Consider the following 72,089-nt stretch of genomic DNA (forward strand, 5'->3'; position numbering starts at 1 on the left):
ATATTGCAACCTTGTTAAAAAAATATATAAAAGTTCTCATGTTCTACATGTGACCTAGTGGAAAACTAGGGTTTTTTCAATGTGACCTACCACATTTAAACTACCTCCCTAGAATTACTCATTGTTTTCAAATGTTCTAAGCTGGACTTTCTGCCATACTTCCACTTCACAAACACATTCTACTCTCTCTCTTCTTTATTCATTTCTTTTAACGCCTTTCCTACTTGGTTTTTGAAACACTTGAAAGTAGAGATATTCGTTTGGATTGGGTTGAAGGATTTTTTAGACCGATCAATTGTTCGAGTTGTAAATTTCTTCCACCCAAATAATCCGTGGATTGGTTTGGGTTAGTCAAATCATTATTTAAAATTTTGTTCTAGAAAGAAGCAAAACGTATATACGTAAAACTCTAATTTAATTATTTTCATATATTAAATTAATATTAACAACTCAATTTCAATTTATATAATGAAAATTTTCTTTCTAAAATGCAAATAAACTATTTTTAAAAGTTGTTAAAGAATAAAATATTCAAAAAATATTGAAATTAAATAAAATTAAAATCAATATATGTATAAATAATTGTGTTATAAGTAACAAAAAAAAATATATTTTAAAGTTCATAATAAGTTCGGGTTGGTTTGAGTTGGTTTGGGTTATATTAGGCGAACTCATGAACAACCAAACCTATAAAATTTTTATTTATTTAAACTCAACCCAACCCAACCTAAGTGAGTTGATAACTCAATCCAAACCGCATGGATTGGATTGGGTTTATTGATTTTTTGGAACATCAAGTTTTTTGAACACCCCTACTTGAAAGCAAAAGCTAGCTTATTTTGCTTAAGGAGTAGTTACTTTAAGAAGGTAACATCTTCAACATTCTACCTTCTTAAAAACTACAATATTTCCCTAAATGATTTGAAAAAATATATATTTTTATAAAAACTTTTAAAAATTATAATATTGAAAGAAAAGTCAAGAATAGGAAAATGTTTGGAGCTTTAATATTTGATAGAGAAAACCTGTTGAAGGTCTTCCTAATCAAATACAATTTATAATATCAATCTAAAAATTACCATTACTTAATAGTATTAGTAGCAAGATCTGATTAATCCGCAAGGAAGCATAAAATCAGTTTCACTAAGCTAATTTTTTAATTAAAGTGGTAAATGGGAGAGGGTTTTGGTGTAGATAGAGACAGTGCAATGCGAAAAAATAAAATGTAAGAGAGTAAAGGATAGAAGTGTAATCTAACTAAACATTTTGACTTAGAAGAATGAAATGACCCAATGGAAATTTGATCACGAGATTTCTATTTTAGACAATTGCAAACATGGTCTACTTAACGCAAAAATAATGAATTAAGCATCTTAACTCATTAATTAACATTTGCATCCTAATTAAACTAAGCATTAAACTAACAAGTAATGAAACATCCAAGCTAGCAAAAAAGTCACATTAAGAATTAGGGAGAAACTTGACATTTAATTAACTTGTAGCACCTAATTAACTAATCGATTTATTCTTTAGTCCTAAGCCGATCAACCCACCTATGTGCTCTCAATAACGTCGTGAAAGACATACATACATGAATTAATTTATTGTTACTTTGTTGCCAATACTAGGGGTATTCAAATGACTCTATAACCCGAATAATCAGGCTACCTAACTCAAACTATAAGGGTTGAGTTGGGTTAGTTTTAAATTTAGGTTGGATTGGCTTTGTATAGAAGACCGTGTAAGACTCTAGTATGTTGGAATGAAGTAGGAGAAAGGAAATTGATAGGCCTAAAACTTGTTCAACAGATGTCTGACAGTGTTAAGGTTATCAAGGAGAATCTTAAGATAGCCCGAGACAGATAAAAGAGTTATGCAAACAAGAGGAGAAGAGAATTAGAGTTTGAAGTTGGTGATCAGGTATTCCTTAATTTATCCCCATGGAAAGGAATACTTAGGTTTGGTAGGAAAGGGAAGTTGAGTCCAAGGTACATGTAGAATGAATCGGTCCAACAGCTTACATGTTAGATTTACCCTCAGAAATATCTCATATCCATGATGTTTTCCAGGTATCAATGTTGAGGAAATATGTACCAGATTATACCCATGTATTATCCAAACAGCCAATACAACTAAAGAAAATTTTGACTTACAAGGAAAAACCAGTAGAGATTCTTGATAAAAAAGAGCAAGTGCTGAGAAACAAGATGATACTTTTAGTAAAGGTATTATGGAGAAATCATGGCATTAAGAAAGCCACTTGGGAAGCTGAAGAGCAAATAAGAAATGGTTATTCAGCTGACAGAATTGAAGCAAATTTCGAGGACGAAATTTCTTAAGGGGGAGGTAAATTGTAAACCTCGAACCCTACTTATCCTACTTAAATATATTAATTAATATGTTGAGTAGGTTTAAATGTGATATATTGTAGGGAAAATTTGAAGGATAAAAAGGATGCTTTAAGAATAAAGGAAAAGTTGCAAGTATTGGAAATGAGGTCCCAGGTAGCTTTGTGTTTGACCTTAGCAAGTGGGAAATTTGACTAAGTATGGGAATAGGCGTGGGTTCCATGAGGCGTTGGTGTGAGGAACTTGAGAGGTGATGACCTTATCATTAGAAGTTAGGTGAGCATCTAGAAGAGTTAGCCTCGTTGGATAAGTATTGGTCGCATGAGGACACATTGCTTGGAGGCTTTGATGCGTTGAAGCTTGGGACATGGTATGCGGTAGCCAAGTCTTCTTGAGGTTATTTGGGCGTATGGTAGGCAGGAGGGAAGGTGCTGATAATAAGCTAAGTGTTAGCCGCAAGGAATGTAGGCTTGAGCACACATCATGGGCGAAGCTGCCTAGGCTTTGAGGCTGGGCATGTGCACTGGCCAGTGTGTGGGCTGTGAGGACTATGCGTTGGCCACGAGCCTATGAGAGGAAAAGTTGTGAGATGAGTCGAACATGCGTCGAGTGGTAGGTGGTGTGCGACAAAGAAAGAATTGGGTGATGGCATGGCTGGGCATTGGCATAAAGGTGCTATCTAGGTGATGGTGTGATGCTTGGTGATAGTGCTACAAGCTAGGAAAGTTAAGGCGACATCCTTGAGTAAGGTGTTGTGCCTAGGCGGCCTTGAGACATGCGGCCAAAGGGTTGTGTAATGGCAAGGCTGGTAAACTAGCGTTGATCAATGTTAATGTTAAGTAGCTATTGTGTTGAAGTATGGAAAAATAATCAGCTTAACCACCGTTTTAAGTGGCCAACTATTATGATCAGATAAATTAATCCCACTTAAGGGATGAGGTTGCAGCTTAATAGTTAAAGTAAAGCATACAAACTCGAGTATAAAAAGGAAGGGTGAATTTAGATGCACAGTTTGAGCAATCTACTCAGGCTATGAAGGTAACTTCAAAGCCATCTGAAAGCTTGGTGACTTTAGTTGATAAGATACGGTTGTTGGAAGGAAACTCTAAAGGAATTGAGCTGGAAACTGAAGAAATTACAAGAAGGTCGAGTTCTCGGGTGAATATGGGCCAATAATGAATATTTGGAGTTTCTAGCCAAACCACGAAGAATTATGAGCTCAAATTTTAAGGTAAATATGATAAGACAATTTTGAATAAGTTTGTAGAAGAAAAGTTTCTGAAGAAAGGTTTTGAAAATAAGTTATGTGAATTATAAATTGAATATCAAAATTTTGAACAAGCAGGCAGCTGCTTGAGATGAACCAGCAGGCAGTTCAATGTTGACATGCGTACAAGGGAAAAAGTGAGTTCTAGCATGCGTTGAGCAGAGATTTAGGTTATGTATGCGAGCGTGGAAGGCTTGGACGCATAAGGAAAGGGCTGCGCGATGAGTTGTGGCCGTTGGAGTGCCTAGCCATGCGATGAGTGCATGTATCATGGGCGATGGAGGTGTGTGATTGCTACATAGCCAAGGTTAAAGAAAATTTCCAAGTGTTCAACGTATAGTAAGGTAGCCGTTGAGAGGTAAGACCAATGTGTTAAGGAAAATGTGAAGCTTAATTATGCAAGTTAGTCTCAAAAGGGAGACCATTCCTAGTAGCTAAAGTATGTTATCATGTTCACAGGGTTGACACCAATAAGAGAAGCTTATCAACCTTAGGAGGATTGCTTAAAGCCATGAGTGACTATGATTGTTTTTTAAATGTTTAGGAATCCATGTTTTAGTGGAAGTTTATTCTCATGCTAGTTAATTTAAAATAAGTTTTCATGCAAACAAATTCTTCTAAGTTATGAATGCATGCTAGTTTATAAAGTTTATGAGCATGTTTCAATAATGTTTATAAGAATGCGTTGGAAAGTCATGTTTCACCAAAAGCTATGTTTTATGATTCCATGTATAGTAAGCTTGTATCATGAAAGTTATGTTAAACTTGATACTAAAGAACTTAGAGAAGATATCTGAGCAATAGTTGTGATACTCTCACCTTACAAAGATTACTTAAGAATAGGAAGTAGCTTAAAATGCAAGCTTATAGGGAGAAACTTTGCTAAACTATGCTTTAGAAGAGGATAATTAAGTATAGTAGTTAAATGGCTAAGTATTGATTGTGGAAATGGTGGCCAAGCATGGAAGTATCCTAGGCGTTGAAGGGCCAAGCTTTGAGTAAATACTAGGTAAGCTCGAGTATTTACCAAATGTCATCAAGGAAAGGCCATCATACATCGAGTAAAGGCCATCGTGCATCGAGTATGGGCATTGTGCATCGAGTATCTGCCAGGCACGAGCAAAGAAGCGCTCGATTGTGCACGAGCGTGGGCGCTGGGCGTTAGGTCATTGCGCAAGGGTGAACGCATGATTGCACGCGGAGCACAAGGATGAGCGCAAGGCTGGGTGCAAGATGATGAGCGCAAAGTGCTGAGAATGCGTTGTGTGTTGGAGCGTGCGACTGATAGGCATACGATGTGCACTGGGGCTATGCGATGCAAAAGCAAGGCGATGAGGCTAGGGCTGTGCAACAAAGCTAGGAATCGTGCAATGAGGCATGCAATGTGTGTTGACAAGATCGTGCGATTCTCATGTGATGCCAAGGCTTGTAGGACCATGCGTTGAAGGTACTATGCATCGGCCTATGAAGTATGCACCAATCATAAGGCTAAGTATGGGAAGAAGAATGCGGTCATTTGGACTATGCATTGGCCTTGAGAATTTAGTTGGACGCATATGACTAGGCAAGGCATAAGAGACATGTTGGACACATGGAGTTGCTGGCCAAGAGTGTGGTGGTTGAAACTAGTTATGCGTTGGAAGGCCCTAGTCATGCGGTAATGGTGTGCTCTACATTAATGTTGAAGTTTGATTATGCTCCAAGGTCATTCGAGGTTAGAAAGGACTTCACGAGCGCATGGGACAAAGTTGGTTAGGCATAGAGTTGGTGATGGGAGTGACATGCGATGAAGGAGATGCATTGGTCTTGATGGGCGCATGCGCCAAAGGTAAGCCATGCGAAAGGATATGTGGCCAAGTAAGGTTATGCGATGGTATTGAGGTTAGTATGGCACATGAGAGGTGATGCATTGGTCAAGCTATGCGTTCAAACAAACATGTGGCCACGAAGGAGTTTATGCGATGACAAGAAAACTTGGAGGACAAGGCTGAGTTACTAATTCATCCAAACATGTGGCCAACTAAGGGATGTCTTAGATTTCATGCAAGTTGAGGTGGCACATGAGAAGACATGCAAATTGAAGGAGTTTCATTGGTTAAAGGTGGTGAGGACATTTCACTATTAATATGGCAAGGGTTAGCGCTGGAAGCATAAGAAGAAGGCACTTAGACATGCAAACAAGCTAGAGGTGTCAAACTAGGAAGAAAGAGTGTTTGAGAGGAAGTTCGGAGGAAGCCTTGTGTTAATCAGAAAGGGCATGCGTTGATAGTGAAAACCCTTGCGTTGGTCAAAGATAGAAGGTGCAAGTGCTGTTCAGGCTTTACGGGTAGACTGCAACACCAAGTTCAAATGAGGATTTCTCCTAAACTACTTGTGAAAATCAAGTGATTCTTGAGCCAAAATCTCATAAATTGAATGTAGTTTCTGTATGAGGGATGCTATAAGGAAATTCTAAGTAAGAGCTGTCAAAATTGAAGGAAACCTAGAGGTGTTCACAGAATAAGGAACAGTCGAGCCAGGTGGAGAAATCTTGAGATTCAGAACTCTCGCGTTGAAATTTGAAGGCCAAATTTTAAGGTAAGTAAGCTAAGAAATTTCTAAACATATTTGTAGGAAAAAGTGTCCCGAAATAAGGTCTGAAATAAAGAGAAATCTGAGCTTCAAAATGAATCTGAAATAGGGTTCCAAACGGAAGCCAAGGGAAACCAGGGAACTTAGGAAGAGAGAAAGGTTCCAACAAATCACGATGAGTGATTCTCTTTTAAATTATTTTAGCATATTTTAAATTATTTATTAGTATTATGAACGAATGGTCAAAACCATGAAGATAACACGTGGCCAGGATGGTCAGGGGGTCAACGAGCCTAACTCTTGAGCTTGAGACAGAATCTCACGGTATGGTTAGGAGGCCATGAGGCCTATTCCCGAGCCTGTGGAAGGAACCTTGCATGGATGGTCAGAAGGTCAACAAGCCTAGCTTTTGAACTCATAAAAGGAAGATCTATGTGCAGATAGGGAAATAAGCAGTTATAATGAGTAATTGTTTTAACTTTCTACCATGTGTGTAGGTAGGGTTGAGAAAAAAATCATTTAAGGTGGAGGTTTGTGTAGTAACCTCATGTTGTGATTTACTTATATGTTTATAAGTTGAAAGAGACTTGTTAAGCTGTTACGACTCATTGGGATTAAAGGCTCACATTTTTCTTTAATGTAAAAAAGAGAGAATTTTATTTTTGAGGTCAACAGACCTAGCTCCTGAGCCCGAGACAGAATCTCACGAGATGGTTAAGGGGCCATAAAGCCTAGTTCCTGAGCCTGTGGAAGGAATCTTTCATGTGATGGTTAGAGGGTCAACGGGCCTAGCTTCTGAGTACATAAGAGGGAGATCTATGTGCACATAGGGAAATAAGCAGTTATAATGAGTAATCGTTTTAATTATCTACATTGTGTGTAGATAGGGTTGAGAACAGATTCATTCGAGGTGGAGGTTTGTGTAGTAACCTCGTGCTATGATTTGCTTATATGATTTTAAGTTGAAGAGACTTGTTAAGTTGTTACCACTCATTGGGCTTAAAGGCTCATGTTTTTCTTTAGTGTCTTCCTTGCAGGTAGCAGACGAGTCCAGGTTGCTAAAGAAGTCGAGGTCTGCTACAAGTTAGAATATTGCTAGATTAAGTTGTAATTGGGATGAGACTAATGTTGTAAAAAATTATTTAAAAAGTGTATAAACTAGTTTCCAAAATGAGTTACGCTTCCAGTTGTTTTCTTAAAATTCTGTTGTAAGTTTATTTGTTTAAACGAGCTAGTAGAGTTGGCCAATAGATGTCATGAAAGAATGGTATCTGTTGTCCTCACGCCTTCTTTTGGGTTAAAGAGGTAAACTCGGGAAGGGTTGTGACAAGTAGTACCTAAGGTATGATGGTACTTAGCTATTACTACATGCACGTAGGTAGATTTGACGTCAAGGGATTGAGAAAAAGGGTTCTCTCTTGAGTAAGGTTTGACATTGAGAGATTAAGCAAAAGGGTTCTGTTACAAAATCAGCAATTAAAGAATACAAAAAGGAGCGTAGAGATAGAGAAGATCGACATACAAATATACGTGGTTCACTAACAGTGTGTTAGCTACGTCCATGGGAAGAGGGAGAACAGTATTATTAGAGAGAATGTTTTCAGAAAATTACATCATAAAACGACGCCTTTAGGGTTAAAGAGATTATATAACGCACTACTCTAAACCTTTGGTTGTTCGAACTGCCAATAGACAGATTCAAGGCATTTCGACAGGTTCTCTCTTAACTCAGAATCAACTTAGCTATGTTTCAGATGTGATATGATTAAAGGTTTTATAAACATGTTTGCTTGAAAAGTTTTCAGTATTCAGTTTTCTAGCTTTCAGTTTTAAGCATGAGAACTATGTTTTTATTAAGTCATTCACTGGGCTAGTAGCTCACTCCGTTTTTTTTAAATGTTTTCTTTTTCCTAGGTAGTGGTCAACTCCCCAAAAGATAACTATGTTGCTGCTATCCATTCAAAGACTCCAACTTGGGAAAAGATTAGGCGTTTGTTTTGTAAATATTTGTACACGTTTTGTTCAAACAAGGACTAGTTTAGTAAGTTAGGCCAAAGGATATGTCATGTATATGAATAGTTGTTATGAAACCCTGTTGATGTAAGTCTGTTGAATGTTGGTTACATCAGTAAATGTATGTTTGTATAATTCAGGGTCTCTAAGACAGATTAAGCAGGTTAGTAGGTAGTAAATGCCAATAAGAAGATTGGTAACTATTGTCGTCACATTCCCTTTCAGGTTAAGAGGGTAATCTGGACGGGGGTGTGACATCTTCAAATCTTTTTCTGGTCTTCATTCTTATATGTAACTTATCTCACATGTATAGGGATGTCTCCAAAATGTCTTCCTTACTATTCTTTAGCAAGGAATTGGTTTGTGGGAACTTCCTTTTGAAATAGATAATGAATCAATTTTGTTATAAGAGTGTTTTTTTTTTTTTTTTTTTTTTTTTTTAAGAAAAACCATTTCTCTCTAAAAGCTTGAAAAAAAGATCTGAGAGGAGGAATAAGTTTTTCTCTTGAATAACTAAAATCACCTTAAAAAAAACTCTCCACCTTTTTTTTTAATGTGAAGCGGGATTGATTTTTTTCAAAGACAAAACCACCCACTTCATCCATTTATTAAATTAAACTAATTTAATTTAATTAACTTATTTACTAATTAAAATAATTAATAACTAACTTAAGTTAGTTAATTAATTCACAAAATTAAATATCTAACATTTAACTAAAAATTTGAATCTTATTCAAATATGTCTCTTTTATAACCTATAGTTTTTAATATGAATCTCGTTCATATTAACTTTTTGGTGTAACAAGGTGAGAGTAAAACATGTTAAAAATAAAAGAGTAGGGAATAGAATAACAACACAGTTACGTGGAAACCCTAGTATAGGGAGAAAAACCACGATAGACACTGATTTTTATTATTAATTTTGATACATAAAGTACAAAAGAATAGGCCAAATAAATAGACTAGTGGAAAGCCCTAGGGTACACACAATTACTAAAATACCCTTAGGGTTACAAGCTGTTTTTCGACACTCCCCCTCAAGTTGGGGTGTAAATATCAATAAGGCCCAACTTGCTGACACAGTAATCAAAGCTTTGTCTTAGTAACCTTTTGTGAGCACATCTGCAACTTGCTGATTTGAGGGAACATAAGGAATGCATATACTTCCGTTGTCAAGTCTTTCCTTGATGAAGTGCCGGTTGATCTCAACGTGGTTTGTTCTGTCATGCTCAACAAGATTATTTGCAATACTTATTGCTGCCTTATTGTCACAAAACAGTTTCATTGGGAGCTCATTATCTTGATGAAGATCTGACAACACTTTCATCAACTAGATTTCTTCACAAATCCCTAAACTCATGGCCCGATACTCAGCTTCTGCATTACTTCTGGCCACAACTTCTTGTTTCTTGCTTCTCCAGGTCACAAGATTACCTCAAACAAATGTGCAATACCCTGATGTTGATTTTCTATCAACAATAGACCCTGCCCAATTAGAATCAGTGTAGGCTTCAATGCAGTGTTTATCAGACTTCTTGAACATTAACCCCTTACCTGGTGTGCCTTTCAGATATCGTAAGATGCGTTCAACGGCTGTCATGTGTTCTTCACAAGGAGCCTGCATAAACTGACTGACGACACACACTTCATATGAAATATCAGGTCTCGTATGAGATAAGTATATCAATTTCCCAACTAACCACTGATACCTCTCTTTATTGACCGGAACACTGTTACTAGTATTGCTGAGCTTTGAATTATATTCAACTGGGGTGTCAGCATGTTTGCACCCAGTCATTCCTATTTCCATTAGAAGATCAATCGTGTATTTCCATTGGGACACTAAGATTCCGTCCCTAGACCGAGCTACTTCCATTCCAAGAAAGTATCTTAACTTCCCAAGGTCTTTAATTTCAAACTCTTTGGCCATCTTTGCTTTGAGTTTCACAATTTCATCATCATCATTACCGGAGAGCACAATATCGTCAACGTACACAATGAGAACTGCTACCTTCCCTGAAGTTGACTTCTTTGTAAAAAGTGTGTGATCTGAGTGCCCTTGGGTATACCCTTGTCCTTTGACAAAGGTGGCAAATCTGTTAAACCATGCTCTTAGAGACTGTTTCAACCCATATAGCGAATTTCTCAACCAACAGACTCGCTGTGTGAACTGATCTTCAAATCCGGAAGGAGGATTCATGTAGACTTCCTCCTCAAGTTCTCCATTGAGAAAGGCATTATTTACATCCAGTTGATGCAGAGGCCAATCTCTGTTAACTGCAACTGATAACAATACTCGGATAGTATTGAGTTTAACTACGGGAGATAATGTCTCGGAGTAATCTACCCCAAAGGTTTGAGTAAACCCTTTGGCAACTAACCTGGCCTTGTACCGATCAACAATCCCATCTGATTTGTACTTTATAGTGAAAACTCATTTGCACCCAACTGTCTTGTGCTCTTTAGGTAGGATCACCTGGTCCCACGTTCCATTTTTCTCTAGAGCACTCATCTTCTCCATAACAGTAGCCTTCCAAACTTCAATTCCCATTGCTTCCTGTATGTTACTCGGTATCACCCCTGTATCTAAACTAGTAGTAAAGGCCCTAAATTCAGATGATAGGTTACTGTATGTCATGTAACTATACATAGGGTACCTTGGACATGACCGAATACCTTTCCTCAGGGCTATTGAACAATTAAGAGAAGCATCATACTTCTTTAAACTATCAGAATTTCTACTGTGATCACTAGTCTCCTCTTCCTATTTCTCATCTTCAGAAATCATCACCTTTTCACCATTATCTCTAGTATCACTTACATTTTCTAGAACTGTGTCTGAATTGTCATTCACTGTCGTCTTCCCATCTACTATAGTGGTACTGCTCCTTTTTCCTCTCTGCACTTGTTAGTCTCAGTACAAGTATCAATCTCATTAATTTCTAGAATATACGTACCTGATGTCGGGTTTGACTCATGGACTAGAGCCGGAGATGCAACAAGTGACGCTGTTTCCTTCCTAAGATTCTTCCTATAGTATGTTATCCATGGGACTTGATTGGTAGGAAGGATAGGACCGACATGTTCGGGAATAGGAGATAACTTCAAGGGAATTATATATGTGGATCAGTTAGTCTTTTCACTAGAGGTCTCCCCCTAAAGATGGCTAATAGTGAAGAAGGGCTGATCTTCAAGGAAGGTGATATCTATGAAAATAAAATATTTTCGAGATGATGGGTGGTAATATTTATACCCACGCTGATGGAGTGGATACTCAACAAAGACGCATTTTTTAGCACGGGGGTAAATTTCATGCGGTTTAGACCATGGGAGTGAACAAAGGCAACACAGCCAAAAGCTCAAAGTGGTACATCAGAGACTAAACGGGTCGTAGGGTAGGACTCTTTCAAACAGTCTAATGGGTTTTGAAAATTGAGGACTCGGGAAGGCATTCGGTTGATTAAGTGAGCAGCAGTATGGATGACATCACCCTATAGGTAAGATGGGAGTGATGTGGATGCATTAAGGACCTGGTAACTTCCACCAAATGACGATTTTTCCTCTCGGCTATCCCATTCTTTTTTGGAGTGTAGGCACACGAACTCTGGTGGATAATCCTTTTGGATGCAAGAAACTCCTGAAATGAAGCGTTAAAGAATTCCCGCCCATTGTCACTTCTCAAAATACCAATCCTGGCATTAAACTGGGTTTCCAAAGTGGTATAAAATTGCTGGAATACAGATAACACCTCGGACTTATCAGTGAGAAGAAAGACCCAAGTAAGCCGAGTGTGGTCGTCTATAAAGGTAACAAACCAGTGTTTCCCTGTGGAGGTTGTGATTGATGAGAGACCCCAAATATCACTGTGGACTAAGGAGAAGGGTTTGGATGGTTTATAGGGCTGGGAGTGGAAGGAGATACGACTCTGTTTTGCACGAATACACAGTTCACACTTTAAAGAAGACACATTAATATTGTGAATAAATGCAGAAATAAGTATTTCATGTACTAAAAGTTTGGATGCCCTAAACGGTAATGCCATAATAGAAAATCATTCTCAAAGTTAGAAAAATTTAAGGAGATAAGGCTAGTCCTATAATTATTCCTAGAGGAAGCATCATCAGTTAGGAAGTAGAGTCCCTCATCGTGCCGGGCAATGTCAATCGTCATCCCCGAGCTTAGATCCTAAAATAAAACAGAGTCGGGTGAAAAAACTATCTGACAATTCAGATCTCTTGTAATCTTACTGATGGATAACAAATTATATGAAATTTTAGGAACATGCAAAACATCTCGCAAAATCAAACCCTCAAACAGAGATAAATCCCATTTTCCTGCAACAGGTGCGAACGACCCATCTGCAATCCTAATTCATTCGTTACCAACAATTGGATAATATGAGAGAAACTGATCAGAGGTACCAGTAAGATGATCTATCACCCGTGAGTCAACAATCCAAGGTTTTTTACCATTCACACTAATAAGACCAAAAGACTGTATATTGCCTGACTGGGCGATGGTACTGATTCCAACCGTACTCAGGGTGGTCGTATTGTCAACTGAGGGAAACCCAGACAGGATATTTGTAGTAGGTAAAATAGGGAAATAATTTACTGGGTTTTCATCTGGGTATTGGGTTGAGCCACAACCGGTTGGAAACGGGGCAGCCACTAACGGCTGGAAGAAGATCGCTGGCTGGAAGGTAGTCGTCGGCTGGAGGGGGGTCACCGGCTGAAGGTGGTCGCCGGCTTGTTATTGGTCAAACGAACTAGGGCCAGGTACGGACGGATCTACCGTGTTTGGTGCGATTCCTCGTAGATCGGATAGATCTGGTGCAACCGGTACGGCTGGCGGCGACCCATGGTTCGAATCGACCAAAAACATGTCTGTCCGTCCATCGAAGACCCGTTTAGACTTGCTCGTCTGGTGGTCATCTGGAATCGTCCAGTCGGGTTCGCGTTCACTTGCGGAAGTAGACCAGTCGTGTTTGCATTCAAGGCAGACCCTTGGAGGTTGATCTGACCTGAAGCGTACCAGCAGACTGGTGCGACTACACTGGGGTGGACGTCTGTGACCGCGCGGCGAACTCCAACGGCCTGGAAGGCAGCACCCTGTAACCTGGTCTGATCAAATCTGTCTGATGCGGCTGCTCCCACGGACGGCAGCTCTCCGTTGACTGCTATTGGATGGTCGAAAGTAACTCTGGCAAGGCTACTTGAAAACACTCTTTTACGGCTGCTCGAATAGCCGTCTTCATGTCAAAAACCAAAGTTCCAACAGCAGAAGATGACTATGCTTGATTCTCTTCCATAACAGCTAGGGTTTCGTCGCCGGGCTCTGATACCATGTTAAAAATAAAAGAGTAGGGAAGAGAATAACAACACAGTTGCGTGGAAACCCTAGTACAGGGAGAAAAACCACGATAGACACTGATTTTTATTATTAATTCTGATACACAAAGTACAAGAGAATAAGCCAAATAAATAGACTAGTGGAAAGCCCTAGGGTATACACAATTACTAAGATACCCCTAGGGTTACAAGTCATTTTTCGACAAAACTCAATTCTAAAAAATGCTTCAAAGATATATTAATTGTGAGGAGAGTTTAGTTAAATACTAAACTCTTTAACAACCTAAAACTAATTTGGTTACTAATGGTAACTTTTATCCAATATAGATTACAACATCAAGAACTTAATGAACCAACTATAAGTTCAAAAACATCAAGATTCGGCTGTTACACTTAACTAAGGGACAAAATATAAGGATGACTACTTCAAAATACATCAAATTCCCTCCGTGCAAATGATATAAAACTCGTCCTCGAGTTTAAGCTGAAAGAGATAGTTGGTCATGTGGGAAGTATTCTATCAAGTTGGCTATATTGTAAATCCTTTGGTAGTTCAACTTTGTAGGCATTGTCTCCATATTTCTTTAGTACTTGAAAAGGATCTTCTTCCTTGGTTGAAGCTTTTTGTAAGTGCCTATGGGGAATTGATTTTTGCGGAGGTGGATCATTACTATGTCTCCTTCTTTGAACTCCTTGAATCGTCTATGCTTGTCCACTTCTGTCTTGTACTTGTTGTTCATCTTCTCTAAATGTTCTTTCACTTCTTCATGTAATTTTGCTATTCTTTTAGCTATATGTTTCGCTTATGAGTTAAGATCAATAGAGGAAGGTAAAGTAGTAAGATTGACAGTTAATCTAGGCAGTTTTGTGTAAACTATTTCAAATGGTGACTTTCCAGTAGATTTGTTTTTCATATGGCTGTAAGCGAACTCTGCTTTAGCTAAGACAAGGTCCCATTGCTTGGGTTTATCTCCTCCAATGCAACGAATAAGATTTCCAAGGATTCGGTTAGTGACTTATATTTGCCCATCGATTTGGGGATGACTTATTGTGCTGAATTTTAGTCTTGTGTGTTAAACTTCTTCCATAATGTTTTCTAGAAGTTATTTTAGAATTTCACATCCCTATTTGAAACTATAGACTTAGGAACACCATGTAAATGAACATTTCTTTAAAGAATAGATTAGAGATGTTGTACATCTGATATAACATGGAAGAAAATGAGACATTTTGCTAAATCTATCAATAACAACTAAAACGAAGTCATACACTCTTTGAGTTTTTGAAAGTCCTAGTATGAAGTTCATTGATCGATCCTCCCAAATTCTTTTGGGAATAGGTAAAGAAGTTTATAAACCTGTATTATGTTGCTTTCCTTTGGCTGTTTGACATGTGAAACAATGTTTGATGAATTTTCTCACTGTGAAATTATGACCAATAAAATTTGTCATTTAGGAGCTGCAAGGTCTTATCCATTCCAAAATGTTCTACTAATCCATCGTTATGCAATTCTTTGATCAAAGACTTTCAAAGAGAAGTTCTAGATATGCAAAGTAGATTATTATTAAAAGAAATTGTTAGTTAGATGAAAATCATTACAATTAACATGATCAACACACATCGACCTCCAAAGTCAAGGTCATTCTCATACAAAGTGGGGAGAGAATCAAACCATAATATTAATGTTACCTGCTTTGTGTTTAATGATAAAATCAAAGCATTGAAGAAAAGATAACCAATATGTATGCATTTGACTAATAGTCTTTTGTGTTTGGAAAATTTGAAGAGAAAAATGGTCAGAATATAGTATGAACTCATGTCTTAGAAGGTAATGTTTCCGAACCTTAAGTGCCCGAACTAAAGAATATAGTTCCTGCTCCTAGTGCTCCACTTTTAACGAGATTCACTAAGTTTCTCACCAAAATATTCAATTGGATGGTTTTGTTGCTGAAGGACAGCCTCTATTCCATATCCAGAGGCGTCAACTGCCACTTTAAAAGGATTAGTAAAGTTAAGTAGGGCTAGGATAGGGGCATTGGTCCGCTTGTTCTTTAAAATATTAAAGCTTTTTGTTTGAGCTTCAGTCCAACAAAAATATTAAAGTTTTTTGTTTTCTCTTTAAAATACTAAAGTTTTTGATAAATTTTCAATAAAAAGAGGCAAGGCCCAATAAACTTTGGATATCTCTAACGGTTTTAAGAAGAGGCCCATCTTTGATAGCTTGGACTTTACGTGGGTCTACAGATATTCCAAATTCATTAATGATATATCCTAAAAAAATTCTCTTTCGCTAAAAAAGAACATTTCTTAATACTAACAGACAAATGGTTATTAGCAAGAATTTTGAATAAAGCATGTAACTGGGATATATGTTCTTCAAGAGTCTTACTATATATATCTACGAAGTATATGACTAGGAAGTTATTAAGGAAAGGGTGTCGAACCCGTGTCATGAGCCTCATGAAGGTGTTGGGAGCGTTGGAGAGACCGAATAGCATAACTAACCACTCAAATAATCCCTCATTGTTTTGAAGTTGTTTTCCACTCAGCACCTGATCGGATTCGAATTTGGTGGTAGCCACTTGTTAGATCTACTTTAAAAAATATCTTGGCTCCTCCTAGTTGGTTTAGAAGATCCAAAATCCTAGGGATTGAAAAGGGATATTTGATGGTTATCTTGTTTATTGCTCGACTATCTATACACATGCGCCACGTCCCATCCTTTTTGGGTGCTAGGAGAATAGGAACAACACATGGACTCAAGTTTGATCTTATGTGGCCTCTCTCAAGTAGTTCTTGCACTTGTTCTGTAGGATTTTGTATTCATTAGGATTTATCCTATAGTGTGGAAAATTTGGTAAAATAGAAACGGGAATAAGGTCAGTATCATGTTGGATTTCTCTCAATAGGGGTAGGGTTGAGTGTGTTTCTAGGAGCTGTGGAAATTCCTCAAATAGCCTTTTAATCTTTGATTTAAAGATGTTTTGAATTGAGAAGCTAAAACTTAAATAAAAAGAATAGTTAATCTTTGATTTGAAAATCAAAAGCATTAGACACATAAGCACATGAATAAATTTTTGCATAATATAATTCTTCTAATTAAATCGAAAATAAAATAAATTACTAAAGATTTAACACAAACGTGCAATTTTTTAGATGGAGAAGGTAAGAGTATTTTTACAAGGCTTTATTGAGATTAAACAATTTTCATGTTCACGATTAAAACCTAATATGTTTGCATGATTTTTAAAGATCAAGCAAGGCATTAAGCTCCTTATCTAAATGACCAATAATGGTACCCTATACTTATATTTCAGATTTACAAATAATCATGCAAATATCATGTTCCAATTAAAGTCCTTCTCTGTTGAGCTAAAACCCAAATCAAAACTGATTTATTAAATGACCAAAGTAATAAAAGAATTAAGCATTCAAATTTGCATACGAGATAACTGCAATGTGAAGAATCTTTCTTATAATCAATAAATAAAATTAAAACCATGAATCTATAAAATTATAATTTCATAACTCAAATTCACCATTAAAAACTAGAACTCTAACAAAAGTTCCTAATGAAATCTAAAAGAAAAGGGAAAGAAAGAACTCATGAAGCATGCCACATTTGTTTCCGTTGCACGCTCGACAATCTTAAGCGTTGAATTTATTTTTAGCTCTCAAATGTCACTCAACAACTCCTTCAACATTTAGAAAATAGACTTTTCTCTCTAATTGGCCTCCTCTTAGAATGAAGTGAACTAGTTTATTCATAGATGAGCGACATTGTCTTAATCCTAAACTATTTAGGATGTCATAATCAAATTAGGAATCCAATATCAAATTAGATTTGGAATTATCTTATCTCATTTTTAAAAAAATATTTCACTAGCTCCCTAACTTAATCTAATTGGGAATCTATATTCTAATTAAATTAGGAATCCATAATCTAATTAATTTAAGAAATTCATTAAATTAAGAACTTTTTTGCTCCCTTTTGTGACACTTACTGTCTAACTTACATCTATAACCGGCTTAGAAATCCTTGGAATACATATATAACATTCACCTAACTAATAAAACTTTTAAAATAACTTCATAACACTAGGAATCAACAACCACATCATCATATTAACATGTACAAAGTTCAGTGGGTCCCAACATACTTTACTATCCCCAATATGAGCAACAAATATGTACAGACATTTACAGAATAAACACCTAAGACTTCTCTTCAGACTTTGAACTTTTAACTGGAGTCCTTGAGTGGCAGAGCTGCAAGGCTACTAACCTCTGGAGAGATGACCACTACCTAGGAAAAGGAAAATATTTGAAAGAATGAGCTACTCGCCCAGTGAGTGACTAATAAAACATATTCATCATGCTTGAAACTGAAAACTACCAAGCAACCTCATATTTAAAACATTTTAAAACATAGTATCTATGAAAAACATAACTAACATAATCCTTAGTTGAGAGAGAACCCTTTTGCTCAATCCCTCAATGTCAATCCTTAGTTGGTGTGGAGTAATCTTAACACTACCAACGTCAACTCTACCTATGTGCACGTGGTAATAACTAAGTACCGTCATACCTTAGGTACTACTATCCAGATACCTTCTGAAGTCCTTCAGTATCGGGTTTAACATAATCATCATAAATACTCATACAGTAAAACATGTATACTTGAAAGCATGAATAACAATATGTGCTTCACTTCTCTATCATGTGATCATGAATTTCTAACACGTTTTTAAAACATAAAATGTGTAAATATTGAGAATCATGCTTTCATAAGCATCTTTAAACTGAGTAAACAATTATTGAACTTGGCCTTCAGATTTATAAGCCTCTCCTAATTGAACTTGGCCTGAAAATCACATTATTAACTAATGATTATCCAATCCAAAAACTGCATAAACAACTCAACGTTTTACCATAATTCCCTTAACCCTTAAATAATCCCCAAAATGGCCAAATTTTAGGGTTTAAGCATCCTTAGCCTTTAAATTATTTCAAATTTATTATAAAATCCCTTTTTCAAGTTAAACATCCTTCAGTTCACAAATAGTCTTAAACAAATAGCTCCCAAATTATTTAAACGACCTTAGATCTAAAAAAATAGGATGTTGATGATGGGCAAAAGATGACAGACACCATCTTCTTCCTTCAGACCACCAATTTTCTTCAAGTTGCTCTGTTTTTCGACAATTACTTTCAAGCTTTCAAGCTTCAGTTTCACCCAATCTAGCCCAAAGACCACTCAAATTTCTTCTATAAAACTCATTAACTCCCTCTAAATTAAATTACCCAATAAGTTATAGTTCACGAATTACCTTGGATAGCTCAAAATTTTGATTGAATCACGACTACCCTGTTTCTATGAAATTTTGCGCAACCCACTATTTTCCTTAAAATTGATGGCCTTCCCAAACTCATTCTCCTTAAGCAGTCCTCGAAGTTTTTCCTTACTCGATTCACTTCAACATTCATGAAGCAGATTTCCCAATTGAACAATTGGTTTGAGAGGAGTTCTTTAAATTCTCCATGGCTATACAACTGTACGTGACAACAACATTTACAGCTTTCAGCCTTTAATTCATCAATTTCTTAACCAAATCCCCTCAAATTTCTTGCATTAAACTCATAAACAACCTCTTAGTACTAACCCGAGGATTTGAAGCTTTAAAGTTCCTCGAACACTTCAAAATCAGCTCCCCAAACTAACCATACTCTGCTTCAACTGAAGTCCCGTATAGCCTCAGTTTACCTACAAATTCGTCCATTTTCATCCATAATTTGCATATACATCCTTCATGAAAACCTCTGAAGCATAGACACAGATACGGCTACACGATATAGATACGCTCGGATATGGAAATATGTCAATTTCTAAAAAACTAAGATATAAATACGTCTAAGGATGCGTCATTTTTTAATATATATTTCTAAAAAACGAGGATAATGATACGTTGAAGATACATTTTCTTTTTCTTTAAAAAAGTCTAAGATATAGCTAAATTTAGCATACAAGCTAAAAACAATAACACAAAATAGAATACAAACATTGAAATATAATACAAAAAAAAGCAATATTAAAATGTTGAAGTACAACAGTTAATACAAAAGCAATTGAAAAGTGACTCATATTGCAAAGAAGAAGAAGAAGATTAGAGGGAGAAGTATGAAGAAAAATGAAGAAATTCTTCGTTGAATTGTTGAAGATATCCAAATGGTTTATATTTTGGTAGACTTTATGGGGACTCAAATGTGAAGATAGAGATTAGATGATTCTAATCTAAGGTCTGGTCCGTTATTTTTTTTCCCCGTTTAGTTTTGAACTCGAGTAGTGAGCTTTTTAAATAGTTTGTCTAGTTTTAGATTAGGAAATATTAGATGAGTTGCTTGTTCTTTTTCTTTAAAAAAAGTATGCATAGAAATAGATACGTCAAATCGAAAGTATCTGAAAGTATCAGTATCTGATACGTGTCTGATACGGATTTTTTGTCTCACATGAAGTATCTGTGTTTCATAGATGAAAATTGTTAATAAACCTCTTTTCGTGATAACCCCAAAATTTCATCTTTTAATTCCTTTTCTACCGCTCAGAGTTGTCAAAAGACCACAAATTTCTCAAAATTGCCCGAATTCAGACCAACCTCAAGTCTTTTCCGTTTTTCACCATCTTTCCGGTTGAGATTCACTCTGGCAGCCTTGGGTCGTCTTCTCCACTTAATTTCCTATGGGTTTATGAAAGAAATTTGAAAATTGCACGATGAATTTCTGAACATGGACCTTCACAATCTACTACTTTATATGCACCGCCATCACCTTTTTCTTCTCCTTAAAAATTTTTCCAACAGCTACTTTAAATTGATTACCCCACTTAATTAGGCTAATTACTCCTCTTTTTTTAATACTTAAACAATTAATACCTTTTAATTTATATATAAACAAATATTAAATAATTTTCTCCCAATTCCACATTTAATTCTCACTTAATCACTCCACGCTGTTCCAATTACTTAACCAAGTTTCATCTCTTTTCCTTTTATCACCTAGAAAATTTCCTTTAATTACATATTCACACACTCCTTTTTATTTAAACACCTTAACAAATAAACCTACCTTAACATGCTTTTAAAACAATAATTAACATTGTAAATTGTCAAGCATAGACATTAAGGAATTCAAAATCTAGAGTTTATATAAAACCCAATAGTATGATCGATATGAAAACGTGTTTCATGCGAAAGCCATACTTCATTACTTTAATGTTAAAGGAGGAAGTATTTAAATGTTGAGGTTAATTGAATTCGAGGACTATTGTTCATGCAATAAGTGGCAAGCTTTCGGTATTCTATACTTGCACTTTATGGACATTTGCTCACATTTTAATATGATCTATAAAGATTTCATTGAAGATCATTATTATACTTTCAACATATGATGTGTGCTACTCTCTTCAATTTCAACCAATACCTCATGAAGATTACTGGATCTCACCTCCTAATATGTCTATCTTACATGCTGACCCATTATTTTTTAGGCAACCTGGAAAACAAAGGAGTTCACGTTAACATGATGAGATGAATTGGAGAGAATCAAGTATTCAACAATGATGTGAATTATGTAAGCAATTAGGTCACAATCAAAGGAAATGTCTTTCGAGATGAAGAAAGGCAACTTAGGTTAACCTTTTTGTAATTAATATTTTTATTATGTAATAACATTTTTGTAATAACATGATCTGGTACTTGAATAATACAACTAAATCTTTTATACACATTGTTTTATTTGTTTAGGTAGCTGTTTATAAGTTTGTCTCTTGTTAGGCTTTTAAAAGATATATATTTTCTATGTTAATTCCCCCAAAATCGTGATGATTATTTTCTTTTAATGCTAATTTTGTAGGTAAAACGGTCCGAAGCGTTTAGAAGTCATTAAGAGAAAATTGGGCAAAAAAAATCAAGAATGACCAAGAAAATCAACTAAGTTGAAGAGAATCAGAAAAATTACCAAAATTCCATCGAGTAATGCCATCGAGTTTCAACGTCACGACCCTCGGAGAAGCGTTGAGCAACGTTTAAAGACAGAATGCTCACTTTTGCTGCAAAATAGGGCAGCGTTAAACGTTCCCCACAACGTTGCAATGCTCTGAATTTTGACGCGATTCATCCAGTGTGCACGTCTTGCACAACTGAGCGTTAGCGCAGCATTGCAACGTTAGCCCAACACTTCTTTCGCTTTTCTACAATTTAGCGTTACAACGCTAGCCTTGGCGTCGCAACGCTATGCCTATAAATTTTGTTGTTTCATTTTAAGCGAGAGAGTGAAGAAAAACTTAAATTTTTAGAGAGAAACTTCGAATTTACAAAGTTATTCTCGTAAATTTTGAAGAGATTCAATTAATTTGTATTCAATCCTTGTACCAAATATGCAACTATCAATGGATTGCTTGAAGAATTTTATCATCTTTGAGTAGGTAATCCTTTTTCTTGGGGAAGTATATAGATTGTCACTTTCTTGAGACTTTTCCTTGAATTTCCTTTAATGTAATTGCTTTCTTTTGAATGTTCTTGCTGAGAGTTAGAATAAAATTGATTAAGATTGAATTGATGACTCAAGATTAATCAATTTTTGTATGTAAAAATTACATAGTTCTATAACAAAATTGTAATTAGGATTGCAAGAATTAGTAGTCTTGATAGAAAATGTGGACTTCTTTTCCTCTTTTCTTTAAAGAACCTATTAATTTAGAATATTCATGCAATCAATCTTGAATTTTCAGTCTTTTGATTTCAAAATTGAACTAGTTAAGAAAATCCATGAGTTTAATGCAAGGATTAATTGTGAAATGTCTTTACGAAGCAATTAAGACCTAGATTAGGGTTAATTATCAAATTATCTAATTAGGGCATTAGAAATTTATTCTTAATGAACTATTAAATAATCTAATTGCATGATTCTTTGTTAAGTCAATGATAGAATTTCCTAGTTTACATAAAATCCCCAAGATTTCATTTCAATTAAATCTTATCTCATAACCTCTCTTACTTCTCTCATTAATAAATTTTCTATACCAATTCTTTCTTTTTCACTTAGTTTCTAGTTCTTGAAAACAAACTACCCCCGTTAAATCTTTTGCATTTTGGAATTCAATTAGTCTATTTTAGGCCAATTAATAGAGGTTCTCTTGGGATCGACCTCTTACTCCACTATTGCTACGTGCTAGTTTTAGTTGTAGTTAAAGCAATAAAAATTTCATTTATTTTGGGTAAGATAGAACTAACAACACTTATTTCAATCCAAACAAATTGGCGCCATTACCAGAGAACCATGCAATTGGCCTTTAAAAATCCTTGGATTCCTTTCTTTTAGAAAAAGAAATAAAAAAACAAAACAACAAAAAAAATAGTTAATTTGATTGAACTATCTTTTTGTGTATGACCTACTCCTCTCGGAGTATACTTTGTGATTTTGTTGTAGATATCAACCATGAGGAGAGGAGATTAAGAAAGGAAAGAATAAGAAGAGAAGAAGGAGAATTTGAAGAATTAAGTCAAGATGAGAAACCAATACAAACAAACACTATGGGTGAAGCAAGGGAGAAAATGCTAAGAAAGCTTGTCAAACCGGGTTACACTCAACAACCGTTATGTATAGTGTACCCGGAGACTACGGTACCATTTGAATTGAAGCCCAGTTTAGTTTATCTCTTACCTACTTTTCGAGGTAATCCAGGTGAGGACCCATACAAACACATGAGAGAATTCCATTTGGTATATGACGGTATGCGCCCACATGGGATAACGCAAGACAACTTAATCTTAGGGTCTTTCCCTTCTCCTTGAACGATGTGGCTAAGGATTGGTTGTACTACTTACCGGCCGAATCGATCACCACGTGAAATGGTCTTAAGAAAAAGTTTTTAGAAATTTTTTTTTTCCTACATCTAAGGCTAATAATATTAGAAAAGAAATATGTGGTATAAAGTAATTGGTAGGAGAGTCCTTATATGTGTATTGGAAAAGGTATAAGCAACTTTGTGCTTCCTTTTCCCATCATCAAATTTTTGACCAATATCTTATTCAGTATTTCTATTCAGGATTGCTTCCATCTGATAGGAGCAACATTGATGCAGTCGCTGGTGGAGCTTTAACTGACAAAATGCCCACTGAAGCTAGTCAACTAATATCAACCATAGCAGAGAATTCATAGAACTTTGGATCAAGGATTCTAGAATATGGTGTTGTTCAAGCTAAAGAGGTTAATGAGTTGAGAACTCAAGTATCTAATCTAGTTTCTCTTTTCACTCAGGTTGCTCAAGGAGGGCTTCCCCAAATTAAAACATGTGGGGCATGTGGAGTGGTTGGACATGCTTTCGAAACTTTCCCTCAAGGTCAACCTTAAGTTAATACAATAGGAGGTTTCCAAAGGAAGTACGACCCCCATGGGCAAACTTATAACCAAGGGTGGCGAGATCACCCAAATTTCAAGTGGGGATCCCAAGGGCAATTTGAGAATCAAAACCAATCTTCTTAAAGCTCGTCGGGTATGTCTCTCGAGGATGTAGTTAAATCTCTTGCTAACCATTCGTTAAAATTTCAACAGGAACTACCAATTTGCAAAAGGACAAAATACAACTTCAAAAAGAAACAAAACAACTTCAACAAGACACAAAATCTTTTCAATAAGAAACCCGACAAGGCTTTTCAAACTTGGGCACACAAATCACGCAACTAGCAACTATGGTAAGCAAACTTGAGAGTAAGTCATCAGGAAAGCTCCCCACTCAATCGAAGCATGCAAATGTAAGTGCAATCACTCTAAGAAGCGGTAAGAAAATTCCTTCTTCTTCCCAAGTAGCTAGTCTAGTTCAACCAACTCCGAAGAAGCCTGTAGAGGTAACTGATCATGATAACAAAGTAAATGAATATGAGGAATCTTCCATCTTCCCTGAGGTACATAACTACTCTCCGCCTAATGTTGATCTGTATGGATCCCAGATGAGGGAACCCTAAGAGAGCTGCCGACTCCAACTACCGTCCATGTACGATCCATACTAGATCTGACCAACTGCCCATCCTACCTCCTCTACGTTCTTGACAGCCCATCTTTGTCTCAGTAGAGTCTTTCAGTGGCATGTTTCGGTCCTCTTCCCCATTACTTAGAAAAAGTGAGCCACCGGTTCAGGTACAAGATACTATCATTACCGCCTGGACAATTAGACATCCAACCCGTAATCGCAACGACCCAATTGCAAGAGCGGAGCTCTACCAACTGAGCTATATCCCCCCGAGCCAAGTGGGGCCTACCTAAGGCCCCCTTCCCTTGTAGACTAGCAAAATCTAAGGTAGAAGATATTGACCATGAGCTAATTGAAATGTTTAAAAAGGTACAAATTAATATTCCTTTGCTTAATGTATTCAACAAATACCTAGGTATTCTAAATTCTTAAAAGACTTATGTACTAAGAAAATAAAAGGGAAAGAAGATGAGAGAGTAATTGTTAACAAAAACGTGTTTGCTTTGTTAAAAAAGGACATGCCTCAGAAATGTAGAGACCCTAGAATGTTTACTCTACCTTGTGAGATAGGAGGTAGAATTATCACTCATGCCATGTTAACTTAGGTGCATCAATAAATGTCATGCCTTTTCATGTCTATGAAGATCTTAAACTGAATGGCCTACAAAAAAATAAATGTTTGCATACAACTAGCGAATAGGTCATATATTCAACCCCTAAGCATTGTCGAAGATGTTTTGTTGAGAGTTAGAGAATTAATCTTTCCCATTGATTTTTACATTTTAAAAATGGATGAATTAATCTTTCCCATTGATTTTTACATTTTAAAAATGGATGAATCATACTCTACTTTTTCCTCTAGTATTTTACTTGGTAGACCTTTCATGAAAACAACGAAAACTATAACTGATGTAGATAAAGGGTCTTTATTAGTAGAATTTGACGGAGAGGTAAAATTCTTCAACATTTATGATGCCATGAGATTTCCGGATAAATATTATTCTCTTTGCTCCATAGACACATATGATGAAATTGATCGCATTATTGATTCCAAGTTATACAAAAGTTCTCACTATTTGGTAGCCTCTTCCATTCAATATGATTTTGATTGGATTACTGATCATAAATAGTAAATTAATATAAATAAGATTTATATTATGACTATAGATGTTTTATATGGATAAGATTCATATTAAAACTACAAGTTAATAAATTAATATGAATTACATTCATATTAAAATTATAGATTAAAATTATATGAATGAGATAAAATGTACATTTATATTAAAATTACATTGATATTTATATTATATGAATGAGATTCAAATTAAAATTATGGGTATGAGAGAGATGTGCATTTGAATATGATTTAAATATTCATTTAATTAGATATGAGATATTTAATTTAAAAATTAATTAATTAATTTGATTAATTATTTATTTATTTTAATTAAATAAATTTTATTTCATTTTAATTAAAAGGAAGTGGAAGTTATTTTTAATTGTTTTTTTCACTTCACGTACTAAGGAGCGGGGGAAGTTTATTTTACTAGTCTTGGTTATTACAGAGAAGATAATTAGTCTCTCAAGGACACTTTCCCTCTCAATTCTCTCAAGTAAATTTCACAGAAGAAAGTTCTCTGTAAAAATTTTCTCCTTCACAAAACAATATTCCCTCATCTCTTTCAAAAGTCGGTTCCCACAAACCAATCATTGTTAAGAGAATAGTAGGAAAGACCCTTTCAAAAGTCGGTTCCCACAAACCAATCATTGCCAAGAGAATAGTAGGAAAGACCCTTTGGTGACTTTGCGATACTGAAGAAGATGTTGGATTTCTTGAAGATAGTCTTCAAAGGTGAGTTGTTTCTTCTTCTTTGCAATTTGCTTTGATGCTTCATTATGAATGTAAATTTCTTTTATTCTATATTCTAAATTTCTAAAACAAAATGGAAAGAAAAGCAATCACTTGTTTCTACTTCGAAATTCGATCCCTTCACCATTAGGTCTCTTGCTAACTCACAATGGATAAAAACAATGATTAAGAGTTTTGAAAGAATTAGAAATGTTCAAATTGATTAAAGGAATATATGTTAATTGTATATGATACAATTAATATTATGTATTTAGATACATTAGATATAAAGTTTATTTTGAACGAGATTCAAAATTAAATTATATAATATGAGAGATTTAAATAATATGAATGAGATTCATACCATGACTATTATATTATGTAGCCTTTAATTACATGTATATATAATCCTGACCTTATTTATAATTCTATTGATTGAGCAAGAGTTCTACCATTCATGTCTCAAAGACTTTTGAAGTGTTTAATTTAAAATATAAGTCATTTTAGAATAAATTGGACTTTTTGGCAATCACTCAAAATAGTTTTTCAAGTACATTTTAATACGTTTTTATCAAAAATGTTTAAATAAAAATAAGTTTATTGAAAAACTTTTTTTTTTTTTCTAATCAATCCAAACAGATCCTAAGTATCAATTTAGGATTTACCATCATAACTTTGAATTGATCATGTTTTGACACTTTTTTCATCTTACGGTTTAGTTATGAGTTTGTTTGTTCATTTTCTTTCTGAATATCGTAGGGTTTCTTCTCCTCCTTTACTTCAAATATGAAAGTTGAAAGCCACCTATTTCAGTCTATCTTGGCTGTGTGACCTTCACAATATAGCCATAAGTACTTGTAATCCTAAAATTTGAAAGACGATGTTCTCGTACCAATTACCAAATATTTCTTGTATTTTGAGCATTAGACTCGTTTCATTTCATTGTTTTTTCAAAATTGTTGAATTTTGAAAGCCTCTTTGATTGAGGCAACAGTTTCAGTCATAATTCTATGCATGGAAACCATTGATTGAAAAGGCACTCTTTCAGTCACTGAATGATCAATAATGTTGAGAGCAACTGTTAGAATGCTTCCATCAGCTACATCTTCCTCTCCATTCATTCTTGGTTTATCTGGAAGGACTGCAAAGCCAGAAGGCAAGATAGCTACATAATCCGGGTTTCCTCCACGTAAGACCACCGCCATTGCGTAGATATCAACAGGTGCAAAGACTATGTACGATCCCGATGCGTCGTAGAAACTCTCTTGCAGGTAAAAGATCTCGATTCGTCTCGGTGCTGACTGCAAATTTGGGAACTTTTCAAATTAAAGTTTGAACAGTACTAGAAAGGGTTGGTGTGTAGAAAAAGTTGAATCGACAGACTTACGTTCACTTGAATTATCGACACTCGGTTTCTTGAATCGATGCCGTTGATGATGCAAGAAAGTTCTGTAATGACATGACCATATGAAAGGATGTCCCACTGCAATATATATGAATGAAAGATCACTAAAATGAGTAGCAGATTTTGATTACCACATGAAGTATAAATGAAAATGATTGATATATACTAGTTACATATCATGACTTCATTACATTATCAAAATTTATCTATACCTGTCATGAGTAAAACTCAACTGATATGAGATCAGACGTTCGAGTACACTATATGAGATTAGACGTTCGAGTACATCATCTCCCATATATGATTGAACTCGAAAAAAGAAAAATCTTATCCATACCTATTTGAAGAACTTTTCAATTAATAAAACCTTTTGAAGTCTCAGGCTTTACCAAACTCAAAAGAAGCATTGCACCACCTTAAGGTATATATTTTTCTTCAAATATAATGATTAGTAAAAAAAAAAAATATTTTCTTCCTAATTACATAAAATTTTAATTAAAATACTTTGGTTAAATTATAAATCTAGTTCCAGATTTGTGTTTATTTGATCCCTATGCCTTTAAAATTACAACTCAAGTTCATGAATATACTAGACACAACTTTGCAAGTTATAAGTTTCAGTAGACAAAATTCAAATAGTTAGTTTCTAAAAATTTTAAATTTGTTAAGAACGTATTGGATACAAAATTGAAAGTTTAGAATCTTATAAATAACATTCTTGAAAGTTCAAATACCAAGACCCCGTCTTATGACCATTTTGTTTTTAAAATTAAGCCTAAATATTACTTCTACCTTTAGATTTCTTCCTTTATTAGAAAGTTTTTACCAATGGTTTAAAAATCAAGCCAAATTTTGAAAACTAAAAAAAGTAGTTTTTTAAAACTTTTTTTTTTCCTTTTTTAAATTTGGCTAAGAATTCAGCCATTGTACTTGAGAATGATACAAATCATTATAAGAAATAGGGAAGAAATATGTTTAATTTTCAAAAACCAAAAACAGAAAACGAAATGGTTATCAAACAGAACCTAATAAACACAATCTCAAAACTCAGAACTAAGTTTGCTATTCACAATTTAGTTACTTGAGGCATGAAAAACCTACATGCATACACAAATCAAACTTTCTTACAGCTAAGTTTATCAAATCAATATTGTTACAACCACATCCCTATCTGATCACAATCTCTCAAATGCATGTTTCCCATTATCTTTCAACAACCACAAGACAATTCACAATTCCAAAACTTTAATCTCTTCCCATGAGCTATCTTGTAGTCATCTTAAATATAATAATCAATCAGTTCTTTATAGACATTAACATCTCGACATAAAGAAAACAAAAACGAACCTCATAAAACGATGTAAAGTCGAATTGCATACCTTGTTACGAGACTTCTCGTGACGAAGGTAATGGAAAAGATGTTTCGGGTTGGTCGGAACGTGAACGGAAGTGGAAAAAACTACTGAGGTACATGGAGGTCTTCCAGGATCATCTTTGGGATTTGGGGTCACCATAACCCTAATGTCTTCATGTCCAGGAAAGGGAATTTTAATCCATGGATTTTCTTTACAAGTACTCATATTTCTATAGAAGCTCTTTGTCATTCTCTCAGCCAACTTCAACACACTTAACCTTCCCGCTTGTAATAGTAATACTACACATTTAACACATCACCAAAATCTTGTTACAATATTCTTTTGTTCCAAAAAAAATGTTACCAAGGCCTGTTTTTGTTTTTGTTTTTGTTTTTCTGAAAATTAAGTCTATAATTTCACCTCCTTACATTTTACTAATGGTTAAAAAAACCAAGCGAAATTTTGAAAACTAAAATATGTAGCTTTTAAAAACTTGTTTTTATTTTTTGGAATTTGACCAAGAATTCAACCATTGTACTTAAGAAAGATGCAAATCATTTTTAAAAGAATGAAGAGAAAATAGGCTTAATTTTCAAAAACAAAAAACAAAAGGGTTACCAAATGGAGTCTAAATAATCCATTATAATATTAATTGTAATATGCGACATTCTAATATAATTATACACTTTACTTACTCTACTAACGAGTAAATAAGAAAACTCTCAAGAGTCTTATCATGGGGTAAAAGATTCAAACTTCTGATCATTTTTCAACCAATAACCCAAACATATCAATTGAGTTATAATCACGTTAACAAACAAAAATAAAGTCTAAAGTTTTGAATTTCATCTCATTTGTAAGGTTTAGGTGAGGAATAATCAATATCTCTCATACACATTGTTGATGATTGTTATACCCTCTACGATGTTATTATTATGTGTAATAGAATTAAAGAAAAATATTTTAAAACCTTTCAACTTCAACAACACAAATAGAAATCATCAAAATTAATATTTAAAATTTCTCATGAACTAACTAATAAATAATACAAAATTCAACTAATAGAACGGTAAGTCATTCACATAATATCTTAAATCCAATCATGAAAATGTTTCAACCAAGCCACAAAATCAAACACATACAAAAAAAAATGCTCAAACTTTAGGAACAAAAGTTAATATTGCTTAAATTCAATTAATTAAAATCATCCATGACAATTTTTTCTTAAAAAAACTCACTTCTAACTATAAAACTAATTAAGGGTATTAATTGAACCACTTATTCAAATGTAAGTTATAGATATGAATGATTGAAGTCGAAAATTCAAGATTAAGATTAACTCATCCACATATATATGTAATAATCAAACGTTTTCCTAAAATTTCTTAAACTAAATCGTTAATCTCCTTCATATTCGATTATTAAACCTTAGGTAACAACCAAGTAGGAAAATCAGAACGCAACAGGCAAGAAGCTAATGGGCCAAAACATATGCAGATATATTAACAGTCCGAAAAATATATATGAAGAGACATCTCAAAACTTGAAATGGATGCCACAAATATTAGAACACGATGAATAAAACAAGAACTATTTCCATGAATAAAAGGGAACAATAATAGGGGAAAAAGTTATTTTGAATACCTCCATTGAGTGTTGAACAGCTCTTAGCCATTAAAGTATCTTCCCAAGTGCAATGTCTAACTAAAGAAGAAACCCATCGCTTTGCACCAAATGCCAATCCTGAATTGATGTATGCTTCATACATTTTATTAACCATTCTTTGGTCAATTTCCACATGTTCTATCCATATCACCTACAAATTATATATCACAAATAAATGATATCGTATAGCCCATCGAAATATTAAGAGATTTTGTAAGAAAACTAAACAAAACGTGATAAACACATCGTTTTGATAATATTCATGTTTCTTGTTTTATGTATATAAAATTTAAGTGTTTATTAACCATCCTCGTGGTCTTGATTTTAATAATCATCTCTAGTTTTTCAAAAAGACAAGTACAAAGGATGGCTTTTATCACTTTTGACGTATGAGACATGTATACACTAAGAAGTTTTTTTTTCCTTAAAAAGAATACATCGAGAAGTTAGCAAATATAAGCTAAGCTGCAAAAAAGTACACCTCAACTTTGTCATTTGTTTCTAAAATACCTATATTCATTCAAAAGTTGCAATATTATCCTTAATTTTTCATAAATGTTTCAAAACTATCATTCGAGAAGATATCCTTAAGAATCTTGAATGGAACATAGGATGTTTAGAACGATTTTAATTTGACAATGTTTTGAGTTCTAATTTATTCTAGGTAAATGATATGTTATACTATTCTAGGTTGTCCTAGTTATTGTCCAACATTTCTAATAGATTAGTTTCTACCTTAAGAAAAGAAAAGAGAAAAACAAAACGTTATCAAGACGAGACTTGAATTAACTTAACCCTAAATTTGTACAAAAATTCTAACCTTGGAGAGACCATTTGGAGATGCTTGGATTAAACAACCAGAAGGTTTTCTTCTAAACCCAATAGGTAATAGATAAGGGAAGAGATCTTCCAAGGAAACATCAACAATTCCCCATGTATATGGAGCTAATTGTTTGCAGAACCTCCCAAAGAAACTCTCTCTTGTCTCAACAAGTGGTGATGGGATTTGAAACTCAGCTGTCATCTGAAACACAAAACAAAAACCTTTAATTTTTATAATTAACAATAATATTATTCTCTAAAGCCACAAACAGGACCAATCTTGAAGACAAACTTATGCATAAAAACCCTACTTTCTGATCATATTCAAGGCTGACATGACATAATGGGATTAGGTCTATTAAGATTTGAGGGGACTCGCTTCTTGATCTACGTTTGAGAATACAGAATATCGCTACGGGTGAATTCAGAATGACTTTTGAGTTCGAGAATACAAAATATTGTTATGGGTGAGTTTATAGTGGTTTTTGGATTTGAAAATATACAAAATAATGTTAAATGGTGAATTTTAAATGACTTTTGAGTATGAGAATACAAAATACGGTTAAGGGTGAGTTTAAAATGAATTTTCGAGAAGAAAATGAGTTTGATAAAAAAAAAGACTTCTTAATGAGTAATTTAGAAAACAACAATTAATTAGCTATTTCTTCCTAAACAATTAGTATCAAAATAGTAATATCTTCACCATATCTAAATAAGTTTTAATTTAAGAAAAAAAAATCAAACAAAATAGTTATCGAACGAAACTTTCCTTCATCAAACAATACTTCAAAAAAACTATCCATGGAAAACAACTTCAAGTAACAAAGATATAGTTTTTCCTTAAATATATCATTATTAGAAGAAAAAAGTGGGGTATAAAAAAATAAATGCTCAAGAGTCCATTTAGATTACTAACTTTCACTATTCAATCAAAGAAATTCTTAAGTTTGTGTTAATTACCACTTGCACAGTTTCATTGTAGTTCCCTCCAATAGGTCCCATTGATGACCATGTTTGAAGAATAGCTGCTCTTGCAACAATGTCAGAGAAGACAAGAGACCATTGTTCCTAACAAAAAAAAACATTCTAAGTGATTAAGAAATTAGAAAAAATTCAACTTTAGTTATTCTTAAATTAAAAGAGAAAAAAAGAAAAGAAAAACACACCAAATCCATAAGAAACCCAACAATTCTGAGTGGCTCCATTCTGACATATGCAGTTTGTCTTGAAAATTCAGTTTGAAGATGATGTTGTTCTTGTTGTTTGTCTTTAGGACAAAAATTTGTCTGGTTTTGATTATCACTGCTTGATTTGGTGTTGTCAATTTCAAGATCTAAAAGATCACTACAATGAGTCTCACCAACCTCAACCATTTTCATTATATCCATCAATGTATAGTAAGATTCAGCTTGATCTTCATCTTCTTGTGGCTTCCATAGAGGATCTCCATCAAGGGCTACTTTCGTGAGCTCGTCCATGGCGGCATGGACGACCTCGACGATTCTCAACTGCTGATCCTCGGGGACAACCGAGACCGCCATGAGAAGGTCACTTGCTCTCTGGAGCTGACTACTACTATTATTGTCTCTTACATTGGAGTTTGATGATGCTGAATTATCCAAGAGGTGAAAGTTGGAGGTACATTGAGGAGAGTAGGGAGTGTGAGGAGAAGAACCAATATCTTCATTATTGCTTTCTAGGTTATCACTTGCCATTTCTCTGATAATTGTTTACAATTGAAAAGAGAACAAGGGATGAATACACACACATGATTTGAAAACCCTAGTTATATGAACTAGACTCCACAACAAAAAAAAACGTATATACCCAATCTAGAGTTTAGGCTATGATACCAAATGATATGAATACCCTGGTGTTATTTGAGCCTTTAATAACAAATTGATGTAAAATCTTCAAAATCAAATTCAGCATGACTTCGAGGAGAGTTAGACAAAGGTTTACCTTGTGCTCAAAGATCAAGAGGTAAAGATAACTAGTTCGCTACTCAAAGTTTGAACACTCCACAAACAAGTTAATCACTTTTACCTGGAATGCTCAAGCCTGCAACCCTAGTCAAGAATGACAAAAAAAACACGATGATGAATCTTTGTTATCAAAGTAGAAGGAAATTTTTCATTCCTGAAAGAATAAAAAACGATTCAGTAATGGCCAGGATCTAGATAGCCTCCAAAGCTCTTAATGTATGTCACACTATAGATCCTACTAAAATAACAAAGATACTCTTACTTAACATGTAGAAAAGATAAAATTGGAATAAAAGGCTTTGGCCACACTAAGTTTTTCTATTCTCTTCTTGAAATCTTAAGCAAATCTGATTTTGTTTTTGATTTTTTTAAAATTAAACTTGAAGCAGTACTACTTTCTACCTATGAATTTCTTTGTTTTGTTATCCACCATTGTAGGAATGTTTTCAAAATCCAAACTAAGTTTTAAAATTTAGTTTTTAGAAAATCTTATTTTTATTTTTGGAATTTAACTATTAATTAAATGTTACAATGAAAATTCTTGTAAAAAAAAAATATGAGAACAAACACAATTTTGAAAAACAAAAAATAAATATCAAATGGTAATTATTAAAAGGAATAAGCTTTTAAGCCTTTTAACAATATGAAGGGAATCTGAGATTTAAGAAGAAATATTTTGGCTTAAGATTTAGATCTTCAACTTTTTGCTCTTATTGATCTATTTAGATCTTTGTATACTTGAAGTATATTCTAGTTTCAATATTATCATAAAAATCCTTTTATTAATTTGTAGATATCAAGTATTTTCTCAAAATCCTATTCATTGTTTTTAAAAAATAAAAAATAAAAAAGCATTTTTGAAATCCAAGCATAATTCTTTTTTTTTTAAATCATTTTTTCTAATTTCTTCGGACAAAAATTTAGAATTTAAAAGAAAATGTATAGATCAAAATTCCAAAGTAATTTTAGAATAGCAAGATCAATGTTAAGAACGATAATCAATGAACATGCATGACCCTTTTCTATTTGTTCTACAAATTTTTTTTTCTAGAAACAAATTTTAGGTCAAAATATAAAAATCAAACTAGGGTTTTTTTCTTTTTTTGCTCCTTTTCGTTTTCTGTTCTTATAATTTTTATGAAATTGGGATTTTTTTTCCTTTTTTTTTAAGAACAATCAAAACTTGACCTAATTGAAAAAGCAAAAAACAAACAAACAGAAACAAACAGAGATCAATAGTGGGTTTTGATTTGTAGGGTTTTTCTTTCAACGACTAATAATCAATTGAATTATCAAGAACATGATCAAATCAATTAGTTTTACCTTTGCAATCTCTTCAGCTTGAAACCCTAATTTAGTTTCCTTGCATCATTTTTCTACCCAAAAATTGTTGCTTCCTCTGAAAAAAATCCTAAAAATAAGATCAAAATCAACTTAAGAACAAAGATCAACAAAAACTCAACTCTAAAATCAAATCAAAATTAAAACCAATTAGTAATTAAATAAAAAACGTACCGTTTAAGAATTATGAATCTATATTCTTCTTAATCATGAAACCCTTCATATATAATGAATTTAATAATTTGGTTTTTCAGTTTTTTTTTTTTAGATATCAACTTTATGGAGTGTGGGTTGGGTTTCCATGTATGGATATTTCAGTGAGGATATCCACATGGCAAAGCTTTGCTTTATTCTCTTAAAAAAAAATTATGAGAACAAACACAACTTTAAAAAACAAAAAATAAATATCAAACGGTAATTACTAAAAGGAATAAGCTTTTAAGCCTTTTAACAATATGAAGGGAATCTGAGATTTAAGAAGAAATATTTTGGCTTAAGATTTAGATCTTGAACTTTTTGCTCTTATTGATCTATTTAGATCTTTGTATACAAGTATATTCTAATTTCAATATTATAATAAAAATCCTTTTATTAATTTGTAGATATCAAGTATTTTCTCAAAATCCTATTCATTATTTTTCTTTTAAAAAAAATAATAAAGCATTTTTAAAATTCAAGCATAATTCATTTTTTTTTTTAAAAAAAAAAATCATTTTTTCTAATTTCTTCGGACAAAAATTTAGAATTTAAAAGAAAATGTATAGATAAAAAAGCTGAAGTAATTTTAGAATAGCAAAATCAATGTTAAGAACGATAATCAATGAACATGCATGACCCTTTTCTATTTGTTCTATAATTTCTTTTTTCAAAAAACAAATTTTAGGTCAAAATATAAAAATCAAACTAGGGGTTTTATTTTGCTCCTCTTCCTTTTATGTTCTTATTATTTTTATGAAATTGGGATTTTTTTTTTGAAGAACAATAAAAACATGACGTAATTGAAAAAGCAAAAAACAAATGGAGATCAACAGTGGGTTTTGATTTGTAGGGTTTTTCTTTCAAAGACTCATAATCAATTGAATCATCGAGAACATGATCAAATTAATTAGTTTTACCTTTACAATTTCTTCAACTTGAAAGCCTAATTTAGTTTCCTTTCATCATTTTTTTACCTAAAAATTGTTGCTTCTTCTAAAAGAAATCTTGTTGTTTCTTCTAAAAGAAATCCTGAAAATAATATCAAAATCAACTTAAGAACAAAGATCAACAGAAACTCGATTCTAAAATCAAATAAAAAATAAAACCAATGGGTAATTAAAAAAAACCAATTATGAATGTATAATGAAGCCCTTCATATATAATGAATTTAATCATTTGGGCTTTTATTTATTTTTTTTTGGAAGGATATCAGCTTTATGGAGTGTGGGTTGGGTTTCCATGTATGCGTTTGTAGTCTTTTATTGTAACAACTAAATTTTCTTTAATTTGAATTAAATATATTTGTTAATTGCCTATTTGAATTGATATCTAATTTGGATAAATTATATTTAAAATGGATTAAATTAACATATTAAGTTTTTCTTTAATTTTGTGGGCTAAAGATTTTAAAATTATATTTAATATGTTATTTGGATTGTTGAGATAAGTTCAAAAGATCTAAATATTTTTTTTATTCGATTCTTATATTAGATTTGTAAACTAAGCATGTTTAGAAGTTATTAAAATCGTTGAAATCTCTTTTGTCATTTTTAAAACCATTCAACGACATATTTTTAATCACTCAAAATTAATTATTTTAATTTTTAATTTTAGATCTTTAAATATAAAGTTTATATATCAAAATTAGCTTTGAATGATTAAAAGAGGATCTACATATTTGAGGTACGTTTCTCCTTCTCTGGCAAGACCTACAAATTTATTTCTCCTAAAAAATGGTTGCTTCCTCAACTCAAGAAATAGGAAGAAATCCAATTCTAAAATCAAATCAAAATTAAAACCATTTGATAATTTGTTTTTTGATTTTTCAGATGATAGGATGAACAAGTTTAGCTTTGTGGATTGTGGTTTCCATTTATGGATGTTTCAGTGAGGGTATCACGTGGCAAAGCTGATGTGACTTTTTGTTTTATTCTTATTCATCTTTAGCATTTGGTAGTTTTTAGAAAAAATATTCAGATTCTTTGAGGATTTTTTCGATCTTTTTTCTTTATGGTTTTTAGAGTTTATAAAGTTTGATAATTGGTTCAAGGTTTTACAAACTCGGAAAGATGGCTAGAAACGGGTGGGTCGGGTGAGATGGGGCAGGCCCGGGCGAGAAAGGGAGGGGGCGTTACTATTTTTTGGCCCAGTCCTGGGCCCGACCGAGTATGGACCCAAGCCAAAAAACAAGAACGGGTGGACTGAGCGACTTGGGAAATGGGGCTGGACCAGGCATTAAGGGGAGGGGACTTTACTATTTTTTAGCCCGGTCCTGGGCCCGACTGCATATGGGGTTGGGCCCAAAAAAATTCTAACATGAAAAATCAAACTCCAGAAAGGTCATTTATTTTTGTCAATTTTTCAAAAAGTTACCGAACTATTGAATACATACAAAATGAAATACATACCTTCTTACGGAGTGTACAAAATTACAACTTCCCAAAATACAAGTTTTGGACTTGACGAAAAATTTTTTGTTCTAGAAATAGTTTAGTGAAGAGAACTTTTTTGTGGGTTGTAAACAAACCAAATTTGGTGGAGAAGTTTTTGGGTTGGAATGTGAATACTTTCTTATGAATTAATTTTGGATTAGTTAATTTTTTGTGAAAAAATTTTTAGGTGGAGAATTTTTGGTGAACTAATTTGATAGGTTGGTTGTTGAAATGGAAGGTAAGAATTTAATAAGGGGCATAAGAGTAATTGTACTACCAATATTTTCCATGCTTACATCATTTTCATCATCGAGGGGTAAAAAAAACCCGTTTTACAAAAATAGGTCCAAAATACAAAATCAAACTTCAAATAGGCCATTTTTGTCAAATTTTCAAGGTTTTTCTTACTTTTTCCATAGAGTTATGGGTGTGTTTTGGATTCACTTTATAAATCTTTAAATAAGTAGTTTTAAGTGTAAAAAAAATATTTATAAATATTTAGAGGCCACTTGGATTGAAGATATTATTTCATGGATATGAATATACTATTTGGATTGTTGAGATAAGTTTGAAAGATCTAAATATTTTCTAGATTTGATTCTTATTAAATTTTGAAACTAAGCATATTTGGGAGTGATTTTAAAATGACTAAAATCACTTTCGTCATTTTCAAAATAACCATGAAACACATTTTTAGTGCATGTTTAGGAGTGATTTTAAAATCGTCAAAATCTCTTTTGTTATTTTAAAATCAATCAATGACATATTTTTAATCATTCAAAATTCATTTAATTTTTAACCTAGTCCTTTGAATACAAATTTTATATAATCAAAATTAGTTTTGAATGATTAAAAGAGTTGATAAGGATCCACATATTTGAGGTACGTTTCTCCTTCTCCGACAAAACCTACAAATTTAGTTCTCCTAAAAAATTGTTGCTTCCTCTGGAAATTAGATCAAAATCAACTCAAATGAGCTGAAACCCAACTCTAAAATCAAATCAAAATTAAAACCATTTGATAATTTGTTTTTTGATTTTAAGAGTATAGGATGAACCAAGTTCAACTTTGTGGATTTTGGTTTCCATTTATGGATATTTCAGTGAGGTATCCACATGGCAAAGCTGACGTGCCTTTTGTTTTATTCTTATTCATCTTTGGCATTTTATAGTTTTTAGAAAATATTTAGATTTTGAGGAAGTTTTCCTTTGGAAAAAGGACCCCTTTTAAAAGACCATTATACCTTTTTTTTCTTTAGGAAAAAGATTCAAAACCTCAATCCCTCCCTCCAAGACCGTTTTCTTGTTCAACCCTTCAAATTCCTTTCAAAACTCCTCACATTCTTTCAATTTTTCGTCAACATTTCAGTTCATCATCTTCAAGTTCATCTTCATCACGTAAGTATTTATGCACATTTTAGGAGGGTTTTGGTTTTGGATCTTTTGGCATTTTTCTTGATTTTTTGTTTGTTTGTTTGTTTTTTTTATTTTATTTTATCTTTATCCTTTATTCTGTTATAATAGTGAGTTTGACTTGTATGAGCTCATTTGATTAAAAAAAAAATTATTTCTTTTTGTAGCAAGTTTATGAATTTTCATGAGGTTTCATAATTTTTTAGATTTTTTTTTTTTGTGAAAAAACGTTATATTTTAGAATGATTTTGAGGATATAGATAGTATATGAGTTTATTTGTATATTATAAACTTTTTTTTTTTGCTTTAAACTCCGATTTTTTAATTTTGAGACGTCTCCAAATCGATGAAGCCCGACTGGGCTTCTTTAAATCTTGACCAGGCAGGCAACCGGGCGGGACTTATGGGGAATCAAGATCAAGAAGGAGGGCAGGACTAGGAAGGGGGAAGTGTGGAAAAACCTGGGAAGATGGCCGGGAACGGGCGAGCCGAGTGAGATGGGACAGGGCTGGACGAGAACGGGAAGGGACGAGGAGAAAGGGAAGGGACATTACTGTTTTTTGGCCTGGTCCAGTACTCGACCAGGTATGGGGCCGGGCCAAAAAATTGGAACGGGTGGATCGGGAGACTTGGAAAATGGGGCAAGATCGAGCGAGAAGGGGAAGGGACATTACTATATTTTGGCCCGGTCCCGGGCCCAACCGGGTTTGGGGTCGGGCCAAAAAATAAGAATGGGTGGATCGAGTGACTTGGGACTGAGAATGGGCGGGTGGGACCAAGTCATCTTTGAAGCATAAATACAAGTAAATAAATTCTAATATGGAAAATAAAAATCCAAAATTATCATTTATTTTTTTCAAATTTCCCAAAAATTATCGAACTATTGAATACATACAAAATGAAATGCATACCTTCTTACGAGTGTACAAAATTACAACTTTATGAACTACAAGTTTTGGACTTGACGACAGACTTTTCATTCTGGACATGTTTTCAAAATCACCGTGAAACATATTTTTAGTGCATGTTTAGGAGTGATTTTAAAATTATCAAAATATATTTTGTCATTTTAACATATCAGATGATCAGAAACCCAATTCTAAAATCAAATTAAAATTAAGACCATTAAATAATTTTTTATTTTTTATTTTTTATTTTTTTGATTTTTCCGAGGATAGGATGAACCAAGTTCAACCTTGTGGACTGTGGTTTCCATTTATGGATGTTCCAATGAGGGTATCCATGTGGCAAAGTCGACGTGGCTTTTTGTTTTATTCTATTCATCCTTGGCATTCGTAGTTTTTAGAAAATATTCAAATTCTCCTATGTTGAGGATTTTTTCGATATTTTTTTCTTTAAGGATTTTAGAAAGTTTGATAATTGGTTCAAGGTTATAAACTCGGGAAGATGGCTAGGAACGGGCGTCGGGCGAGATGGGCGGGCTCGGGCGAGAAAGGGAAGGGACTAGACGAGAAAAGGAGGGGATGATACTATTTTTTTGGCTCGGCTGAGTATGGGGCCGGGCCAAAACAGGTGGACTGAGTGACTTGGGAAATGGGGCCAGACCAGGCAAGAAGGGGAGGGGATGTTACTGTCTTTTAGCCCGATCCTGGGCTAGGCCGGGTATGGGGTCGGGCCAAAAAAATTCTAATCTAAAAAATCAAACACCAAAAAGGTAATTTATTTTTGTCAATTTTCCAAAAAATTATCAAACTATTGAATACATACAAAATGAAATACATAATATACAAAATTACAACTTCGTGAAGTACAAGTTTTAGATTTGACGAAAGACTTTTCGTTCTTGAAATAATTTGGTGAAGAATTTTTGTGTTGGAATGTGAATAATTTTTTGTCAATTACTTTTGGATAAGTTAATTTTTTGTGAATAAATTTTTTAGGTGGAGAATTTTTGGTTTCTAGGGTTTTTCTTTCAAAGATTCATAAATCAATTGAATCATCAAGAATATAATTAAATCAATTAGTTTTACCTTTACAATATCTTCAACTTGAAATCCTAATTTTGTTTCCTTCCATCATTTTTCTCCCCAAAAATTGTTGCTTCCCTAAAAAAAATTGATCAAAATTAATTTAAGAACAAAGATCAGCAAAAACTCAAATCTAAAATCAAATCAAAATTAAAACCAATTGGTAACTAAAAAAACCTACCGTTTGAGAATTATGAATCTATATTCTTTTTAATGCATGAAGCCCTTCATATATAATGAATTTAATAATATTGGAAGAAGCTTTGTGGAGTGTGGTTTTCCATCCATGGATATTTCAATGAGGTATCCACATGGCAAAGCTGACGTACTATTTAACTTTATTCTCATTGGTTTTTGGCGTCTTGTAGTCTTTTATTGTAACAACTAAATTTTGTTTAATTTGAATTAAATTGATAGGTTAATTGGCTATTTGAACTGAAATCTAATTTGGATAAATTATACCTAAAATGGATTAAATTAGCATATTAAGTTTTTCTTTAATTCTATGGACTAAAGATTTTAAAATTATATTTAATATGTTATTTGGATGGTTAAGATAAGTTGGAAAGATCTAAATATTTTTTGTATTCGATTCTTATATTAGATTTGTAAACTAAGCATGTTTGGGTGTGATTTTAAAATGACTAAAATCGCTTTCTCATTTTCAAAATCATCGTGAAACATGTTTTTAGTGCATGTTTAGGAGTGATTTTAAAATTGTCAAAATATCTTTGGTCATTTTTAAAATCACTCAACGACATATTTTTAATCTCTCAGAATTAATTAATTTAATTTTAATTTTAGACTTTTAGATAAAATTTTTATATAATCAAAATTAGTTTTGAATGATTAAAAGCGTTGACGAGGATCTACATATTTGAGGTACATTTCTTTTTTTCGGACAAAACCTACAAATTTAGTGCTCATAAAAAATTGTTGCTTCCTCTAGAAATAAGATCAAAATCAACTCAAGAACATATTAGATGAGCCAAACCCCAATTCTAAAATCAAACCAAAATTAAAACCATTTGATAATTTGTTTTTTGATTTTTCAGAGAATAGGATGAACCAAGTTTAGCTTTGTGAACTGTGGTTTCCATTTATGGATGTTTCAGTGAGGTATCCATGTGGCAAAGTTGATGTGGTTTTTTTTTTTATTATTCTTATTCATTTTTGGCATTTTGTAGTTTTTAGAAAATATTCAGATTCTTTTATGTTGAGGATTTTTTCAATCTTTTTTAAGGTTTTCAGAGTTTATAAAGTTTGATAATTAGTTCAAGGTTTTATAAACCGAGGAAGATGGCTACGAACGGGCGGGTCGGGCAAGATGGGGTGGGCCCGAGCGAGAAAGGGAAGAGACAAGGAGAGAAAATGAGGGGACGTTATCATTTTTTGGCCCAGTCCAGGGCCCGACCGCGTATGGAGCTGGGCCAGAAAACAAGAACGGGTGAACCTAGCGACTTGGGAAGTGGGGTCGGGCCAAAAAAAAATCTAATATGAAAAATCAAACTCCAAAAAGGTAATTTATTTTTGTCAATATTTCAAAAAATTATTGAACTATTGAATACATATAAAATGAAATACATACCTTCTTATGGAGTATACAAAATTACAACTTCATGAAATACAAGTTTTGGACTTACAAAAGACTTTTCGTTCTGAAAATAATTCGGTGAAGAAAACTTTTTTTGAATTGTAAAAAAATCAAATTTGGTGGAAATTTTTTTGTGTTGGAATGTGAATAATTTTTTGTCAATTAATTTTGGATAAGTTAATTTTTTGTGAATAAACTTTTTAGGTGGAGAATTTTTGGTTTGTAGGGTTTTTTCTTTCAAAACTCATAATCAATTGAATCATCAAGAAAATAATTATATCAATTAGTTTTACCTTTACAATCTCTTTAATTTGAAACCATAATTTTGTTTCCTTCCATCATTTTTCTCCCCAAAAATTATTGCTTCCTCTGAAAAAAAATCCTGAAGATAAAGACCAAAATTAACTTAAGAACAAAAAACTTAACTTTAAAATCAAATAAAAATTAAAATCAATTTGTAATTAAAAAAAACCTACCGTTTGAGAATTATGAATCTATATTCTTCTTAATGCATGAAGCCCTTAATACATAATGAATTTAATAATTTGGTTTTTTATTTTATTTTATTTTATTATTTTTTTTTTTTTGGAGGATATCAGCTTTGTGGAGTGTGGGTTTCCATCTATGGATATTTCAGTGAGGTATCCACATGGCAAAGTCGGTGATTGTTTGCTTTATTCTCATTGGTTTTTGCCGTTTTGTAGTCTTTTATTGTAATATCTAAATTTTGTTTAATTTGAATTAAATCTATTTGTTAATTGGCTATTTGGAATGATATCTAATTTGGATTAATTAAATTTAAAATTGATTAAATTAACATATTAAGTTTTTATTTAATTTTGTGGACTATTTGAGATAAGTTCGAGAGATCTAAATAATTTTTAGATTCAATCTTATATTAGATTTTTAAACTAAGCATGTTTGGGTGTGATTTTAAAATGATTAAAATCACTTTCGTCATTTTCAAAATAATCGTGAAACATGTTTTTAATGCATGTTTAGGAGTGATTTTAAAATAGTCAAAATATCTTTTATCATTTTTAAAATCATTCGATGATATATTTTTCATCACTCAAAATTAATTAATTTAATTTTTAATTTTAGACCTTTAAATAAAAAATTTATATAATCAAAATTAGTTTTTAATGATGAAAAGCGTTGACGAGGATCCACATATTTGAGTAAAATCTACAAATTTAGTTCTCCTAAAAATTGTTTCTTCTTCTAAAAATAAGATCAAAATAAACTAAGAATGAGCTGAAACCCAATTCTAAAATCAAATCAAAATTAAAACCATTTGATAATTTGTTGTTTGATTTTTCGGGAGGATAGGATGAACCAATTTCATCCTTGTGGACTGTGTTTTCCATTTATGGATGTTTTCAGTGAGGATATCCATGTGGCAAAGCTGGCTTTTTGTTGTGTTCTTGTTCATCTTTGGCATTGTGTAGTTTTTAGAAAATTTTCAGATTCTCTTTTGTTGAGGATTTTTTGGATATTTTTTTTATTGTTTTCAGAGTTTATAAAGTTTGATAATTGGTTTAAGGGTTTATGAACCCGAGAAGATGGCCAGGAATGGGTAGATCGGGCAAGATGAGGCGGACACCGGGCGAGAAAGGGAAGGGACGGGGTGAAAAAGGGGGGGACATTACTATTTTTGGCCTAGTCCCGGTCCCGATTGACTTAGGAAATGGGGTGGGATCAGGGGAGGGGACGTTATTGTTTTTTAGCTAGTTCTGAGCCCGACCAAGTATGGGGTCGGGCCATAAAATAGGAATGGGTGGACAAGGTGACTTGGGAAACGGGGCAGGACCAGGCGAGAAGAGGAGGGGACGTTATTGTATTCTGGCCCGGTCCCGGGTCCAGTCGGGTATATGGTCGAGCTAAAAAACAGAACCGAGTGGACCAGGTGACTTAGGATTGGGATGGGGCAGGCGAGACCGGGTCATCTTTGAAGCATAAATACAAGCAAATAAATTCTAACATGGAAAATAAAACTCCAAAGTTGTCATTTATTTTTGTCAATTTTCCAAGAAATCATCGAACTATTGAATACATACAAAATAAAATATATACATTCTTAAGAAGTGTACAAAATTACAACTTCGTGAAATACAAGTTTTGGACTTGACGAAAGACTTCTCCTTTTGGAGATAATTTGGTAAAGAGAACTATTTTTGGTTGTAAAAAAATCAAATTTGGTGGAGAATTTTATGTGTTGGAATGTGAATAATTTTTTTTTCAATTAATTTTGGATAAAATAATTTTTTTGTGAGTAAATTCTTTAGGTAGAGAATTTTTGGTGAATTAATTTGTAGTTGTTGAAATTGAAAGTGAGAATTTAATAAGAGGCATAGGATTAATTGTACAACAAATATTTTTCATGCTTACATCATTTTCATCATTAAGGGGATAAAAAAATCTTATTATCCAAAAATAGGTCAAAAATACAAAATCAAACACCAAATAGGCCATTTTTGTCAATTTTCCAAGGTTTTGCTCAGTTTTTCTAAGTCTTTTTTAAATAAGTAAATTTAAGTGTAAAAAAAAATTATAAATATTTAGAGGCCGTTTGGATCGAAGATATTCTCTCATGGATATGAATATACTATTTGGATTGTTGAGATAAGTTTGAAAGATGTAAATATTTTCTAGATTCGATTCTTATTAGATTTTTAAACTAAGCATATTTGGGAATGATTTTAAAATGACTAAAATTACTTTCGTCATTTTCAAATTAATCGTCAAAATCTTTTTTGTCATATTTTTAATCACTCAAAATTAATTTAATTTTTAATTTTACACCTTTATATACAAATTTTATATAATCAAAATTAGTTTTGAATGATTAAAAGCGTTGACGAGGATCCACATATTTGAGGTACATTTCTCCTTCTCTGGCAAAACCTACAAATTTAGTTCAACTAAAAAATTGTTGCTCCCTCTAGAAATAAGATCAAAATGAACTCAAGAACAGATTAGATGAGCAAAAACCAATTCTAAAATCAAATCAAAATTAAAATCATTTGATAATTTGTTTTTTGATTATTCGGAGGATAGGATGAACCAAGTTCAGCTTTGTGGACTGTAGTTTCCATTTATGGATGTTTCAGTGAGGGTATCCACGTGGCAAAGCTGACGTGGCTTTTTTGTTTTATTCTTATTCATCTTTGGCATTTTGTAGTTTTTAGAAAATATTCAGATTCTTTTCTGTTGAGGATTTTTTTCAGTCTTTTTTCTTTAAGGTTTGTAGAGTTTATAAAGTTTGAAAATTGGTTCAAGGTTTTATAAACCCAGGAAGAAAGAGCGGGTCATGCGAGATGGGGCGAGCCCGGGTGAGAGAAAGGGAAGGGACCAAACGAGAAAAGGAGGGGACTTACCATTTTTTGGCCCAGTCCCAGGCCCGGCCGAGTATGTGGCCGGACCAAACAACAAGAATGGGTGGATTGAGTGACTTGGGAAATGGGGTCGGACCATTATATCTTTTTTTAGGAAAAAGATTCAAAACCCCAATCCCTCCCTCCATGACTATTTTCTTCTTCAACCCTTCAAATTTCTTTCAAAACTCCTCATATTCTTTTCATTTTTCTTCAACATTTTGGTTAATCATCTTCAAGTTCATCTTCATCAAGTAAGAATTTATGCACATTTTAGGAGGATTTTGGTTTTGGATTTTTTGGCATTGTTCTTGATTTCATGTTTTTGTTTATTTTTATCCTTTATTCTATTATAATGGTGAGTTTTTATCTTGTGTGAGTGGTTAAAAAAAATTGATTTTTTTTTGTAACAAGCTTATTGGTTTTTATGGGGTTTCATAATTTTTTAGATTTTTTGTGAAAAAATATTGCATTTTAGAATGATTTTGAGGCCTATAGATAATATATGAGTTTATTTGTATATTGGAAACCCTTTGCTCTAAACTCCGATTTTCTAATTTTGAGACGTCTCTAATTCGATGAAGCTTTGTTGGGCTTCTTTAGATCTTGACCGGGCAGTCAACTGGGTGAAACATGTGGGGAATCGAGAACGGGAAGGGGAAGTGGCGCAAAATCTGGGAAGATGGCCGGGAATGAGCGGGCTGGGCAAGATGGGCAGGACCGGGCGAGAAGTGGAAGGGATCGGGAGAGAAGGGGAGGGAACGTTACTATTTTTCGGCTCGGTCCCGGGCTTGGTCGGGTATAGAGCCGAGCAAAATAATAGGAACAGATGGATTGGGAGACTTGGGAAATGGGGCAGGACTGGGCGTGAAGAGGAGGGGACTTTACTATATTTTGGCCCGGTCCCGGGCCTAGCCAGGTATGTGGTCGGGCTAAAAAATAGGAACGGGTGGACCGAGTGACTTGGGACTGGGAAGGGGCGGGCGAGACTGGGTCATTTTTGAAGCATAAATACAAGCAAATGAATTCTAACTTGGAAAATCAAACGCCAAAAATGTCATTTATTTTTGTCATTTTTTTCATAAATTATCGAACTATTAAATACATACAAAATGAAATACATACTTTCTTACAGAGTGTACAAAATTACAACTTCGTGAAATACAAGTTTTGGACTTGATGAAAGACTTTTCATTATGAAAATAATTTGGTGAAGAAAACGTTTTGTGGAGTGTAAACAAATCAAATTTGATGGACATTTTTTTGTATTGGAATGTGAACAATTTTTTGTCAATTATTTTGGATTTTATGTCCTAAAACTCGTAGTTTGTAATATCATATTCTTGTTCAATAAAGCTGTTATTGAAAATCTTTAGTAAATTTAAATTCTATATTCATGAATCCAATAAACTAAAGATCCGAGGCTATTAAGTTTAAGTTTGAACTTTATGTAGTAACATAAATTTGGATCAAGTGCAAATATATAGCCAAAATTGTCTATAGTATATGAATAAGGTTGGGCGCCTTATTTTGGGAACACTATGGATGCGGCATGAAAATAGAGGCATCCTATTTCTTGTTTACATAAGACTAAACCATGAAATAGTCACTTTTTCCATTCTAAATGCCGTTTAATGTATAAAACTGACTATTTCGTTAATTGATGACCTAGGTAACTTAATCTTAATCCTAAGCTAACTATGAACTTCTGTTCACTCGGAATTATCCTTAGATCTGCATAGGTGAGGGTAGCTCATTATCATTGGCCCAATAAGCCTCCCATTTTAGGGGTAAGATGCTAAGAACATAGGGTGCAAGACGGAATTCACTCTTACCCGTTATAGGGATAGTAGATAGGTTGTTCCCTTTAGTACTGAATCTAGGTCTTGAACAAGGGGCCCCGCCCTTTCCTTGGCCTGAGAGGGGTTTAGTTTATAGGTTGGACTTTAAACCAATTGTTCATTAGAGGATCAATGGAACTTTAGGAATAAGATGTAGTCTCGGGGGTAAAACGGTTTTTATGACCCAACCGAGATTATGAACAACCTGTGAAGGATTAGCTTACTAATCATGGTTATATCATATGGACACAAATATATCTATAGTGAGGGGAGTGCAACTACAGGACTATAATGGAATGACCTATGAGTGAACGAATGTTGATTAGCTCCATCTAAAGAGTTTAGCCAGCTAATCTCGGATCGTTGGAGCACATGATCTATAGGTCCATTAGGTTACCCTACTAGCTCATATGGAATAAACTTAGAACAGTATAATAGAATAATTCAAATTGTTCGAATTAGGTGAAGAGAGAAAAACTGACACATATATGTGATATAGTTGTCGGTTTTTCAGTTTAGACATACAACTTTAATATTTAAATGTGATTTAAATATCAAGAATATGAATACGTTCATATTCGGAAGCTCGGAAATAATGGAAATGGTCAAAGATGTAAAAAGTCAAAGAGTTGACTTTTGACTTTGAAAAGTCAAACTTTGACCGACCTTATATTCAAATGTGATTTGAATTTCGAAAATGAATGCGGATTCATGCTCGGGAGGTCAAAATTAGTCAACACGAAAAAAATCATAAAAAGTCAAAATGTTGACTTTTTGGTCAAAGTTTGACTTTGACCAAATGACTATTTTGCCCTTTGACTAAAGTTAGTGAGAAAATCCAAACTTTTGTTGGATAATTCCACTAACAAAATAGTGGGCTAGGTGTTGACTTATAATGAAGACATTAAGCACACTTAAATAATAAATTCTAGGTGTTGGGATTTTGTGAAGTTTTTTCATGCAATTTTGCATGACCCTTTTCTATAAATATGGGCTTTTGTTTTTGGATTAAAATTTTTTGGTTTTTTTGCCAAAATAGTTTTCTAAAATAGGACCAAAAAAAAATCAAAACCCAACCTAAATTTCACTCTTTTATTTCCATATGTTTTTCTCTCTCTTGGGTTCTTCATCCATCGGGTCCCACAACCCGGCTCTGAGTCCAGAGGATAGTAGGTCAGCTCTAATGGTTGTTTGGTTCATGTTCGAGGGGAAATAGAGAAGTTTCGGGAGCTTCAAAGGTATTATTTCAAATTAATTCATTTAGGGTTGCATGTTTAATTTGGGCAATTAGAGTAAAATCGATTCTTATTTCCACTGCGCATGCCGACTTTTCCATCATGTGGTATCAGAGCATGTTTTAATTTTACTCAATTACATGTGGTGGGTATCAATTTATTAGATAAAATTGAGATTGGAAACTAAAATGGTTTTTAGATTTTGACAATTAAATTAAGTTTTCTATTGTAGTATTAACTTGTAATTGCTCACATGTTTATGAGCATTAATATGTGAAAAAGGGTCTGTAAATTTGTTGGAGTCATTAGAGTTGAAATTAGGTTGTAATTTCTTGATTTCGAAGGACAGCAGCAAAACTGGAGAAAAATTGCTTACAGACCCGAATTTGGCCCCCAGATCTGGAATTAAGCTCCTAGACCCGACCCTCAGCCCAAGATCCGACCCGATTCGGAGTAGCCCACATGCGTCAGCTGTCGTTGAAGGTATTCGGCTGGTTCCACGACCCGACCCGGTTCCTCTGCCCACTCCGATTCGACCCACTTCGAAGCTGCCTCGCGCGTTCACCCGTTCTCCGCCTCCGTCGACCCACCCCATGCTTCCGTTGACTGCGCCAGCGAGCATTGGCCAGGCGATCTAGACGGTCTGGACTAGTTCGTTTGACATGGTTGAGCCAATTTGATCGGTTCCACTTAATTTTTGGTGTTTTTGGGTCGGTTCGAGTGAATTCTGAGCGGTTTTTTGTACCACACCAAATTATTATTGTAATAATTTAGTTGTTAGCTTAATTTAAGAGCCAAAACCAATCTACTTTAGGGTGTTTAATTGCTTATGCATGTTGATGTATGTTTTAATTAAATTTTGAATCTTGTTGTGCATATAGTATGCCATATAGATTTAAAATCCCACCATAGGTAAACATGTACATGCATTTAATATATGTTATAATTGTTATAATGTATATAGTATGCATGTTAAGTTTTTTTAATATAAAATATTATATTAAAGCATGATCATTAAGTATGAATGTATGTTATAGATGTATGATTCTAGGGTTATAATGGTTATAATTTTATTTTATAATTGTTATAAAATAACCTAGACTTTAAAATCTATAGCAAAGTAAAAGTTGCATGCTCACCTAGGATTAAATTGGTGCAATTTCAATCAGCTTTTCTGAAGAGTTAGAATAGGTCGATTACTTGTTAAACAAAGAATTATTTAATTACCCGGGGAGATCTTGTATAAGGTTGGGGGTTCTTAAGATGACGGTTTACGGAACACCTCCTACCTAGAGATCAAACTTGTGTCTAAGTCAAATAACCCTAGTTTTAATGAGCATGCGTGAGAGATGTGAGGTAATAAAATTTGTTTAACACCTAGACATCATAGGTTAAAATCCAATATAAGAGTTATACATTGATCTATCACCTAGACTTAGGATATGTTTAATTTAGCCGAAATATAAGTATTTTTTAATATATATCCTAAACTGTTATAGAACACTTCAGCTAGAGAGAAGTAGCGTACTTTTAGCTCTAACGTCCCTAAAAGTTCACATCGTGAGGTCCATGAAGGGCTTTGGGCCGTGCTTAGGAGCGGACTCCCTTCGGATAGTGTTTGCATGGATCAATATCAAGGTGAATAGGGGAAGTAGTTCATAGTAAGTGGGTGAGGAGTATGCAACAACATATCCCATGGTCTCTTCCATTAGGTCGCACCGTGAGATTCCTATAATGCGCTTGCATGTCTACCCTGGAGCGACCTTCCTTTCAGAGGGTTGTATTATAGGATTTGGAACACCGCGAACTCCAAATCTGGATAGGCTCTCTTATAAATGCTGTTTTCCGAAAAAACATCTTCAACTGAGATTTTCTTGATCTTTCAAGAACCCTTTGTAGAGCTTCCGGCCTACGGATCCCCCCTCCTATCAGCACCTAGCCTCTCCACCGGTTCCAAAGACTCCTTCGGCATCAATGCAGCTCGACCGATAGGGAGAGGGGCGAAGCAGCTCGACTGATTGGAAGGTTTCCGCTGTAGCAGTAAAGAAGAAGGAAATTTCTGCTGCTAAAGAAGCCGAGGAAATCTCGATTGAAGCCAATTCGAGGTTCTTTTTTCTCTCCATCTCCAGAAAAAAATTGACTTTCCACTTTCGGGAGCATGTTGATTCTGGTTTTTGAAATCCAAAAATAGAAGTTTACACTTACAAGAATCACTAAGATGTTAGTATATTCTCGACCAAAGTAGCGATAACTAAAGTGCTATAAGAATAAAGAGTTATTCTGGGGTTAGCATCTAGTCAAGATTGTCTTGGTTCAAAAGAGGAATAATCGACTGCCCTTCAGTGGAGGTTACTCTAAACTTTTGAAATATTGTTGCAAAATATAATAATGAAGGATACATTATTATTTTTTGCTAAATTAAATTGGTTTCTTTGTGAGTATAGTTTTTCTAAAAGAATATGTTTATCTTTTTCAGCATGAATAGCTCAATAATTCAACTCTTAGCTTTCGAGAAACTAAACGGCGATAATTATTCGACATGGAAATCAAATCTAAACACAATACCGGTAGTTGAAGATCTATGATTTGTCTTAACTAAGGAATGTCCTCAAGCCCCAGCCTCAAATGCTAATCGAACTGTTCGGGAAGCATACGATCGATGGGTCAAAACCAATGAAAAGGCCCATGTTTACATTCTTGCTAGCATGTCTGATGTTTTGGCAAAGAAACATGAATCCTTAGCTACGACTAAAGACATAATAAATTCATTAAGAGAAATGTTTAGGCAACCATCATGGTCCTTTAGACACGAGGCAATTAAGCACATTTACACAAAGCGGATGAAGGAGGGGACCTCTATTAGAGAACATGTCCTAGACATGATGATGTACCTCAATATCGCTATAGTAAACGGCAGACCCATTGATGAGGCTAATCAGGTTAGCTTTATCTTACAATCTATTCTGAAGAGTTTTATACCTTTTGAGACAAATGCGTCTTTAAATAAAATAGAATTTAACCTGACTACCCTTCTTAATGAGCTCCAGCGATTCCAAAACCTTACTTTAGGTAAGGGGAAGGAAGTGGAAGCAAATGTTGCTACCACTAAGAAAAAATTTATAAGAGGATCATCCTCTAAAAATAAAGCTGGACTCTCTAAAGCTCAAATGAAAAAGAAGGGAAAAGGGCAGACTCCCAAGATAAGAATGGGAAAGATGCATACAGATAAAGGAAAATGTTTCCACTGTAACCAAAACAGACATTGGAAGAGAAATTGCCCGAAGTACCTTGCAGAGAAGAAAGCTGAGAAAACGGCACAAGGTAAATATGATTTACTGGTCGTTGAAACATGTTTAGTGGAATATGATACTTCAACCTGGATACTAGATTCAGAAGCCACTAATCATATTTGTTTTTCGTTTCAAAAAACTAGTTCTTGGAAATAGCTTGAAGAAGGTGAGATAACCCTCAAAGTTGGAACAGGAGAGGTTGTCTCAGCTGAAGCAGTGGGAGATCTGAAATTATTTATTGAAGATAGATATCTAGTACTTAAAAATGTTTTGTATGGACCTCTTATGAAGAGGAATTTGATATCTATCGCTTGTATTATAGAACAATTATATACAATATCTTTTAATATAAAGCGTTCATTTTTTGTAAAGGTATTCAAATTTGTTCTGCTACACTTGAAGACAACTTATATAAGTTAAGACTAACTAGAGCAAATTTTGTTTTAAATACTGAAATGTTTAGAACATTAGAAACTCAAAATAAAAAACAAAAGGTTTCTTCCAACGCCTATCTATGACACCTAAGACTTGATCACATAAATCTTAATAGGATTGGGAGATTGGTCAAGAGTGGACTTGTAAGTCAGTTAGAAGATAACTCTTTACCTCCATCTGAATCCTGTCTTGAAGGAAAGATGACCAATAGATCTTTTACTGGAAAAGGTCTCAGAGCCAAAGTACCCTTAGAGCTCGTACATTCGGACCTTTGTGAACTAATGAATGTCAAGGCTCGAGGTGGGTATGAATATTTCATCAGTTTTATTGATGATTATTCAAGGTATGGTCATGTTTACCTGCTTCATCACAAGTCTGATTCTCTTGAAAAGTTCAAAGAATATAAGGCTGAAATTGAGAATGAATTAGGTAAAACAATAAACATACTTCGATTAGATCGAGGTGGAGAGTATATGGACATACAATTCCAAGACTATTTGATAGAAAATGGGATCCAGTCACAATTCTTTACACCTAGTACGCCTCAGCAGAACGGTGTATCAAAAAGAAGAAACCGAACCTAATTAGATATGGTTCACTCTATGATGAGCTATGCTCAATTGCCTAATTCCTTTTGGGGATATGCACTTGAATCTGCTGTCCATATTTTGAAAAACGTTCCCTTTAAAAGTGTTTCAGAAATACCTTATGAGCTATGGAAATGGCGTAAAAGTAGTTTATGTCACTTTAGAATTTGGGGTTGCCCAACACATGTGTTGGTACAAAATCCCAAGAAATTGGAACATCGTTCAAAATTATGCCTATTTGTATGTTATCCAAAGGAAACAAGGAGTGGTCTATTTTATCATCCTCAAGAAAACAAGGTATTTGTATCAACAAATGCCACATTTTTAGAGGAAGACCACATTAGAAATCATTAACCATGCAGTAAAATAGTGTTGAAAGAAATTCAAAAGACGCTACAAATATACCTAGTTCATCTACTAAAGTAGTAGATAAAGCTAGTATTTCTGGTCAGTCACATTTTTCTCAAAAGTTGAGAGTGCCTCGACGTAGTGGGAGAGTTGTTCATCAGCCTGACTACTATTTGGGTTTAGTTGAAACTCAAATCATCATACTTGATGAGGGCGTAGAGGATCCATTGACCTATAAACAGGCAATGAATGATGTGGACTGTGACCAGTGGATAAAAGCTATGGACCTCGAAACGAAGTCAATGTACTTTAATTTAGTCTAGACTCTTGTAGATAAACCAACTGATGTGAAACCAATTGGTTGCAAATGGATCTACAAGATAAAACGAGATCAAGTCGGTAAAGTGCAAACTTTTAAGGCTCGACTTGTGGTAAAGGGTTATACCCAAAGAGAGGGAGTGGACTATGAAGAAACTTTCTCTCCCGTTGCCATGTTAAAGTCGATAAGAATACTCTTATCCATTGCAACTTTTTATGACTATGAAATTTGATAAATGGATGTCAAGACAACCTTTTTAAATGGCAATCTTGAAGAGAGTATCTATATGGTTCAACCAGAGGGGTTTATAGTTCCAGGTCAAGAACAAAAGGTTTGTAAGCTTGAGAAATCGATTTATGGATTAAAACAAGCTTCTAGATCCTGGAATATAAGGTTTGATACTGTAATCAAATCTTATGGCTTTAAACAGAATGTTGATGAGCCTTGTGTTTACAAAAAGATCATTAATTCTGTTGTAGTGTTCTTGGTTTTATATGTCGATGATATTCTGCTCATTGGGAATGATGTAGGATATCTTACTGACGTCAAGCAATGGCTAGATACACAATTCCAAATGAAAGATTTCGGAAATGCACAGTATATTCTTGGGATCCAAATTGTTCGGAATCACAAGAATAAGACACTAGTCATGTCTCAAGCATTTTATATAGACAAAATTTTGTCTAAATATAAGATGTAGAATTCTGAAAAAGGGTCTGTTGCCTTTCAGACATGGAATTCATCTGTCAAAAGAACAATGTCCTAAGACACCTTAAGAAGTTGAGGATATGAGAAATATTCCCTATGCCTCCGCAGTTGGAAGCCTGATGTATGCAATGTTATGTACTAGACCTGACATATGCTACTCAGTAGAGATCGTCAGTAGATACCAGTTTAATCCTGGATGTGATCATTGGACTGCCGTTAAGAACATCTTAAAGTATCTAAGGAGAACTAGGGACTACATGCTCGTGTATAATGCTAAGGATCTGATCCTTATTGGATACACTGACTTTGATTTCCAAACTGATAAAGATGCTAGGAAGTCTACATTTGGATCAGTGTTCACTCTTAACGGAGGAGCAGTAGTGTCAAGAAGCATAAAACAAACCTGTATAGCTGATAACGGGCAAATGCACGTTATCATTGTGCGAAGTTCTTAAACGATGTTGGATTGCGTTGATGAAATATGTTAAATTGCGTCCATTGAGCATAAATTCTATAATATTGCGGTTGCATGCGTTCAGCGCATTAGAACTATTGATTTTTGTATTTTTGTGCAGAATATGTGTTAACGCAATGCAAGATTGTGATCATAAGAAATCATTGGTCGAGCGCAACATCACCGCAAGGCTTTGCGTTGATCGTGCTCGTAAACATTCACCCGAGAAGGATCGCCGCAACTTGGTTAGCACAACATGGTGGGCGCATCTGGGTGAAAGGCCAATTAAGAGTGATGGGACAGAAAGCTGATGACAGTCGAATCAAAATTAAGTTGACAGCCGATAACGGTCACAAAGTACATTCAGCTTTATCGGTGATAATTATTCGATGCGTTAATCAGGAATTAAAGCTGTCCCATCTATACAACCAGGAGAGAGAAGCCGCCTTTCACCATGGATGCTCTATAAATACCAAGTGCATTCTTCAGAGAAGGGGTTCACGACTTTTACAATCTTTTGTTCCACGAGTTCACGCCTCTGTCCATAGTTTTCTTTCATTTTAAGGCGGACGCGAAGGAGAAAGTTATGCTGGTAGATCGTTCCGATAAGCTTGGGAGAGCGCCGGAAGCTCCAAAGACAGAGAGAGGGCTGACGCCTGCGGAAGCGGGAACATACTTAGATCAGAATAGAGACTTCAGTGTAAAAAGCCTCGATCACCAAGGAATTGCTACCAGACTCTCTACCTTTAACTTCCATTGACATTTTGTACTCAACTCATTTATAAGAATGGAATTTCTTTCTCTATATCTGTTCACTCTCTGTTATTCACGCATGAGTAGCTAAATTAGTTGAATAGGTTGAGAAGCATTTAGCTAGTGCCACAAGGGAATCTTCATTCTTTGCAATTATCTTGTTTATGTATGCTTCATTTGTCCATTAGAGATATTTGGGAGGGTAGTCTGAGGATACGATCTAGACTTGGGAAGGTCAGGTTAGAATCTAGGTTTGGAAGAACCAGATTAGAACGCATAAACAAGAGATAGGTGCTTAGGAATGAGCACTATTTGTTATCAACGCATCACATGCATCCTAGAGATAGGATATGATTGTATGCGGTCACCTTGCTTTCATGCATCTTACATCACCACATAGGACAAGAGTAGAGACTTAGGGATGAGCTCTATGAACATTTTGCATTCAACACATGCGTCCTAGATTTAGGAGCATCGCATTTACATTGGAAAATGACTTGCTGTGCATGGTAGTAACATGATCGTATAGTCTGACGCATTCCCGAGTAACGCTAGCTAAAGATCTTCTCAACCCGTTCATCGCATACTCATTGTATCTATCAACGCAACTTTCATTTCTCAAATCCGCCGCATTTGTTATTTTTCTTTAATCAATGCAATCAACAAACCAAACACTTTATTTATTTACCCGATTATCGGAAAGTTTTCATCAAAACTACCAACGCAATCTATTTTCACAAGTCCCTGTGTTCGACTCTGGACTTACCAGGAAATTCAGAGGAATTTACACTTGAATTCTACTGGGAAAACTTGAGTGCACGACGCAAATCCATCAACACATATCATCCATATTTCCACTACATAAAATACCGCATCAAGTTTTTGGCGCCATTGCCGGGGACTTCGGCAAGATAGTTTGCTAAAGGTAATTTTTTTGTGATTTCTTTGCAAAACTATCAATCTCTGGCGAATTATGACCTGGAGATTGATAGGACATTCAGAAGAAGATTAAGAGACCGCCAACAACAACAAGAAGGAACACCAAGAATGGCGGAGCAACCGGACGCAAGGGTCGCTAACGTGAATAATATAATGGCCAACCCCATCCTTTTGGCGAATGACGCAATAGACCCATTCAGAACTATGCGTCACCTAACCTCAAAGATTTCTCTCCAGGAATCATGAGGCTAGCACTAGATGGATCGAGGTTTGAAATGAAGTCGGTAATGTTGCAGATGATCCAGGCTGCTGGGCAGTTTGGAAAAAGGCGTGGCAAAGACCCGCACGTCCACCTCTGGAGCTTCATAGAAATCTGCAACACTTTTGTGTTCCCGAATATCTCAACCAAGGAAGTTCGACTAACTCTGTTTCCCTTTTCTTTGTGTAATTAGGCGAGGAATTAGGCATATTCTCTCAAACTGGGAGAGATAACTTCGTGGGAACAGGTGGTGGAAAAATTTATGAAGAAGTATTTCCCACCAACTGAGAACACTAGGAAAAGGAAATTAATAACAAATTTTGAACAAGAAGATGATGAATCGCTCAGTGATGCTTGGGCGAGGTTTAAGCAGCTGGTAAGAGACTGTCCCCACAATGGCTTAACAGATTGCCTATAAATGGAAATTTTCTAACAAGGATTGAACCCTACTTCGTAGACCACTGCCAATGCGGCAGCCGCTGGTGGTCTGCTCGACAAAACATATAAGGAGGCTAAGAGTATACTTGATCACATTTCCAAAAATCACGAGGATTGGAGGGAAAGCGATCATAGATTAAGAATAAAAGAAAATGACGCAAACAATGGGGCCATCGCATCCCTGAAAAATCAAATGACTACGATGATGAGTTTAATACAAGGCATCGCAATTAATAATACGGGAGCGAAGAAGGGGCAGATCAGCGCAATCATTCAAACGACCACAAGTTGTGTCATTTGCAGTGATGCTCACCCGATGGAGGAATGCCCAACAAACCTGCAGTCGGTATACTTTATGAGAGATAATCCCTACTCCAATACATATAACCCCGGGTGGCGAAATCACCCAAATTTTGCCTGGAAAAGTCAACAACAAAGCTTTCAACCTGTGGCACAAAAAGGAGGGCTATCCAGATTTTCCCCGCAAAATAACGGTCCAGCGCAAAGCCAAGCTAGCAGCTCACAACCACCGCAATCTTCGTCCTTAGAGAGCTTGCTGAAGCAGTATGTTGAGAAAAACAAATTTGTGCTTCAGAACCAAGCTACATGCATTAGAAATCTCGAAATTCAAATGGGACAAATTGCGGGCGAGCTGAAAAATAGACCGCAAGGAGCATTGCCGCACTCAACTGAGCTCTCTCGCAATGCTGGTGGTAGCAGGAAGGAACAATGCTTAGCAGTCTCCTTGCTAAGTGACGACGTGACTGCGGAAGTAGGGGAGAAGTGCATTGCGACCAACTTGATTGCAGTGATAATTGAAGACCCACGGACCTTTAGTTTGGAGAAGCTCGAGAAAATAGACCCTGAAGTTGTGTCCACCCTTAAGCCTCTGGATCTTGAGACAGAAGAAGTCCAACCACCAGTAACTCCGCAAAGATTGAAAGAGGAACAAATTGAGGAAGAAAATATCGCAATAGTGGCTGTAGTGCAAAATGCTATGATCCCACCTAAAGTGGTCGACCCAGGAATCTTCACGATCCCATGCTCTATCGGAGGGACCTTCAGTGGCCAAGGACTATGCGACCTTGGGGCAAGTATAAACATAATTTCGTTATCAATCTTCAAACAATTGAATATCAGCACACTTACGCCCACAAGGGAAACTCTACTACTTGCAGACAAATCTCGAATACATCCTAAAGAAGAGTTGAAAAATGCCATAATTTTAATCGATAAATTCATCCTGCCAGCAGACTTCCTAATTTTGGATTATAAAGCAAACGAGGATGCGCCCATCATATTGGGACGACTATTTATTTCAACCGGCCACGCTCAAATTGATGTGTGCAAGGGGAAAATTGTAATGAGCATTCATAGGGAAAAACTCCAGATTAAGGCAGTAAAGATCCTAGAGGACAAAGAAAAGAGAGAAAAATCACCATGGACGTGAACAAACCAGCTGGAAATAAAGGGTCCCTGCGTTATCAAATGATCGCAACATATCAGGGACACAAGTTTTGGGAAACATTGATTCTTCAACTCTTCTCCATTATTCGGAATTTTTACTATATCTTTTCAATCCTGATCTATCCTTACTTTATTATCACTATCTTAAAAAAAAAAAAAAAAAACCTGTGATAACGAATTTTATTTTTTTTAAAATAATTTGACCCTCTCTTTGTCTGTTTACAAAGATTAAGGCACAGGATTGCGGAGATGTTTCAAGAAGAGAGATCACCGCCAAGATGGATGCATCAATACAATGCGGGCGACAGCGCAAAATTTGGGGGTGTACTCTTCCTTATCTTTATTTCAAATTTTGTTCTATCACATCGCATGTTAGTTTTACAAGTTTTATCACTGCATCCTCTTTAATCACCGCAATCATTTGACATAGATAAATTTAGTAGTTTACCGCATTCTGTTTCTTTTCCAAGTATGATTTCAATGATGAAAAATATGCTTCTATTTCTTCGTATATATTAGAGTCAACTTATTCTTAAGATAGTCACCTGATGAAATATTTCTAGAAGTTAGGGGTTTGCTAGCTTTCTTTCAAACTCTCTTTACAATGCATTCTATGACCATCGCATGACTTATTGTAATCTTTTGGCAATGAGGACATTGTCGCATTTTAAATTTGGGAGTGAGGTATTTATTTTCGACCTTGCTATTTGTTATTTTATTTCTCTAAAAAACAAATTGAGAATAACAACTCCACTTTCAACGCAATGAGAAACCCATGTTGATAAGAGTTAAGTTATGAAAGACACTTATCCGTAGTTGGATTTCCGCATGACACACGTGGGGGCAAGCCAAAACGAAAGTAAGTCACCAAGATCAACGCATAAATCAATGACCGCAACGCCACTGCCAAATCGGTATGAGTTTAGTTTGAGAAAGAGTGCATTGCTCGTAGTTGGATGTATGCATGACACATGTGAGGGCAAGCCAAAACGAAGGCAAGGCACTTGGATCAGCGCAAGGTCAGAAAAAAATAGCAAGGAAGAAAATTTTTGTGCAAGGATAAAATCATTTGTCACCCCGGTAGAAAATTTTCTTTTTGAAATAAATCATTCGATGTTCCGAAATTTAGTAAAGTCCTTTTGAAAGTTAAGCTTGTAATCCCTAGGTCTTAGAAATATTTTAAGAAGAGACTTGAATAAGACTTAAGGAAATTCTGGCATATAGGATTTGAACGAAGTATTCTTGAGAAATCTAGGAAAAGAACTTTGCGGTTGACTTGCTAAAGGAATCTTTAGCTTATGCTTGAGGACAAGCATTGTTTAAATTTGGGGTATGATAACGGGCAGAAATGCACATTATCATAGTGCCATGTTCTTAAACAATGTTAGATTGTGTTGATGAAATATGTTAAATTATGTCAATTAAGCATAAATTCTATAATATTACGGTCGCTTGCGTTCAACGCATTAGAACTATTGATTTTTGTATTTTTGTGCAAAATATGTGTTAACGCAATGCAAGATTGTGATCATAAAAAATCATTGGTCGAATGCAACTTCACCGCAAGGCTTTGCATTGATCGTGCTCACAAACATTCACTCGAGAAGGATCGCTGCAACTTGGTCAGCGCAACATGGTGGGTGCATCTGGGTGAAAGGCCAATTAAGAGCGATGGGACAGAAAGTTGATGACAGTCGAATCCAAATTAAGTTGACAGCCGATAACGGTCACAAAGTACATTCAGCTTTATCGGTGATAATTATTCGGTGCATCAATCAGGAATTAAAACTGTTCCATCTGTACAACCGGAAGAGAGAAGTCGCCTTTCACCATAGATGCTTTATAAATACCAAGTGCATTCTTCAGAGAAGGGGTTCACGACTTTTACAATCTTTTGTTCCACGAGTTCACGCCTCTGTCCATAGTTTTCTTTCATTTTAAGGTGGACGCGAGGGAGAAAGTTGTGCTGGCAGATCGTTCCGATAAGATTGGGAAAGCGCCGGAAGCTCCAAAGACAGAAAGAGGGCCGACGCCTGCGGAAGCAGGAACATACTTAGATCAGAATAAAGACTTCAGTGTAAAAAGCCTCGGTTACCAAGGAATTGCTACCAGACTCTCTACCTTTAACTTCCATTGACATTTTGTACTCAACTCATTTATAAGAATGGAATTTCTTTCTCTATATCTGTTCACTCTCTGTTATTCACGCATGAGTAGCTAAATTAGTTGAATAGGTTGAGAAGCATTTAGCTAGTGCCACAAGGGAATCTTCATTCTTTGCGATTATCTTGTTTATGTATGCTTCATTCGTCCATTAGAGATATTTGGGAGGGTAGTCTGAGGATACGATCTAGACTTGGGAAGGTCAGGTTAGAATCTAGGTTTGGAAGAACCAGATTAGAACGCATAAACAAGAGATAGGTGCTTAGGAATGAGCACTATTTGTTATCAACGCATAAACAAGAGATAGGTGCTTAGGAATGAGCACTATTTGTTATCAACGCATCACATGCATCCTAGAGATAGGATATGATTGTATGCGGTCACCTTGCTTTCATGCATCTTACATCACCGCATAGGACAAGAGTAGAGACTTAGGGATGAGCTCTATGAACATTTTGCATTCAACACATGCGTCCTAGATTTAGGAGCATCGCATTTACATTGGAAAATGACTTGCTATGCATGGTAGTAACATGATCGTATAGTCTGACGCATTCCCGAGTAACGCTAGCTAAAGATCTTCTCAACCCGTTCATCGCATACTCATTGTATCTATCAACGCAACTTTCATTTCTCAAATCCGCCGCATTTGTTATTTTTCTTTAATCAATGCAATCAACAAACCAAACACTTTATTTATTTACTCGATTATCGGAAAGTTTTCATCAAAACTATCAACACAATCTATTTTCACAAGTCCCTGTGTTCGACTCTGGACTTACCAGGAAATTCAGAGGAATTTACACTTGAATTCTGCTGGGAAAACTTGAGTGCACGACCCAAATCCATCAACACATATCATCCATATTTCCACTACATAAAATACCGCATCAATTGCTGACTCCAGAATGGAAGCTGAATGCGTCACTACTTGCGAAGCAGAAAAAGAAGCAGTATAGCTGAGGAAATTCTTGACATATTTGGAAGTTGTTCCAAATATGAATCTATCCATCACCTTGTATTGTGACAACAACTGTGCAGTTGCAAATTCAAAAGAACCTTGAAGCCATAAACGGGGAAAGCACATCGAACGCAAGTTCCACCTTATCCAGGAAATCGTACACCGTGGTGACGTTGTAGTGACCCAGATACCTTTTGAGCAAAACATTGTTGATCTTTTTACAAAAACCCTCACGGCTAAAGGATTTTAGGGTCATCTAAAGAGTTTAGGTCTACGGTTTTTCTAAACTAGGACAAGTGGGAGATTATGTTGGGCGTGAATGCCCTAGTTTATTGTATTCATATGATTATTGTACTCATATGTAATATTAATTTCTCACAGTTAAATTCAGCATCGTTTGATTCTACTAGGAGTTTTAGTCCAAGTGGGAGTTTGTTGGATTTTATGTCCTAAAACTCGTAGTTTGTAATATCATATTCTTGTTTAATAAAGTTGTTATTGAAAATCTTTAGTAAATTTAAATTCTATATTCTTGAATCCAATAAACTAAGGATCCGAGGCTATTAAGTTTAAGTTTGAACTTTATGTAGTGACATAAATGTGGATCAAGTTCAAATATATAGCCAAAATAGTCTATAGTATATGAATAAGGTTGGACGCCTTATTCTGGGGACACTATGGATGCGGCCCATTTTGTAATTAGTACAAACGATGTGATCCTAAACCATTCATGTGGAGACATGAAAATGGGGGCATCCTATGTAAAGAGTTTACATAAGACGGAACCATGAAATAGTCACTTTTTACGTTCTAAATGACGTTTAATGTATAAAACTGACTATTTCGTTAATTGATGACCTAGGTAACTTAATCTTAATCCTGAGTTAACTAGAAACTCCTGTTCATTCGGAATTATCCTTAGATATGCATAGGAGAGGGCAGCTCATCATCGCTGGCCCAATAAGCCTCCCATTTCAGGGGTAAGATCAGGTGGATAGTTGGGAACATAGGGTGCAAGACAGAATTCACTTTACCTGTTATAGGGATAGTAGATAGGTTGTTCCATTTAGTACTGAATCCAGGTCTTGAACAAGGGGCCCCACCCTCTCCTTGGCCAAGAGGGGTTCGGTTTATAGGTTGGACCTTAAACCAATTGTTCATTAGAGGATCAGTGGAACTTAAGGAATAAGATGTAGTCTTGGGGTAAAACGATTTTTATGACCCAGCCGAGATTACGAATAACCTGTGAAGGATTAGCTTACTAATCATGGTTATATCATATGGACACAAATATATCTATAGTGAGGGGAGTGCAACTACGAGACTATAGTGGAATGACCCGTGAGTTAATGAATGTTGATTAGCTTCATCTAAAGAGTTTAGCCAGCTAATCTCAGATCGTTGGAGCTCATGATCTATAGGTCCATTAGGTTCTCCTACTAGCTCATATGGAATAAACTTAGAACAAAATGATAAAATAATTCGAATTGTTCGAATTAGGTAAAGAGAGAGAAACCGACAAGTATATGTGATATAGTGGTCGGTTTTCAGTTTAGAGATACATGTTTAATATTTAAATGTGATTTAAATATCAAGAATATGAATACATTCATATTCGGAAGCTCGAATATAATGGAAATGGTCAAATATGTAAAAAGTCAAAAAGTTGACTTTTGACTTTGAAAAGTCAAAACTTGACCGACCTTATATTCAAATGTGATTTGAATTTTGAGAAAATGAATGCGGATTCATGCTCGGGAGGTCAAAATTAGTCAACACGGAAAAAATCATAAAAAGTCAAAATGTTGACTTTTCGGTCAAAGTTTGACTTTGACAAAATGACTATTTTGCCCTTTGACTAAAGTTAGTGGGAAAATCCAAACTTTTGTTGGATAACTCCACTAACAAGATAGTGGACTAGGTGTTGGCTTATAGTGGAGACATCAAACCTACTTAGATAGTGGATTTTGAGGTGTTGGGTTTTTATAAATTTGTTTCATGCAATTTTACATGGCTTTTTTCTATAAATTTGGGCTTTCAATTTGGATAAAAGACTTTTGGACATTTTGCCAAAATTGGTTTTTAAAGTTGGGCTGGAAAAATCACTATTTTTTTAGAAAAATTCAAAATCCAAACCCAACCCAAAAATCCATCTTCTATTTCCATCTCTTTCTTTCTTCATCCATTAGGTCCCACAACCCGGTTCTGAGTCTAGAGTATAGTAGGTCAGCTCTAGTGGTTGTCCGGTTCGTGTTCAAGCGGAGATAGAAGAGTTTCAGGAGCTTCAAAGGTAATATTTAGAAAAAAAACTCTAATTAATTAATTTAGGGTTGTTTGTTTAATTTGTGCAATTAGAGTAAAATTGATCCTCATTTTTGCTGTGCATGCCTATTTTTCCAACAAATTAATTTTGGATAAAATAATTTTTTATGAATAAATTTTTTAGGTGGAAAATTTTTGGTGAATTAATTTGGTATGTTGGTTGTTGAAGTTGAAAATTAGAATTTAATAGGGGCATAAGATTAATTGTACAACTAATATTTTCCATGCTTATATCATTTTCATCATCAAAGGGATTAAAAAATCTTGTTTTTCAAAAATAGGTAAAAAATACCAAATCAAACTCCAAATAGGCCATTGTTGTCAATTTTCCAAGGTTTTGCTTAGTTTTCCGTAGAGACATGGGTGTGTGTGGATTCACTTTCTAAGTCTTTAAATAAGTAGTTTTAAATGTAAAAACAAATATTTATAAATATTTAGGGGCCACTTGGTTCAAAGATATTATTTCTTGGATATGAATATATTATTTGGATTGTTGAGATAAGTTTGAAAGATTTAAATATTTTCTAGATTCGATTCTTATATTATATTTGTAAACTAAGTTTGTTTGGGAGTGATTTTAAAATGACTAAAATCACTTTCGTCATTTTCAAAATCATCGTGTAACATGTTTTTAGTGCATGTTTAGGAGTGATTTTAAAATCGTCAAAATCTCTTTTGTCATTTTTAAAATCACTCAACGACATATTTTTAATCACTCAAAATTAATTTAATTTTTAATTTTACACCTTTAAATAAAAATTTTATATAATCAAAATTAGTTTGGAATGATTAAAAGTTTTGACAAGGATTCACATATTTGAGGTAGGTTTCTCCTTCTCCGGCAAAACCTACAAATTTAGTTCTCCTAAAAAAGTGTTACTTCCTCTTCAAATAAGATCAAAATCAACTCAAGAATAGATCAAATGAGTAGAAACCCAACTCTAAAATCAAATCAAAATTAAAACCATTTGATAATTTGTTTTTTTATTTTTCGGAGGATAGGATGAACCAAGTTCAGCGTGGTTCCATTTATGATGTTTCAATGAGGGTATACATGTGGCAAAGCTAACGTGGCTTTTTGTTTTATTCTTATTCATCTTTGGCATTTTGTAGTTTTTAGAAGATATTTAGATTCTGTTGAGGATTTTTGGGTCTTTTTTCTTTATTGTTTTAAGAGTTTATAAAGTTTGATAATTGGTTCAAGGTTTTGGGTTATCAATAAAAATGACCCAATGGAAGTTTTCCTTTGGAAAAAAGGTCCCCTTTTAAAAAGATTGTATATTTGACCCCTCAAAATTTACCATAGGTAGGAAAAGACCACTATATGCACTTTTTTTTTTAGGAAAAGAATTCAAAACCCCAATTCCTTCCTCCATGACCATTTTCTTGTTCAACCCTTCAAATTTCTTTCAAAACTCCTCACAGTTTTTCTCCAACAATTTAGGTATGTTCATCATCTTAAAGTTCATCTTCATCAAGTAAGTATTTATGCACACTTTAGAAGGGTTTTGGTTTTGGATTTTTTTGGCATTGTTCTTGATTTCACGTTTTTGATGTGTCTTTATACTTTATTCGGTTATTATAATAGTGAGTTTTGATCTTGTGGAATGATTTTGAGGCCTATAGATAGTATATAAGTTTATTTAACTTTTTTTTTTCTTTAAACTCCGATTTTCTAATTTTGAGATGTCTTTAATTTGATGAAGCCCGATCGGGCTTCTTTAGATCTTGACCGGGCGGGACTTATAGGGAATTAGAACCGAGAAGAGGGCCAGGAAGGGGGAAGTGGGACGAAACCCGGGAAGCTGGCTGGGAACGGCAGGGAGGGAGGGCGAGATGGGGCTGGAGAAGGGGAACGTTACTATTTTTGGCCCGATCCCAGGCCCAACTGGGTATGGAGCTGGGCCAAAAAATAGGAACGGGGGATCGGGAGACTTGGGAAACAGGGCGAGACTAAATGAGAAGGGGAGGGGATGTTGCTGTATTTTGACCCAATTCCGAGCCCAGCCGGGTATGTGGCTGGGCCAAAAAACTGGAACAGGTGGACCAGGTGACCTGGAACTGGAAGGGGCGAGAGGGATCGGGTCATCTTCGAAGCATAAATACAAGAAAATGAATTCTAACATGAAAAATAAAACTAAAAAAATGTCATTTATTTTTGTCAAGTTTCCCATAAATATTGAACTATTGAATACATACAAAATGAAATACATACCTTCTTATGGAGTGTACAAAATTACAACTTCGTAAAATACAAGTTTTGGACTTGACGAAAGACTTTTCATTCTGGAAATAATTTAGTGAAGAGAACTTTTTGTGGACAAATTAAATTTAGTGGAGAATTTTTTTTTGTTGAAATGTGAATACTTTTTTGTCAGTTAATTTTGGATAAATTAATATTTTGTGAATAAATTTGTTAGGGGGATAATTCTTTGTGAATTAATTTAGTAGGTTGGTTGTTGAAATTGAAAATGAAAATTTAATAAGAGGCATAAGAGTAATTGTACAACCAATATTTTCCATGCTTACATCATTTGGGTCAATAAAACTTTTTTCAAAAATAGGTAAAAAATACAAAATCAAACTCTAAATAGGTAAATTTTGTCAATTTTCCAAGGTTTTGCTTAGTTTTCATAGAAACATGAGTGTATTTGGATTCAGTTTCTAAGTCTTTAAATAAGTAGTTTTAAGTGTAAAAAAATATTTATAAATATTTAGGAGCCATATGGATCGAAGATATTATTCATGGATATGAATATTAAAAGTTTGAAATTTAAATGATTGAGTTTTAAATGTATGGGATAATGTTTGTGTTTGGCAAGATAATCAATGTCAATAAGTTAAATAAATGTATTTGATTTACCAATTTTCTACATAGAAATGAAAACTAAATAATTATTTAATCAAATGTGAGATAGCAATGTAATCATAATTAAATTTAACTATTTAATATATTGATAACAATATCGATCACAATTATTGAAACGCAACAAAACTCAAATATAGCATCTAACTTCATGGGTAGATCAATTTTAACACCAAAACTTAATGGATGGTTAAGAATCAAACAAAATGTAATTAAGATAACATCAATTTCAAGTTTCAACACATTCCATAGAAATCAACGAACAAAAGCAACAAAAGCCAACAAGTATCCAGCATAATATAAATGTAGTCGTACCAAGCTTCGTCGGATGAGCCATCATCAACGCCTTTGGATGGGCCAACAAGTTCTTCATAAGAAATCGCAAAATCCAAACCATCAAACCTGCCAAAAACCTTCGTATAGTCAAATGCATAGCTCCGAGCGTCAAAGAAGACCCCAGATTCATCAACAGGAGGAAGATCAAGAATCAAAATCGAGGAAGCACGAAGTGCATGGAAACTTCCAAAAATCTCACCGTAGTCTTCAAAACGAGAAGACAAAGCAGAGACTCCAAACATGGGAGGACCGCCATAAATGTCGTCGTAGATAGTTTGAGCTACAAAAGGACCACCACCATTACTGCCATAACAGATTTTCTTAGAAAGCGATTGTAACATAAAATAATATTAATTTATTATAATTTTTTTTAAATTCATTGTTCTTAATAAAACTAAAATCCACCCATTGCAATTTTAAGCCCCACGTGTCACTCACCCTATAGTTCTAAGTGACACTCTCTAATTGGTCCAATTTGACGATAAATTCACCATGTCACCGTTTTATGGATGTTTCTGTTACACTTCTTTTGGCCATATATTTTTCATCTGAACTCCGATTTGGGTAATTCAAAAGGCATTATGAAACACTTCTAGACTTTTTGCTATAAAATATAAACATTTTTCAATTTTTTTTATTTATAAGAATTTCTCTAAATAAAATCAGGTTTGTTATCATCAAAATATTAATTAATTAATTAATTAAAATTAATTAATTTGAGATTAAGGGCAAAAAAACTAACAATCTCCTCTTTTTTTATGATGACAAAGTATAGAAGAAATATAACTTGAAATGCATATAATTATAGCAACACATGTGATCAATAAATAACTTGAAATGCACATAATTATAGCAATACGTGTGATCAATAAATAATTTCAATATCAAGTATACGTATCACCACAAAGATCATGCTTGAAATTCATTCAAAAGAATTAGCTTTGTCCCTTTAATTAATTCTCCCTTTAAATAATACATTCAATAGAAACATTCAACACAATCATAACATATTTTTCGTATACCTCTCCCCCTTTGGAATCATAAAAAAGAACAATAAACATATAAGTGCTACCTCTAAAAATATGACATATACAAAGATTGCAATTCTCCCCCTATCAATATGCATTATATAATAGTATCAAGTAAGATAGGAAATCAAGATGTATCACAACGAATAATACCAAGCTCAAGCCTATTTTGGCAAAAACTTTCTTCATTCAAAGGCTTGGTAAAAATATCTACTAATTGATTATTAGAGCTTACAAATTCAAGAGTAATATTACCATTTTGCACATGCTCTCTAATAAAATGATGCCCAATATCAATATGCTTAGTCCTAGAATGATGGATAGGATTCTTAGTCAAATTAATAGCACTAGTATTATCACAAAATATGGGTACACTAACAAACTTTAATCCAAAATCAAAAAGATTTTTATTTCATTAAAAGAATTTGTGCACAACAACTAGCAACTGCAATATATTCTGCTTCGGTAGTGGATAAAGCAACTAAATTTTGCTTTTTACAATACCAAGATACTAAGAAACTACCTAGCAAGTCCCACTAGTACTCTTACAGTCAAGTAAACTACTGGCAAAATCCGTATCGGAATATCCAACCAAATTAAATTCAACATTTCTAGGATACCACAAGCTTACATCAATAGTTTCAAGCAAATATTTAAATATTCTTTTAACGACATCCAAAAGTGATTCCTTAGGACAAGATTGAAATCTAGCACATAGACATACACTAAACATGATATCGGGTCTACTAGCGGTCAAATAAAGTAAAGATCTGATCATACCTCGATAAGTCTTTATGTCCATGCATTTACTTTTGTCATCTTTGTCAAGCATAGTGGTAGTGCTCATAGGAGTTTTTGCAATTTTACCTTCATAGAATATGAACCTCTTGAGCAAATCCCCTGTATATTTTTCTTGATTTGAGAAGATACCAATCTTCAGTTGTTTGATTTGGAGTCCAAGGAATAAACTAAGTTCTCCCATCATACTCATCTCAAACTCACTATGCATACACTTGGAAAATTCTTTACATAAAGATGGATTAGTTGAACCAAATATAATATCATCAACATATATTTGCACTATAAGCATATCATTATCCTTAACTAAAGAGAGTAGTGTCACTTTTTCCCATTTTAATGTCATTCTCAAGTAAAAAGTTGCTAAGCCTATCATACCAAGCTCTTGGGGTTTGTTTTAAGCTATAAAGAACCTTTTTTCAACTTATAAACATAATCAGGCAAATCAAAACTTTCAAAACCTGGAGGTTGTTCTACATAAACTTCCTCCATAATATAACCATTTAAAAAGACACTTTTCACATCTATTTGATACAAAATGAAATTCTTATAAGAGGCAAAAGAACATTCTATTAACTTCTAATCTAGTAACCGATGCAAAAGTTTCTTCATAATCTATACCTTCTTCTTGACAATAACCTTGAGCTACAAGTCTAGCTTTATTTCTAATGATATTTCTATTTTCATCCATTTTATTTCTAAATACTTATTTAGTTCCAATTATAGATGCATTAGAAGGCCTAGGGACTTCTCAAACTTTGTTCCTTTCAAATTGATTTAATTCTTCTTGCATAGCTAAGATCCAAAACTCATCACACGGCATCTTTAAAACTTTTAGGTTCAATTTGAGAAACAAAAAGCAAGATTACTAAATAAATTAAGAGAAAAGCGAGTTTTCATACCTTGCGAGATCCCCAAGAATCAAATCTTTGGGATGGGATGTAGCATATCTCTACTCTTTAGGCATGGATGAAGAATCATCTTCTTTTCATTGATGCTCACTTCTTGTATACTTGAGACAATTTCTTTGCCTTTGTCACAAACAAGTAAATCTCTAAAATCTTTTTCTAAATCATCACTACAAATAGACTCATTAGAAACATTATTACATGATTCATCAAACACAACATGCATAGATTCCTCAATAACTAAAGTTCTCTTATTGAAAACTCTATATACTTTACTAGCAGAGGAATATGCTAGGAAAATACCAACATCCGTCTTAAAATAAAAATTTGCAAGCTTTTCTTTGTTATTCAAAATAAAACATTTGCAACAAAAAATTTTGAAATACCCAATATTTGAAAATTTTCCATGCCAAAGCTCGTTAGGAGTTTTATCTAAAGATGGTCTAATTAAAACTCTATTTAAAAGCATAGCAAGTGGTATTAAAGGCTTCTGCCCAAAAATATTTTGGTAAACCATACTCATTCAACATTGACGTAGCAAATTCTTGCAAAGTACGATTTTTTATTTCAACCACACTATTTTATTGAGGAGTTCTTGGAGACGAAAAAATTATGAGAAAAACCATTTTCTTCACAAAAAGCTTTAAAAGCATCATTATCAAATTCTCCTCCATGATCGCTCCTAATTTTAGAAATAAAAAATCCTTTTTCATTTTAAACTCTTTTAGCAAGACTAATAAAACTTTTTAAAGCACCATTCTTATGTTTTATCATCAAAACCCAAGTAAATCTAGAAAAATCATCAACTTCACAAATGCATAATAATTTCCTCCATAGTTAGCAATTCTAGAAGGGCCAAATAAGTCAATGTGTAATAGTTGTAGGGATCTAATAGTAGAGATTGCATTTTTAGATTTGAAAGAAGACTTAGTTTGCTTTCCCATTTGACAGCATGACAAACTTTATCTTTTTCAAATTTAAATTTAGGAAGATCTCTAACCAAAGAATTTTTGGAAATATTTGAAATTAAGTGCATGCTAGCATGTTCTAGTCTTTCATGCCATAACCAAGAGTCATTATGCAACATAGAAAGACATTTATCAATTATAAGACAATCATTCAAGTTAATGGTATAACATTTTCATCCCTATTTCCAACAAACATGACTTTTCTATCACAAGCATTTTCAATGATGCAATTATTTTTATCAAATACAATTCTAAATACTTTGTCACACAAATGACTAATACTAAGTAAATAATGCTTTAAACCATCAACTAAAAGTACATTTTCAATCCAAATAGAAGATTTATTACCTATATTGCCCTTGCCAATAATTTTTTCTTTCTTGTTGTCACCAAAAGTTACCATATCTCCGTCCTTTTTGGAGAAAGAAATAAACTTGGATCGGTCTTCAGTCATGTGCCTTGAGCAACCACTATCCAAGTACCACTTATTTTTCTTGGAGGCTTTCAAACAAATCTCATCATCAAGCTCATCTTCTTTTTCACTATGAGCCATAAGACCAAGGTGTGCTACTTCTTCACCATCACTTCTACTTTCACTTTCACTACTATCATCCCAAGTAGCCTTCATTGCCTTCTTGGATTTCTTAGATGATTTGAGGAGTGGAAA

The 72,089-nt window shown here is 34.2% G+C and overlaps 1 protein-coding gene and 1 non-coding gene across 11 annotated transcripts; both read right to left on the bottom strand.

The window, feature by feature from the left end:
• Positions 1 to 27,311: 27,311 nt before the first annotated feature.
• On the bottom strand, positions 27,312 to 36,288 carry LOC120085384 (homeobox-leucine zipper protein PROTODERMAL FACTOR 2-like). 10 transcript variants are annotated; one of them, XM_090317500.1, is made up of 10 exons: positions 35,173 to 35,459; positions 34,981 to 35,068; positions 33,719 to 33,741; positions 32,839 to 33,391; positions 32,633 to 32,740; positions 31,671 to 31,874; positions 30,830 to 31,001; positions 29,210 to 29,484; positions 27,813 to 27,908; positions 27,312 to 27,726 (listed from the first exon to the last, which is right to left on the bottom strand). In XM_090317500.1, exons 4-10 carry the CDS (start codon positions 33,385 to 33,387, stop codon positions 27,376 to 27,378), a joined length of 1,755 nt encoding a protein of 584 aa, XP_090173626.1. In that variant the 5' UTR covers positions 33,388 to 33,391; positions 33,719 to 33,741; positions 34,981 to 35,068; positions 35,173 to 35,459; the 3' UTR covers positions 27,312 to 27,375. The 10 variants fall into 10 exon arrangements, with proteins under 10 accessions (XP_090173626.1, XP_090173627.1, XP_090173620.1 ...); XM_090317501.1 differs by having other exon boundaries at positions 33,719 to 33,811; XM_090317494.1 differs by lacking the exon at positions 35,173 to 35,459 and adding an exon at positions 36,114 to 36,288 and having other exon boundaries at positions 27,313 to 27,726; positions 33,635 to 33,741.
• A 21,174-nt stretch (positions 36,289 to 57,462) lies between these two features.
• On the bottom strand, positions 57,463 to 57,569 carry LOC150033958 (small nucleolar RNA R71). Its single transcript, XR_016532555.1, has one exon. It is a non-coding gene; the product is annotated as a small nucleolar RNA R71 (small nucleolar RNA).
• Between the last annotated feature and the right edge of the window lie 14,520 nt (positions 57,570 to 72,089).

This window comes from Benincasa hispida, chromosome 9, assembly GCF_027475165.1.
Source record: "Benincasa hispida cultivar pf3 chromosome 9, pf3_genome.v1.1, whole genome shotgun sequence".
NCBI lineage: Eukaryota > Viridiplantae > Streptophyta > Magnoliopsida > Cucurbitales > Cucurbitaceae > Benincasa > Benincasa hispida.

Excerpts from the sequence above, each read along its gene's own strand:
- LOC120085384 (XM_090317500.1), bottom strand. The coding sequence starts at position 33,387 with ATGGCAAGTGATAACCTAGAAAGCAATAATGAAGATATTGGTTCTTCT. Across the intron at positions 31,002-31,670 it reads CTCCAAATGGTCTCTCCAAG|GTGATATGGATAGAACATGT; the intron begins GTTAGAATTTTT and ends TATAATTTGTAG. Across the intron at positions 27,727-27,812 it reads TGTCGATAATTCAAGTGAAC|TCAGCACCGAGACGAATCGA; the intron begins GTAAGTCTGTCG and ends CCAAATTTGCAG.